The 72089-nt window shown below is 33.1% G+C and overlaps 1 protein-coding gene across 1 annotated transcript; it reads right to left on the bottom strand.

Moving 5' to 3' along the window:
- Nucleotides 1-15340: 15340 nt before the first annotated feature.
- On the bottom strand, nt 15341-55699 carry LOC129218506 (uncharacterized). Its single transcript, XM_054852794.1, has 8 exons — nt 55523-55699; nt 43439-43598; nt 35372-35484; nt 28422-28559; nt 23973-24177; nt 23616-23760; nt 15592-15706; nt 15341-15496 (listed from the first exon to the last, which is right to left on the bottom strand). The coding sequence occupies exons 1-8, from the start codon at nt 55697-55699 to the stop codon at nt 15341-15343; spliced, it is 1209 nt and encodes a 402-aa protein (XP_054708769.1).
- Nucleotides 55700-72089: the final 16390 nt, after the last annotated feature.

The raw sequence follows: 72089 nt of genomic DNA, 5'->3' as shown, positions 1-72089 counted from the left end.
TTTTTTTTTTTTTTAAGAATGGCATAAAAATTGAATAAATTGTTACTTATGAAAATGCATAGTTGAAAATCGAATGTTTTTGTTAAACGTTAATTAGCACGGAACAATTACTGACAATTTCAACAGACTGAAAATACAAGTAAATCTAGGTTGGAAAAAAAAACTCTCTGTAGTACTGTTAATTAGGCACAAGAAAAAATAATAACTATGAATGGTTAGAAGAGTTTTTTGTTGTATGGTGCTTACAATATTTTTAATGCCAAGATATCACAACCTGATAGGAAGCTATAAGAAACACAGCTCAAACTTTTGGGAAAACTTACTTGATTTATAATCTAAATTAAATGCTCTTTTTTGCCACAAAATTCGCAAAGTTTGCCTGCAAAACTGATGCATGGTGAGGTAAAATAATATAGTTAATAGCAACATCATAAAAATTTCGTAATTTAGAAGAAAATATTTTGAAATTGAAGTATGCATTATTAATTTAGACAAAAACTAATCATCAAACATCGCATTGTAATATTTGAGAGTACATCACATTTTGTAAAGACTTACCAAAAAACAAATACAACTCAACACCAGTGGCGGTACACAGTATTCAAATGTTAGCTCGAAAAAATATAAAAAATAATAGCAACAAAAAAAAAATTGCAAATATAGGGCATTTCATTAAGAGTTGGATACAAGGAGGGGATCATGGGGGTTGACCCCTCCCCCCCCCCAATCTGCGACAATACTTTGGAATCTGTTCAAGCTATGGCAACCCTTTTGCTGCTCATAAACCAAACCATGCGACTGGTGGATATCCTAGCAACAGCGAGCGTTGATCGTAGCAGACGATCAACGCGAGCGAGAAATAAAATAAATAGAATTGATGAAACACGGAAGAATGATCTTTTATGGAGTCTGATTTGTAAATTTGTTATTCTAAGTTGTAAATATTTTGTTAATATAGTGAGTTTTTCGTTTAGGTAGTACTGTGTAATTTTTTTAGTCAATTTGAATAACTCTCTAAGCAATTAAAGATGCAAGCGCCTAAAAAACGGTAAGATTTTTACCTACAATTTCCATTTAAGATACCGATTAGCAGATTTTTTGCGTTAACGCAAAACGTTTACGCCAACGCTGACGTAGCAGTTCCGAATGAAATAAAAGTTACTGAAAACTGTGATGAAAAACTAATTACTATTTTCAAAATAATGCATAACTAAAAGAAAAACAGTTCAATCATCTCTGCACCTGGGAAAAAAATTATAATAAAAACACTACGTCTTAAAATACATGCCGAGTGCCAAACTATAGATAATCCTGCCAGCTGGCAACCATGCCGCCAAAGTTTTCGCCGAGCCTTCCACCAGTCACATGATGTATCCATGAACCAATTTTTTCATCAGCAAGTCTGGGCAAGCTCGGTCTACTCTTATTATTAGTCTATGGTACATTGCATTTGAGTAGTGAAAATGACTGCTTGAAAAGAAAAAGAAAAGAAAGAAAGAAAAGCCTGATCGAAAACATAAGAAAGTGAATAATTTTCGAATCCTTTTTTTCTTTTTGAGGGTATTAACTGTCACTTTTCTATTAATATATGTATTTAGAAGATAGATGCAATGAAATAGCTTTTCTTGAGACAGTAAGTCAACGCTGCTGTCTTCAGGAGCCAGTATAATGAAAAGCAAACAAAGAAGTGTCTGACGCCCGATCGCTTCTTATGCAACGAATTTAATCAACGATAGTTATTGTAAAACTGTATCCAGAGCTGTATAGGCATCGCTTCAATCAATAGAACATTTGAGTGTGTAAATATTGTTTTTATGTAAAGTTTCTATAGATTATTATTCCTTTCTGTTGTAATTTTTAGATATTTCATTTCCTTTGCCTGTCACTGTCCATCAAGGTTGTGCCAGTTATGGCACTGTTTTCCACCAAAAATATCAGAAACAGCAGTCCTAATAAGACTTTTGAAATCCCAATTGCTGGCTCAGGATCAACAAATGATATACCAGAACCTTTCCGAGCAAGAGGTAGTCAACTTGTTCGTTCCCTTCACTGCAGAGTGAACAGGTACCCAACAAAGAGTAACCTTGTTCAGCTTTGCAGTGTGCAGAGCAAATTATAGCATTCCCAAACAATGCGGGATATCACAACAAACTTATAAAGTGCGTTTAAGGCAGCCTGACTATCAGAGCAGATATGAACACATTTGTTTCTATAGCCACGATTCAAACAAATACCGCAACACACTAAGATGGCATAAATTTCAGCCTGAAAGACAGAAGTGAACTTGTCCAAAGGACAAGAGTATTCAATACCATCTCCGGGACAAAAAGCCCCAGCCCGGTGCTATTGTTCATTTTAGAACCATCAGTACCAGACCAATGTACCAGAGAGTGCAACCTCTACTCTGTAATAAAGAAACATCCTTCCAGTCACTCCGAGAAGGAAAGATAACTTGATATGGCCCATCAAAAGCATACTTGGCTAAACATGTAGTCACCTGGTAAGCCAAAAAGCAGATGACCAAGAACATCCTCATGAAAGTTTTTCCAGGAAAAGTAACAAGAGTAAGCTTTTCAGTGATTTGAATTTTTAAGCCTCGCCATGCACAAAAAAGCCTTAGCTTCAATCGGCATATAGAGGGAACATTAACCTAAAAGTAGTTCCAGTGCAGCAGTAGCCGTTGTCCTAATACAACCAGTCATGGCTATGCAGACCATCTTCTGCAGCTTGTTGAGCTCATTTCTAGCAATGTCAAGTTTGGTTCTCGACCACCAGACAATCGAAATATACGTAATGATGGGACAGATGACCATCTTGTAGATCCAATGGATAGCCCTGGGACCACAGGTTCTGCCAATAGCCCTCTTGAAGGACCAAAGGACTTGATTAGCTTTTGTCAGATTATAAGTGAAGTGTTTTTTCCAGTTCATCTTTTAGTCAAAATAGATTCCAAGATACTTGACCTCATCAGATTAACTGAGAGTCTGTCCGAAGAATTTGATATTACTCACCTGAATGTCGCATAGTTAACATTTACATTCTGTAGATAATATTCATGCTGAACATTATCTACAGAAAACCGATGTCAGTGGCCTATTTCCTGCAAAAAAAAATTCCTTCAACACCGAAATGAAATCAAATAGCTATAATTTTATCAATACTTGTTTTAAAAAAAATCTGAATACAGAAAAATAATATCGAATCTTTCAAATACTGTGTAAAAAAATTTAAACTTGATATTTGTGTCCTAAATAACAGTTAACAATGGATAACAAATTGCACCCATTTTATGAGAAATATTTCAGTAATGAGAAAGGGAAAAGATTTATATAAATTAAATTATTCAAACATAAAGCAAAAACCATATTTCACCACACCTATGACATTTTACAATACAAAAGATTTTATTTCAACAAAATTTACAGTTTTATTTAATGAATGTAACACAAGTTTTATAATAGTTTCTGAGTTCATAATCTTACATGTGCAAGAGCATTAATTGGTATTTGTAAACAATATTTTTTGGTTTTCCCCTTTTTGCAATAAATAAATAAAATAATACATGCTATAATATGAAGCATAATTGGCATTTTAGATAATAAATTTCAGTATCATTTTTCAGTCAATATTGGATGGAATAGAGATTTCAAGCTATTTCTACTTTCATTTGACATTGAAGAATGTACCAGTTGGTATATTAAATTTTGAGATTAACTTGCAGAAGTGCCAGTTCAAATAACAAACTTTTTGAACAGTATTTTTTAATGAGGTTCCAATTGTGACACAAAAATTAATAACAAAATACATAAGTCTTTATTCGTTTCTTTTTTAGAGAATTGAAACTTGAAATCCTTTTTCTCTCCAATTTTAAGTGCTAGTATATTGGTTAATAAAATAAGCCACTTTATAAATGAAATGTCTTCAGAACAAATGTGATTTTAATAAATGGGGGCACTGTAGCTGTAATTTTTCCTGGAGAAACACTTTTTCTCAATATTATCATCCTTTCAGAAAATTTTAGGTGGAAATCGAGAACTTCTAAAAACCTGATCTTATTAATTTCTTTTATATTTTCTGTTTTAAATGTGTTACAATTATGTATATATGACACAGTTTTTTTACAGTTCACTATATCTTGTCTCCATGCAAGTTTTAAAGGCACTGTATAATTGCTCAGACAGTGAAGTGTCTTGATTTTTAAGTGATAGCAACATAAAATTTATTGTGGCCTTAGCTATTAAAAAGTTACAATCCTTCAAATTTTAATGCCTAGCCAATTTACTGAAACAGAACTGATATAGTTTTTGATATTAAAACAAATTCACTATTAGAAAAATTAATTTAAATCAGTTAATGCTATCTGAATTGGATTTTATAATTTTAAAAATCATTCAATCTGTAAAACTAAACTGTTCCAACTTGGCAAACGATTTCTAGAACAACAGTGAAAGGTCTGTAAATATGGTTTGGCTCCACCTCAGAAAATGATGATAAAAGTTAAGGTTTAAAGTTACAAGTTTCTGCCTTGTAAGACTTTCAAGGTGAGCCATACCACGTAAACCATGTTTGGTGGTATGGCTACTATTTGTTACTGATGCACTGAAATATTTTGATGATATACTCAGTTTTTTTTCTTTGCCATCAGCTGTGGTTATTCCTGACAGGCAAGCTCAAATAAAAGTGAAACTGCACCCTCTGAATGCTGTATTAAGCTGTTTGTTATTTGCTAACAGAAAACGAGTGCTACACAAATCCAATTCAGCTAAGATATACTTTGTAAAAATGTAAAGCAATGCTGCAGAGTTGACAATAAACCCTTTGAGGCATGGTGACCTTTTTTTTTGTGATGCCACCCAATTTTTTTTCAACTAACACTAAGGTAACGGCACCAGTAACTGACATGCTTAAGACATCGCTCTCAGGTTAACTCAATTTTCTGAGGCTTTTAATGCATTTAGAATTTTAAAACTATTTTTCTCTTATTCAACTACATTTCATCTAACTTTTGGCTGCTTCTGGATCCTCTGAATTAGTTAATTCGATTTTTATTTGCTTAATTTCGAAAAAAGGTCCGACCCCCCAGTAACAGACACTGAAAACTCTGATGATAGCCAGTAAAGATAGGATGAGGAAAGGATGAGTAATGGACAAAATACCCCTTTTTCTCTTCAAAATGTGCAAAGTTCTTTATTTTTGGAACTAAAGCCTTATTTAATTCAAACTAACATGAAACATCAGCTGACATTGTGGTGTCTGTTAATAACCTTCCACCACTGCCTTGTAAATACCAACTGGCTCATAAAATTCATCTGATAACATTAGATGGTTTGCACCGTATTCATGGGTCACAGCAATATCAGTTTTACCCTCGTAAAATTCTTATTATTTAAATCCAAACTTATGACTGTCTATTACTGGACCCTTGTCTGTTACTGGTGCCGTTACCCTACAGCTTTAATTCTATTGGTAAAAAAAAAATTAAACTGGTGGCACAATGCCTCCATGCTTTAAAGGGCTAACAAACTCACAGAACAAATACATTTGTGACTGTACTTGAAACAGGCATGGAACCACAGAAGTGGAACTGGAAAATTGTTCTCCTCTCAAAATCCTCAGGGATTCTGAGGATTTCAACTGAGATGACTCTGTGTAATTGATAGCACAACTTAGCCATATTCTACCAAAGATACAAATAAATATAAATACAAGTGTGAAGAAAAGCAACAGGCTCTGGTCCCAGCTAGGCTGGTCCTAGTCAACTTATTAGTCTTCAATGAAGATCAATGGCCTTCTTAAAGCTATCCACTCCCTTTCTCAATACCGCATCTTCCAGTAAGCAATTCCAAGTGTCCCTACCCCAAGTCCACCCTACTAAAGTAGTAATTTTTCCTAATTTCCAGGTTAGCCTGAGATTTGAATAGCTCAAAACAATATGACCCCTTGTCCTCCTTTCCATCAAAAATTTAACCCATTAACATCTTCATTTTGATAAATTTAAACAACTGAATCATGTTCCTTCTGCTCCAGGATATAAATACAGTGGAGCATCAAAAATCCGCACAAATTGGGAGAAGTGGTTGTGCGGATTTTTGATTTTACGGATTTCAGGTCACTAAGGAAATAGGTGGGAGTTGTACCTTTAAATTGGAAAAATAAAAACAACAAGGAATAAAAATATAATAGTTAGTTATTTACATTATTTAATATATACAAGTTTACAAATCATTAGCTATTTACATTTTGAAAACATTTCAGAAATTGTAGCTTGTTTCATATTTTTTGATAGTTTAAGCTTAAGTCTTTTTTGTATGTCGAAAACTTTTTATCTACGTCGTTGAATTTGTGATAGCGAATAGCAAGAGCAGAGCAAACAAAATAATCACAGCAAAGAAAGCATGGATAACGACATAAGAGTTGAGTAATCGATCCCTGAATTTTGCTATGTTATAAAATATTTTTTTTAAGTTTACAAGTATGGACTATGGAACATCCTGAAAAGCATAAGCTTATTTTTTCGTCACAATATGTTTAAGAACATTATATTTTAAGCTGAAAACAAGCGCTTTGGAACCAACCTGAAACTACTTGTATCGGAGAGGAGAGACTTAGTCATTCAACTCCGCTACAGGTCATCTTGCAGTCATTGCGTCGAATGTAAAGTAATGCAAACCATTTTGCTAATGAGTGTAATAGCGTTGGGATCATTTATTTATCCAGTGATTTAGAGCTTAACTGTACGAAATTTGATACCGGCGGATTTTTGCTCGAAATAATAGCAGTTTTACGTTCGCAAAAATTATTTTCTGGCAAAATTAAGTTTTGGGGGAAATCGACGCGGATTTTGGATGTTGGCGGATTTCAGGGTGGCGGATTTTTGATGCTCCACTGTATTAATCCTTTCAAATCTGGTAGCCCTCCTTTGAACCCTTTCCAATACAGAAATATCTTTCCTGAGATAAGGAAACCAAAACTGAACATGCATACTCCAAATGATGTCTTACTAAACTCCAATATAAAGGCAGAAGAGCCTTCTTAGATTTGTTTGAAATATAGATCTATCGATAAACCCAAGCATTCTATTGGCTTTGTTACTTGCAATGCAGCACTGTTGACTAAACTTGAAATCCTGATTTATTAAAACACCCAGATCAAAAACTTTTCCACCTGACTAAGGACCGAACCCTGTAAATAACTCTCTGTATCGCTCCAATTTTAGTGTATGTACTGCCCCGAAGCAAGTATAGAATAATAACTCCTACGCTTATTTCCAAGATCTACGTCACTGGTCATGGATGGTCAGGATGGTTCTAGTCCAGTAACCTTGTTCGGGAAAGGGGGGCCTAAGTTACATCAAATGGGGGTAGTAGGTTTCTTTTTTTTTTTTTTTCTAGTATAGGATGTAACCAAGCTGCAAAATCCAAGTTTTTGACCTCGTCAACCTCCTGGAACACTTTTGAAAATAGTCAAAACTGCAGAATTTTCGTACTTTTTTTGGATTTCCCCCATTTTGACCATGAGGGAGCACATATTTGATAACATCATTATTTACACATTTAAACTAGATTAAATTTGCTACAATTTAACACCAGAATGGGCTTGTTAGCCCTTATAGTTTTCAAGATAGTTTCTCAAAGTTTTGTAAATTCTCCAAACTTGAAAATTTTCAATCAATTTCCTTTTTTCATCATACATGCAGTTGTCTTCTTACAATCAATAACCTGTTTGAATGATTTAGATAAGTAAACTAACTATTTAATTTAACATTAGAGTTAGTTAGGTAAACTATTTATTCAATTTAACATTAGAGATAGTTAGGTAAACTATTCAATTTAACATTTTGAAGGGGTTGGGGAAAGGGGAAATGCTTATAGGGAGTGGAGAGATGAAAAATTTATGGCAATCTCAGAACTAGCATGTAAATAGCCATTTTTTTTTATATCAGTGTCACTGCAAAATATTTTTTTTCCTACCACACTATTGATTCTCTGCCAAGAAGTCCTAATATAAATTTGGCCCACAAAAAGTATTAATTAATAGAAAACAATAATAAGAGTGTTAGTGTATCTGAAATTGTTTCTCGACTTGTTCAATAGCATTTCTGGCGAGTTGGCTAACTGAGTCAAGCAGCCTATCCATCTTATCGTTCAGCTCGTCCAAATCATGGGCAATGACATCAATGTCTATGGCAATCTCAGGCAGGTTTTTGCAAGACTGACCATTGCAAGTTCTGCTGACAATTGAGCACTTCAAACCTGCCTTCTTGCAGCTGCAAGCATTTCTGCATCCTTTTTTACAACAGCGGAAAATCATTTTCAGCAGGTTTTCGGGGTTACTTCTCTCGACATCATCTTTGGAAAAAGGCCATGGGCTATAGTAAGCCATTACCATTCGAGTGGATTCTATTTGTAACCCAGCCACTGCTGCACATGAGGTATGTACAAAGTGAATGATGCTTTGTAGCATCTTGCGTGGGAGGAAGTCTGGCCAGGTTGAAGTTGGTCATGGCTGCAGCCTTGTAAAGAGCTGGTAGCGCAGGCGGTTGAAGGTTAGACTGGACCTTTCTCCACCATACAGCTCAAAGATAATTTTCTTTCCGGCTTCAACTACTTGGTTAGGTTTTGCAGCTGGATTAGAGAAATTGCAGCTTTCTCTTTAAGCTCTTCATTCCTCTGCAGTACCTCAAGCAACTTAAATATCTCTTAGCCGAAGAAACATGAGGTGAAATCACAATCACTGAAAACATGAGTGAAAGCGAGATGCTGATTGTCTGCTGTTGTTGAGGTGGTCGAGTAGACCACATCTGGCGTTTTCCCTCTTCTGCACTTCTTAAGGTATATAGTACCTTGTGTGGGACCTCTGAGATCAGTGAGGATTACCAACAAGTCTGTCTTCTCCTGCAATAACCACGATCAGAAAATCAGAGCCCTTTCTCATAGCTATAGTTATTTTTATCCTGTCCGCATCTTCTTCAGCCTGAAAAAATTTCAATAATTTTGGCTTCACATTTAACCTTCAGCACTCAGATTACTTCAATTTGTTATTATAAATGGATTAAAAACATTTCTTGAGAAACATTAGGAGTAGTTATTTCCTCAAATATAACCTTCGGAGAACAATGTATTTGAGCTCAGCTATTGCGTTTAGAGCTCTTTGTGCTTATTTGACCAGGTTCTGTTGGGTAACCATTAAATACCATAGCTATGCTCTGACCATACTGTGCCACAACATATTTTAAATATCAGGCAGCTATCAACTCAAACGAGGATTGCTTGGGCCACATCACTTTGTGAGAGAGATGACAACCATCTACAACCACTAATTTCGTTCTCCCATGTGACTCATCAATATTGACTGGTTGGAAAGCTGCATAGAAAGAGGACTTCTTGCCCTTCCTCATTCCTTCTTGAATGAATAGAGACATCGGGAATGGTGAAAGCTCTTATGTGAAGAGTTCTTCGATTCTTTGTCAGACTGGTTTAAATTGCATATCCTGTGAAAGTGTCGGTGGGTTAATAGTCACTTCTCTATTGCCAATAGTAATAGTACGAATAGTAGAGGAAAGAGACACAACTTTTGTTTGCACTCTTGGCTTCCTTAAGAAGTTTTCCATCTCCAGCTCAGTCACTTTCCTATGCCGGGCTGATGAGTGCTAATAAGCACGAAACTGCAGTCCTCGGCTGGAAATGACTGAACTGGCGGTGTATTTCATGTATTTCTGCTTTAGCCCTGGCCAATGAGCGGCAATTTACTGAATATACAATGCCTTGCTATCAATCTTCGAGTTGAACCGAACCATTGCTTCTGTCACTCGTCTGGTCTGTGCTAATTTTATTTTAGCTACCAGTTTGTTTGGCACTCTTGGCTTCCTTAAGAGGTTTTCCATCTCCAGCTCAGTCACATTCCTATGCCGGGCTGATGAGTGCTAATAAGCACGAAACTGCAGTCCTCGGCTGGAAATGACTGAGCTGGCGGTGTATTTCATGTATTTCTGCTTTAGCCCTGGCTAATGGGCAGTAATTTACTGAATATACCATGCCTTGCCATCAATTTCCGAGTTGAACCGAACCATTGCTTCGGTCACTCGGCTGGTCTGTGCTAATTCTACATTAGCTACCAGTTTGTTTGGCCCTCTTGGCTTCCATAAGAGGTTTTCCATCTCCAGCTCAGTCACTTTCCTATGCCGGGCTGATGAGTGCTAATAAGCACGAAACTGCAGTCCTCGGCTGGAAATGACTGAGCTGGCGGTGTATTTCATGTATTTCTGCTTTAGCCCTGGCTAATGGGCGGTAATTTACTGAATAAGCCTATTCTGGTGTCAAATTGTAGCAAATTTAATCTAGTTTAATGGTGTGAATAATAATGTTAGCAAAAACGTGCTCCTTCTTGGTCACAATGGGGAAAATCCGAAAAAAGTACAAAAATTCTGCAGTTTTGTCAATTTTCAAAAGTATTCTAGGAGGTAGCTGAGGTCAAAAACTCGCATCTTAGTCACATCCCATACAAGAAAAAAAAGAGAAACCTACTACCCCCCATTTGATGAAATTTACGATGTACTAGGTTACTGGACTATTCAGTAAATGACCAGAAATTTGAATTATCAATGCCAGGGAAGTCTTCAGGCTAAAATATTCGAAAATAACTAGAGCCACTGCCAGATTTAAGGGGGTCCGGGACACAAAAATCCTCAAATTTTGCATTTTTTTTTTATAATTTGAAAAATTGCTCCGTTTTTTTCTTCTTAAGAGGACGTTTGAATCTTATTTCTACCTTAAATAGAACGAAAGTTATAGTTATTTTTGTTGCATGCATCTAACGAATGTGTACATAACTTTAAAACTTTAAACGCGTTTTTCTCCATGATGCAATTTTTCCCGATTTCTTGCATTCAAACTCTTATAAGTCAGGAACCGATAGAGATAAAGTAATGAAACTTGGAGCATATCTTTTTCAAGCAATTTACTTTAATTTTTATTCGGCGAATTTGAAAAAAGCGTTTACTTCAAAAATTATGATTTTTTTTAAAAAAAGTATCTTCGAATTTTTCGAAATTTTTCTTCAAATATTTTTTATTTTTTATTGAATCAATATTTTTAAAATCGCCGAATAAAAATTAAAGCTTAGATATTTGTGCATACTTTTTTGAAAAAAAATTGAAAATTGACCAACAATATTTTGAGTTATAGCAATTTAAAGCAACCCCATTTTTTTGAAAAAAACTAATTAAATTTAAATAAAAAAATAATTTTTTTTCATATTTATGTTATGATTTTGCTTATTAAATAAATGATGAATCAGTGCAAAAAATTTCAAAACTCTAAAGTACATAATAAAAAAATTTTCAAAATGTGTCCCGGACCCCCTTAAGGAGGAGCAAGTCAAGGCTCTCATGCTCCGGGAGGCAAATGCAACAGTACAAAGAGCATAAGCACAGTTCCAAAAGAATGTCATGACCTCCTTAAGACACCAAAGAAAATTTTAAAACTGCACTTTTTTTTCCTGTCACTATGGACATTTTCGGAGGAAAGCCCTGCTCCCAACATGTTTCCCTAATAGAGTAACTTTAAAAATTCCTAAGAAAACCGTTAAAAATGCGTTTTAGGGCAAAAATTTCTAAAAATTTCTAGCGGAGAGTTGTTTCTTTGCCCCGTTCTCTCAACTTGTCCCATCATATCCTAAAATTGAGACTTCAGTTTCAAAAAATTTTTAATAGGGATTTTCCTTTCTTGTCTAACATCGCCTGTGTTTTTATCAAAAAGGCAGGCGTCAAATCACTCTCCCCATCTCCAACAAACCACTTTTAAAGCCTAAAAAGCGAAAAATCTCCGAGGTACCCCCAAACCTTCTCCCTTGTCATCAAACAGTCTAAAAATGCATTTTGAAGCTTTCAATGTTAAAAAAATTTTAGGTTGAGTATACACCACCTCCCCTAACATCTCAACATATACAGTCAACGCTCTTTAGAACGATCGCCCTTCCATTATAGGACCGATGCAGAAAGCCCAGTTTCCTACTCCATAAATGCAATGTTATTTTATCGTCCATTACAGCATCGAAACTGAACCATTCTTTCCAATATAACATCCAAAATTAAATTCATTTTCATGCTTTTTTTTTTTTTTTTTTTTGTTATACTGAGGACTAACTGCTCGAGAAGTAATATTTAAACATTTTAAGATTTTTAATTTAAAATATTTCAATTGAAATCAATTACAGGTTGGTATAAGATGAAAGAAAAATAAATGATTAAAACCGCATGCAGAGAGTAAATATTACAAATTATAATTTTTGGAAAAAGTTAAGTAAGTAGAAAGCTGCTATAATTTTATCTATATAATAGAAGATATACTTGGAAAAAATCTTTTAAAAAATCCATAATATAAATTTAATTTTCAAAATAACTGATTTTCAATGCATTTTGTTGTTAAACGTATTATTTTTAAGTTATATGTGTAATTTATGGACAGTATTTCAGCATAAAATTTAAAACAAGAAAGAGAAACTAGCAAAATATTTTTTTTAATGAAACTATTTTATTATTTTGCTAGTTTCTTGATTGTCTATTGAGACTAAGCATAACTTAGAAAAACTATTCATGAATTTAAAAAAAAAGACTAAATAATATGCAATATGTTATAATGACCTCTTGTTAGAGCGACAGATTTCGTTTGGACAACAGGGGGTCGTTATAACGAGCATCGACTCCATTCTCTCATGTTGCATTTTTAAAACTTTTATGTCAAAAAGTGCGTGAAGGCAGCTTCTGATTCCTGAAATTTCTAAAATCATCAAAGATAGTCCGCAATTCATTTATTGAACTTCAAGTTAGAAAACTAACCAGTGAAGATTCCTGAACTTTCACGCTGTTTCAAACTTTATTACTAAAGATACCACGAAATTGCGAATGTAAGATTTCAGTTTGGAAAACCTTTGAGGGAGATTGCTAAATGTCCAGGTCTTTCAGTCTCAAGAGATGGCCTAAAAGTACATTGTAAAAACTTCAGTTTTGAAAGATTTATGGAGGAGAGCCCCTGAACCTTTCCTTCCAAAAAGCAGACAAGAATCAACTTCATATAGTTTTGAAAACAATTTTGATAGGAAACAAAATCTCTGCCCTCTCTTTCTCCTATTATTACCACATAAAACCTAAAGGCACATTTTTAGGATGTCAATTTAGAAGACTTTCCTGAGGAGAGGTACTTACTTCACATTTAGTGACTTTAAGATATCTTCCTATGTAAACTGCAATTTTAAAAACTTTCCAGGGAAAGAGAGACAATACCAATTCCCTCCTTTCCTTAACATCAACAAAGGCAGCCTCAAACATTCCATACTTGCATAACCTTACCAAAAAGCTACTTGTTTATTCTTTTAAGAACTTTCCGTGGGGGAGCTCCCAAAGTCTTCCTTCCTAAAGATAACCTAAAATTGATTTCCATGCATTTTTGAAACTTCAGTTTCCAGCAGGGACCCCCTCCGACTCCATAAGTTCACCAGAGATAGTCTAAAATTGACTTCAATTTTGAAAAATATTCCAGAGAAACTATTAGTCCTCTCTCTTCCACCTACATTAAGACTAAAATTGTGATTTTTGATGGGAGTTTTGAAAATTTCTCAAGGACCCTCTCTTTGTTGAATTATCGTAATTTATTGTGAAATCGGTATAGGGTGCTGTGCAAATAATAAACTAAACAGGGAGTATTTGACGTACTCATAGTTAATTTCTTGCTATCATAGTTTAAAATTGTTATTTATGTAGAGATAATCTTTCTTTAATGTCAACAATTTTAATCTGGATGAGCGAAGCACGTTTTAATGATGTTTACTGGCATTTCAAATACCACCCTCAGATAATCAATTCTTAGAAAAGTTCCCATCCCAAGCCTATAGTCTGGACCTGCCACTGACTTGAAATTAACTTTTCAAGAGGCAAGTGGGACAGCCTAACTAGTGAAAGTAAATGGACAAGGTAGTAAAAGAAATATAAACATTTTAAAAATAATGCACAGAAATTTAATGCATCACACTATCTTATTGATAAAAAAATATTTTTATATTCTCCAGATACTTTTATTCATTCATATCTCATTAATTTGTTGTTTTGAAGTGAAGTTTTGGCATCAAAATTTTGATTTGGTACTGTATGGTCGATGGAAAAAAATGCATTGAAAATAACAGCAGATATGGAGCATGTTAAAGAAAAACTTTTTTTTTTTTCGAGTAAAAAATACTTCTTTTTTGCAGCTAATACCAAAAGTACTAGTGTTTTACAAAAGCAAATACTGATTTCACAAAAACTGAAAATAGCACAGTTCAGTACAGCAATCCCTACATATGTGTCAGTTAAAATGAACTGTATCAGAATAAATTTCTCTTTTTTTATCCATTTTCTCCCTTTCTTATAAAAGTTTGAAATTAATGAGATTTGCAAATTTTCAAACAGACAGCCAGATAATTGTTTTGTTTTTCTAATATTTCTGAACAGAATCATCCCTGGCAAACCCATTTTATACCTTTTAATTTCATAAAGAAGGCATTAATTAAAAAAAAAAAGTAAATGCATCAAAGGCACTCTATGTTAGCATCACTCTAAAAATTGACACATTTAAACATTTTCAGCAATTTTTGAAAATAGGATTAGATAATGATGAATTTCAAATTATTTGAAATCAAAGTATAAAAAGACTCAGGTAAATCTTTAGACAAAAAAAAAAAAAAGGACTTCTTTAGTTTTGAACAAAGAAATAATCGACTTAATATTCAAATATTTAAGCTGCTGTAGAAAAATACAGGAAGTTGAGAACACAAAAATAATTATATTTTGGAAATTCGATCTTAAAAATGAAAATGTCTTAAAATTATTTCATGAAATAGAGGACAGAGAAAATAACAGACATTTAAGGATGAAATAATGAAAAAAATACATTTATGTTAAACTTGTTATAAATGTTTTTTAGCTGCAAGAAAAATCATTACTATTGGTCTGAAAATCCTTTAAAAAAAGTCAAATAAACAAATGTAATAGATTTAAAAGCATATGATTAATTTATAAAACAACAGCAAAATAAATATATACATAATTGCTCTAAATTTTCAACATTATCATTAAAATATTTTCTGTACAGAACATAAAAACGGTACAAAGACATTTGATTAAAATATAACATGTACAAAAATGATGAAACAATATACCTTGCATTGATAAAAAGGACATTCGGATTTCATAAATATTTATAACATCTACTGGAGTTTCATTTGAATTTTAAGTAAAAATATATATTTTAAAAGTGTGTACTTATGAATGATTTTTGAAACCATGACTTTAATTTTTCTATTTATATTTTCATAATGCCTGGCTAGCAGAACTTTGGCTGGAATATATAATTGCTCCAACAAAATTAACACAAGCAGCTAAAACAAACACTGGAAACCAACGCCCATGGGATTGAGTTACTAGAGCTGCAGTTAAAGGTCCACACAAAATGCCAGGGATAGTTGCCTATGACAAAATTAGAAAGAAAAATATATAATTCGATTAAATAGGAATAACACACTAGATTATGGTATTCATTGTTTTTAAGAAACGTTACTTACAAATGTATTTGACACAGCAAAAGTAACTCCTGCATGATTTGGAGCAAGATCTGCATGATTACTTAAATGTCCAGCAGAATTACTCGCACATAACCCCATTGATATTGAAACATAACTGAAATAAACAAAACCTTTCTCATTTAAAATTATATGAAACTCAATTTGAGTTAAGTTCAGAGAATAGATGATTCAATTTATATGATAAAATTAAAATTAGTTCTTAAAAAAAATAATTTCACAAAATATTCAAACATTTATCATGGCTTTTTATGTTTTAAGTCACAAAACTGAAGGTTTTTTTTATAATTTTTTTTTTAATTATTGAACGTTTTTTAATTTAATTAGCAAATGAATGAGAGATTTAGTATAGTGGAATGTTACTGAAATAAACAAGTATTTTCAGTTTAAAGCATTTCTTCAACATTATTTTTTGAAAAATAGCATAATGTTTTAAACTATTCTTTCATAATGCAAAAAATAACATGAAAAAAAAGTTTTGAATTCTGCAGAAATAAGCACTTATATTTAATTAGTTTATAATACTTAGCTTTTAAAATGAACGAGATATTCGAAGCTTGTGGTAACATGTGCAGCTTGTTTGCCTAAAGAAATATGACTGTTGATGAAAGTTTGAGGGAATATGATCCACGCCGCAGGTTGATCCATTGAAAAATTTAGGGGACAGGAGGGAGGGGATGGTCTGAAAAGGATTTGATCTCATTGGGGGAGGGGGCACTGATATTTGACCCCCCCCCTCCCTTACAAAAATTTCTAGATCCACCCCTGGTGCAAATGTTATTATTGTATTATTCTGCTCAACGTTTTAAAGAGGAACATAACAGACTCTTACCTAAGCATTTTTTTTTTTGATTTTATCACTTTTCCCATAGACCTTTTTTGGGGAGTGAAAACGCACAATTTTAATTTTTTCCTGTGCTTCTAGTACACATACCATACTGCAACAGGAAAAAAACTAGCCTCCTACTGAAAGTCTTTAATCAATGTTTTTACGCTTAAAATAAAAAGAATGACAATTGTTGAACCACAATTTGACTAAAGAAAAATTCTACTCAGGCTTAATTTAAATTGTTTTTTTATGCAAAAATAAAAGTAAATTCTTTCACCTTTACAATAAGCTATGTTTGATCTTCCTACTACTTTAAATAAATTTACTAAAGCTCTTTGAAGAAGGGTCAGAAATGTCAAATTTTACTCATCTGCACTGCTGTGTGCAGGTAAACGGCAGTATCTGCAGAAATGAGTTTTCGAGATATTTGAAGAAATATGTGGTGGAATCAAGACTAACAATGGGAAAATGTTGAAATTAGTCGTTTTTTCGCGCTTTTTTTTCAGCAGAAACCAAATAACTGAGCTTGTACAATAAAGCTAACGTACAGTAGATGACAAAAATGAAAAAAAATGAAAAATTTGCATTTACTGCCCTTTACCTGCACACGGCAGTGCACAGCAAAGAAATGGCTATATCTAAAGAACAAAAATTTTTCAAGGAAATAAAAATAGTTTTGGGTTACAGAATTTGTAAGTTCTTATTACTTACAAATTTCATCAAAATTAGAGATGGTACGGCTCATTTGTGGATTTATCATGGAATGACCCAACTATATTCTTTCCCCCTGGAGCAGAAACGGCACAACGGTGCAGATTCTTGAGAAAGTCTGCAGACTATCTCTTAGTTGGAAAGAAAAAAACACTTCAATTTTTTTTAAGAAAAAGAGTCCCACATTTCAATGAGTGAAGATTTGCATTTATATTGTGGGATATCTAATGGTAGTATGTTCTTATGGTTTTTAACTTTAGTTTTTTATTTATAAGCATTTCTTGGTGCTGATTTAGATTTTATGATCAATCGAATAGCTCATTCATCTTGCAGACTATTTTAAGGTTTTTAAATCTGTGTCGCAGACTGCTGAAAGTAATTCTCAGGGTTCGTATAGACATCATCAAAAAACTCTAAGGAAGTGAAAAAAGAATGAGAGCCTCCGAAAAGTTACAGCGCCAAAAAATACTTTTTTTGTATTTCATTGATGGGTACTGCGGAAAAGGTGCCACTGGAAGAGCAAAATGCAAATAAAAAAGTTGAATTTTTTTGGAAGATTTCTTTTTCTGCTGCAATTGGGCTAAAGTTTTGATCAAATTATGTTTTTTGATGCTTTTAGCGAAATTGTATAATTGGCATTTTTATATTTTTGATGTAGGGTAGCATGGAAAAGGTGCCATTGGTCACTAAATTCCCATAAAAAATTTGAGGTGTGTGGTATAATTCCTTCCTTTGCCAGATATGTGTAGAAGTTTTGACAACTTCTTGCTTAATAACAAATAACAAATTAATACCTTTGTGCTGGAAAATTAAATGAATCAATTAATAATGTTCTGATCTTGCTTTTTCAAAATTTGTGATACATTTTAGCAACACGTTAAAATACAGTTTTCGCCCTATTTATTTGATACAATCATAGTTTGTTACAAATGATGCATTTTTAGATGTTTGGTGTATTATAAATTAACTTCTGATCGCTTATAAACTTATAATAAAATTTGAAGTATGCTATTAGAAAACTTTGTGCAGCTGCGCTTAAAATTAATAATAAATAGCACAGAACTCAACAAAGAACTAAAGATGATGTGGTTGTGCAGGAAATTTCTGCCCGCACTCCCAACGGAGAGTATAATCTACACTATTTTAGGCAATAAAAGCTTTTTTGAAGTTAAATTTCTGCATTTTTAAATTTCTGATTTTGAATTTCTGCATTTCTGCATTGTGTATTTTTTTCTTTTTACCGGGTTTTTGCAAACCCTGAAAATATTACTCAAATATCAATCTTCAGCTAAAAAAAATAATACATTTTAATTACAATTCATATAAAATGTTTAAAATCTGAAAATTATACAGAATAATAAAAAATTGAGGAAAATTAACTGAAGCCGGAAAGCAGGAGAATCGTCTAAAAAGCAGGAGTCTGCCGCTAACATTGGGAGAGGCAGATACAAGCAACTTAACTAAGCCAAATCTACTGAAACAAGATAACTATATTCTATCTCTTCAAAAGCTACATTTGAATTTATTTGACGCTTGGGACAACTGACAGAGAGATACAGCTACTGCTAGAAAATTTATGCTAATATATGGGGGGGGGGGAGTAAGCTTGTCTCGAGACGAACTTCCTATTAAAATAACAAATGTAATAAGGCTACAGGAAATTTTAAAATTAAATTTATTTATATTGACTCAGAATAAAAGCAACAATTGGCGAAAACAGTAATCGCGAAACAAGTTCTTTACACGATCGCAAAAACAGGTTTTACAAACATAAAACCATACATTTTGATCGTAAACATGCGTATTTAAGCACTTAACTAATCACTCATTTGGGCATTAGATTTGCACATTATTCATCAGAAATCAATTCTATTTACCTAAAGTCTATTTACCTAAACCCCATTAACAGAATAGACACAAAAGGAAGGTAAGGGAGCCGGGTTCGGGGATTTGAGCGTTGAGATGGTGCCATCTACCTCACCATGACTTCATTTGAAAAAAACCCTTTTAAAACAAATAAAACAAGCCATTTCAGTACTGACTGATATCCCAATAAATAATGCCTAGAGCTAAAAATAAAAATGAAGTAAATAAATAAAATACTAAAACAAATTACTTGATTTTTTTCTGCGAGACTGTATAGAGACCGAACAGTTTTTCTTGCATTTTGTAATGAAAATGTAAAGTTGCAAACATCAAAGTTGCATTAGTTTACATTTGTAAATAATTCCAAGGACTATTTAGAAAATCCAAGAACTTCTAAGTACCTTGGACATGGACTCCCCCCCTCCTCCTAGTAGTTTCCCAGTCTGTATGCACCCTAAATTCTGCTGAGTTCTTTCCACGATATTGAGCTATCAGAATCTTAATGCTAGCAAAACAAAAGCTATGGTTTTTTCAAAAATAAAACATTGTAAAAGAAATACATCAATTGAAACCATTAGTCATACTAACACCCTTATTTTCTTATTGAAGATTAGTTAAGTGAAGATTAAATGCAAATAATGTCATTAATTATTCAAGTCTTTCTGAGTTGAATAATAAATTGACCAAATATCGGGAAAATGTAATTAGTTACAGTTTTGCATCTCTAATGGACCATTAGACACATATGTCCCATCCAGAGACAGCGATTGGGACTGAAAAGAGGGGTTGTGGCAAAAAAATGACTACTAAAAGCCGCAGGATTTTTAGCGGCAGCAAAAAATGAAAGAAAAGAAAAAGAGAACAAAAGTACAAAATTTTGCTAAGGCTGGTTTTTAGAGCATAAGAGTCATAATTGATGCAAACTTAACAGCTTTACTCACATTTTTCTTAAGATTTTGATGAATCATGTACACAATAACTTTCCCCAATGAAACACTTAGACATGAATTAGACTTACATTATTTACCCCTAAGTATTTTGAGAAGTATATTCTCTTTCAATGCAAAAGCTGAAAGCATACCCAATTAGCATTACGAAGCTCTTTTAGCACAGGAATAAAAGTAAAAAATTGCCCATGGTGGCATGAGTTTCCTCTGGTACTTAGTATTTTTGAAAAAATTCAAGTGAAACATCAGCCTAAACCAATGCGTTTAGGTTCCGCAATATGGTTCTGCATGAAATAAAAGTCCCTATAATAGGAATAAAACCCACAGCTTATATCCAAATCACATAGAATTTCCTCTTATCAACTTTTTGTGTCCATAATGTCCATAATAAAGGACTATCAACTCATTTACAATGACATATTCTGAGATTTCTAAATACTTGCAGCTCTGTTGAAAGGTTCAAGAGGGGAGCGGACTTCATAAAAAATAGAAAAAGCTATCGTTGTCTTGAATTTTTTACTCTGAATATAAACCAAATTGCCAAAAATATTAAAATACATAAAATATTTTAAAATATATCACTTATTTGTACGCATTTTAGGTCAAACACTTCATTTGCCAGAAGCAAGACTGAGACTACATATTCGCCGGTTGGTACAATTTTCCACCATTGAAAGTAAAAGTGAATTTACAACACGAAATGAATATAAAAACAACCTTTCAAAAGTATATTTGAATCAAATACATTGTTACAATTATACTGCAATTTTAAAACTTTTTTGAAATTTCTAAAATAGATGCAGAACTTGCATTTTACTTTCTGACGGAAGAGGAATACTGTGGCATTTATCATTTATTCAAGTTTTAATTTACACTACTTAAACGCCCATTTTTAACAAAGATGCAGTAATTATATTTTTTACCCTTTCTGTGATTATTTGTTATGTAAAATGCATAGTTGTTGGGCTGATATCACCCTGTAATGAAGAATTTAAAAAAAATCCCGGTTGGTATATTTTTGTACCAACTGGCATTAATGGTTTAAAGAGTCACGTCAAATCAAATTTTTAATCTATGCGAGTTAAACTATGAACTTATTTCAAAATAAATTTCTAGTTTTGTCTCGCTCCATTTTGTCTCATTGACAAGTGAAATCACACAATTTGCTTTAGATAAATTACGTGCTCATCTTCCTGCCTCAGATATTTTTTTTTTCTAAATATTTGAGATGAGGTAATGAGAGAATAAGTAAATCAAAAATATCAACTAGGAATAAAAATTATTTTGTGCGCATGCACAGTATCAGATGTTTTGTAAAAATAATCAGAAACTTGATATTAAAAAATATTTCATGCATATAACATAAGTTATTTACTTTTTAGGTGAGTTCTCAATTATTTTGTAACAATTTTACTTCCTAAAAACTTAGTAAGAAAAATATTACAGTAAATTTCTTTCATCTTTTTACTTTTTTTTTTTTTTTTTTTTTTTTTTTTGTAAACTGTATGCATATACAATTTAGAATAAAGATGGACACTTTACAAATCTAAAATTAAGTTGACATTTTGAAATACAGTGATTTTTATATTTAATGCAAACATTTAAAGCAGTAAAGCCATTAAATCTCTCCATTTGAATCTAAACAAATCTTTCATAAAGGAAAAAGGACCTGATTCTCTCTGGGGATCATATGCCAAAAATACTGGCTTCTTAACAAAAATAGTATTGAGAAAGCTTTTGGTCTTCTTACTGGTTTTGACACCTTGATCCAATTTGCGGAGGTTACCTCTTTAATGAGGAAACTATTACTCACACCCTGTGTGATTGCAAAGTGTTTTCTTCCTATAGGATTAAACACCTCGGTCATTGTTTGCTTGAACCGTGGGAGATTCATGATATTCCTATTAGATGTTTGCTGAATTTTACTCCAGCTGCTGATCTGTTTTAAGACTTCTGTTTGGGGACTAGTACAATAGACCTCTGGTCGCAGTGCTTGGTTCTGTTGAACCACCCTTTCTTTCATTTCATTCATTCAAACAAATCTTTCATAAAGGAAAAACTTTCGGTTCCTTAAATACCTTAAAAGGATATCTTCCTGAAAATTAATTCAATCCAAATTCATTTATTTCAGACAAAAAAACAGCCAAAGCAAATAAATCTTTTGTACAGTAATTTTCCCAAATTAACCCAAAACTTTTTACATACTTTTTATACCTTAAATTCAAAAGTAGATGCTAATGAGACAGCAACTAATACTTTTTTTTTTCGTACCGTCTCAAAAAAACATACCTGACAAGTTTTTTTTTGTACTGAACAAAAACAAATGAGTATATACAGAATGACCATTCTATAGCATTTGGAAAAAGCATCTGATGCTCAGGAAGTAAAAACACGGTATCTGCTACATTCCAGTTTTGAAATCCATGACTTTCCATAACTGCTGCTCGTAACTTTCCATGACTCCTGGGATGCAATTTTTCCAGAAAAAAACATCAATTTCTCACAATCTAAAATAGTGTTTTGTGAAAATTACATTCAACCTTGTGATCTATGCTTTGGACATATGTTTTTGAAAATTCAAATTTAAGTGAAAAGTTACTAGTTCAGCTATACTTTTATAACTAAAGAACAATGACTAGTGATGTGGCTCTATGGTAGAAGCTTAACTTAATTATTTTGCAGACAAGGACATATATTTATAAATCTAAAATTTTTGAAAATATTTCAAGAAAGGCTTCAAATATTTAAAAAATCCCTGAATTTGGTTTTTGCAATATTTTTGGACTTTTCAGAAATTTTACCCTTGAAAATTCCCTGCTTTATGTATTTTATAGATGTTCTAATCATCCTTAATTAATTCTTTAGAACAATTTTATTTTCTAAAATTTTCATTAACTTTAGACACTGCTGAAAATTAATAATACTTTTTATGAGTATCTTGAATCAACAAAGATGGAAATGACTTAAAAGTTTCAAGTCAAATGAAAGCAGCACATTTAGAAGTCCACAAGTCCTCAAGTACACAATTAACAAAAAAGGTTTAAAAATAATGCTAAACAAATAATTATTAATGTCCAAATGGATGAATCACATAGTAAAGAAAAACGAGCGAGTATTATAGCAGCGGATTTGGAACTGTGTGAAACTCGGGACTGATGCATAAAAGTGTACGAAATGGCTGAGATGCGTAAATTTTGCACCTAATCTATACAGTTTGATAAATACGCATGTTCTTGAACTCAAAATCCATAACCAGTTGTCAGTTTCCATAATTTTCGAGCATTTTTGCTAAAAATCATGATTTTCCATGGCCATTTTTGATCATAGTCAAAACCTATGACTTTCCCCAACTTTCCAGGAGCCTGGATACCCTGTAAAAACCCAACATCATTACTTAAACATCACAGGACATGTGTGTAGTGTGTAACAACACAAAGTATTTAACCATCTTGATTCTGGTTTGTATAAGGTAGTTAAGATTTTTAACCATTTGTTCCTTGTGCATAACTAAAAAAGCAAAACAAAAAAAAGTTTTAATTTCTGGAAAAAAAAAAACATTTTTTCTCTCTTTTTTTAAATTTTGCTTGTGAGTAGGTGCATGTGTGCGCGTGCGTTTTGAAATTTTTTACTCTATGTTTAAATTTGATACATACATAACAGCAGCTAATAAGTTATTCACTCTTGTAAAAAGCAAAAGAAACAAGCCAGGTCCGATTAAGCCAATGCTAGTCATTAATCTTCTGACAGATAAAATTGTCCATTTTCTTGATATCAAGGAATCAGCTAAATGGCCAGACACTAAAAAGAGTAAAAGGGAAATAAATATCAAAATTTAGTAAAAAAAATGATTTTTTAAAAGAATCAAAAATGTCATTCAAGAATTTAAAAAGTTCCAACTTAAATGTTGCTTTTTGCTGAACAAACTAAATCAAAGTTATACACAACTTTTAAATGAATAAACAGAAGCAAACATTAGAACTTCTTTTTAAAATAATGACAAAAAGACTAACCTACACCACATAATGAATTTATTAAATAAGGCACAGCAGTAATACTAATGTCTTCTGTGTTAGCCCCAAGGTTACGTGATAAATATGTTGGCAACCATTGCATTATGATGTAATTGGTCCAATTCATTGAAAAATGAGCAATATATATTGCCCATAGAGACCATCGGTTTACGAATTCTATCCACCGAACATTGTTATTTGTCACCTGTAAAAAAAAAACGCCTGTTAGCATCGAAGGTAAAGATATATTTGGGAAACAATTCCACAGTATAAAAAAAGTTCTCAACACAAAATAAAAAATCTGGGATTAAGTATACTTGTATTTGATGTGCAAATAGATTTTTCTAGAAAAAATTGATTCTTATTTTGTGAAACTATGAGTCAAACTTTGGTTCCCCAAATTTTGACCACAAATTTTAAAAAAAAAACAGTAATACTGTTTTTTCCCTCCAACCTGACAGTTAACTAATGCATCTTTAAGTCTATAATAAATAGCATTACAGTCTCAACAATGGTTTATAATCTACGATCTGCATACATGTATCATTTGTGGATGTTGCAGTAATATTGAACTTTATGCACTGATTGATTCAAAAAAAGAAAAAAAAAAAAAGTATTTAAATTAAAAATAGATTTGGATATTATTTTTGTTTAATATCATTTGTTGGGCGTAAATGAGAAAAATAAATAACATTAACCAAAAGCAAATGCTAAAAGATTGCAGCACAATTATAGCAAAACAACAACATCAAGAATGACATGTGACCCGTCAACCAAGCACAAATCAAAGAAACAGCTGAAAAAGGATAAAACTACAAGGCATTCATTGTGAAAAAAACTAAATGAGAGTTCTTTTGCATGTTTAAACTAAAAATGTGCCATTAGCTTTAATAAAAAAAAAAAAAGAAAAGAAAGAAAAAAAAGAAAAAAAAAGAAAGAACAACAGGTTTTTCCTCAAAATGGCACCATTAATTTTCCTTCCTCATGGTATTTGATTCTAGATCAATTACTTTAAATAAATTATTTAAAGAGCACTATTTAAAATCATTTTAATTGCAACATTTTCATAATAACTTTGTCATTCAACAAAAATTATGTAACTATTTACTGGTTTGCATGGTAAGGTAACTCAACATTTTGATGTCTTTTTAAGTAATTTTGTAACTCCTCCTCTGAATGTTTAAAATAACTTTGCTGTTTGGTTTTAAAAAAATATTTATTATAAAATGCAACGCTACATATAAAATGCATCCAAATAATCTTTTTAAACAGACTATTTGAGGGTAATTAGTCGCAAAAATACGGTATGTTAACTACATGAGAAAATAAAGCTCGTTTAATTCTCTTAGAACAGACACTGATTCAACAAAAACTTGGATTAAAATAAAAATTTTGAAACTGCTTTTGTACATGACCGTTTAGTGGTAGTGAAAATTATAAGGACAAAAGAAAAATCTCCAAATCTTGGTTGCATTTGGTCAGAAAGTTATGCAAGTTTTATGACTGGAAACTAAGGATAAAAGAAACATTTTTATTACTTTTTTTGGATATACATAGGAATTTTGTATTCATAGAATGAAGTTTGAATTTATATATCTCTGTATATGGACAATTAGATTTGTGTGTTCTATAAAGCAAAATTTACTTGTTTTTTGTTTTACACACTGCACAGCATAATGATATAAATGCTTAGTAAGCGATTGGGGATGTCACATTCTATTTTCAGTCAGGACCTTAGGCACTAAACGAGAGAAGCAAAGTGGTGATTTGAGCAAAGTGGTTCGATTTGAAAGAAGCAAAGTGGTTGCTTGAAAAACCTTACAACTTACTGTAAGTCAAATGCAACAAATCTGAATAAAAAGAGATTGGTCACTTAGAGCTTTCTCAAAAATCCTGGTAAAATGGGACCACAAAGATGAACAGGCAAGAAATATGTTTCTGTACAGATGAAACACATGATAGTAAGATCAGTTTGCTCCAAAAAACCAAACATCAAGAGATATTAGATGGGAATTCAAGTTACAATGCAGTTCTTGAACTGTTCAACATATTTAACAAAAAGAGAAGAAGTTTTATGATGTGAAACTAATGTCACGACAGACTCCTAAAAAAGTTCATAAGACCCCAAGGGTTGAACAATGCCAAAACTGCATTGTTATGGGTAAAAAGTGGGATAATGTTGTGATGAGAAAAAGTTTAACTAGGAAGCACTAGATGGGTTTTCTACATCTGGTATGATCTAGCTGAGGGAAAAAAAGCAAGCATACATTAGGAGGCGGCTCAGTAATGGTGTAAGGAAGCTTTGCAATGGACAAAAGCTATAATATTTTTTGTGCAGGGCAGAGAGAGTTATATTGATATTAATGAGCAATATTTTTTTAATCAAAAACATCGTTATTTATGAATTTAAACAATTTGTTACAGCTGGATAATGCCTGACCACATCTTCTCTGACCTTAAAATCATTGCTTGATCCTTATTTCATTAAATTACTGTACTGGCCAGACAGAAGGCTCAATCTACATTTGATGGAAACTTTGTGAGGCAGTCTGGCACCCAAAAAATAAAAAAATGGTGTTTAATATCAAAATAAGCAAGAACTCATTTTCTCCATCGAAAAAGTCAGGGTAAAAGTTTTCAAGAACATTGCCTTCCACACTGTGGAAGGCTGATTATTGGAACTTCATTTTCCTAATTAGTCAAGGCGAAGCCCCCTGCTTTTAATTTCAGGTTGAATTGCTTGTTTATTGTTCATAGTTTAGCATGTGGTGCTTTTGCCTAATGTTATTTTGTAATGCATATACTGGTACTTAAACATTTTCTTTTTAGAATGAAGGCTTTCACGGTCAGTGTCAATAATGTTGTAAGATTCTGGGCTGTTGTGTCATGGCCTGAGTGTTGTACAACACTCAAACCATGGCACAACATCCCAGAATCTTACAACATTACTCTTTTTAGTTTGTAGTTTAATTTTTTGGTCTTTTGACTATATTTATAGAATCCTCCATGGCTGATGAGCTTTGGGTTCAACCTTTCAACCTTTTCCGATTAATTGCTGCTTTTGTTTTTCCTTTCTTTCATCATTATTATTCTTACATTTGTTTTAAAACATGGTATTCTGCTTATATATTTTATTTAAGTATATATATATATATATATATATATATATATATATATATATATATATATATATATATATATATATATACTGTCTGTTTTCCTTTGCCAAAACTTCCCGTGAATTTGCGCACATGTTAAGTCTGCTGTGATTTTATCAAAATAGAGGTGGAAACCCAAAAATATTGGAAATGTGCAAATCCTATACCTATCGCCCCCTTTTAAAAATGGAATTGATTCTGGGTTTAGATCCTAGTTTTGGCTTTTGAGAAAGGACATTATTATGGTGGTCCTTATTTTTGAAGTTGTCGATATTTAATGCCACCAAATTGTGTTAAATCAAAAATTTAATGCCCGCAATTTGTTAAATCATACAAATAAATAATTCTTGCAAAATTTTTAGTCAATCTATGAACATTAACCTATGTCCCAAAGGTTTTCTTTATTTAGTTTCAAAGAAAAAAATTTCGGAATGGCTAGTTTTGCATTTAAAGAAATTTGGAACTCCAGCAGATGCTGTTACTTGCTGAACAACTATTCTCTCATTTTTATTACCTGAAATTTTAAATGTCATGGACTGTATATGTACAAACAACAATGGCCGTGAGTTAGGCATACAGCATACCAGTCTTCAGCCCTGCTCCTGGACAAATTGGCAATGGAACATTCATTGAATCCACTAAAAACATCAACAGAAACATTTTTTGATAACTTAAGTTCGGGACTTAATGTTTGAATCACCTCGAGCATTTCATGTTTTGATGGCATGGAAATGTTTAGATTTTCACTGACGCTAGCAAATTTAGTAATGAAGAACAGCTATCAGAAAAAAAAAGGAATAGATATAAATTGGTTTTACAAAATGAGTTGCAACATAAAATTGAAAAGGACTTGCTTGTTTGATGTAAAACTCATAAGTTTTTCCATTGGTTTGTGCACGCCTTAACCTCAACTGACTGAGTTGTTGGGTTCCTAGTGACAATCATAGTTTTTCAATATAATGAACATGGAAATTTACTAAAAGTTCGATAAATAGAAAATTTCAGCATGTGGAAGTTCGATATATGGAAGTATGACTGTAGTTTTTTAAAAAAATCCAGATCAGAATAATATAAAATCTGTTCTCTAAATATTTTTTTTTCTATTTCAATATGTAGCTCTTTATTATCATCACGTTTTTCTTGCAATTCACAAGATTTAGAAATCAAAATGAATATTGATCCTAATTTGGAGTTGAACCTTCCTTCTAGATCTGGTCTTCCACAATGCAAAAGAGCTAGAAAAGATGCGATATCAGCTGGCCTTTCATCAGTATAAGATCAATATCATTACCTTAGGCATAACAAGAGCTATTTCTTCATCTTTAGCATTTTGAATTTCTACAAAACATGCAATCCACAGAAGGACCCAAATTATTCCCAAGCTTCCAAATGAATAAAACATCCAAGGCCATGGCAAATGAGGGCAAATCTGAAAAGATAAATTAATTTAGCTTCATATAGGAAAAAATAATAATAAATATACTTAAGAATAGCTAGTTAAACATATATAATCAAAAAATTTTCATTGTATACCAATGCTTATAAGTCTCAGTAAACCTGCACGACTGACAAGGATGCAAATTTATTGGATATTCTGAGATACACAATATATATTTGAAGCCCGGAACATTGGTCCACTTTTCTACTTTGAAATTTTTATCTCATTAAAAATATTAAATGAGCCATCTGATTTTCTACAAGCTCATCATCCCAGGGTTGGTTTTTTTTTTTTTTTTTTTTTTTTTTAAACATTCAATTTATGAACCTTTTTTTCTCCAATACTCCCTAAATACTTTCAAAAATTCCATTTTTTGATTTTTATATATTTTGAAATTTTAATTCAATACCTTTTTAATGATATAAACTTCCTGATCATGCTCATACTAGAAGTAAGTTAAAATAAGCTTTGAAAAAATGTAAACTTATTTTGATGAGGTATGATTTTCCCCTTTAAATTGCAATATCTTGAAATGGTATTTTTGAAACTAAATGTTCCTTTTTCTCAGAAACTAAATAGTGTTAGGCTTTGAAATTTGAACCACCTATTCCATACATCTAATTGAATATACTAAAGTAAATTTTTTCTCACATTCGAAAAATATTTTTTTATAGAGCTGATTTCGGGTTGCAAAATAGCATTTTCTGAAAAAAAAGAAAAAAAAAAACAGTTACTTACACATTAGATTTTTTTTTTTAACTAAGCTTTCTTTCTGTAAAAGTTTACTTCAATATAGAGAAAAGAGTCTATTTAAGGCACAGAAAAAATTTCATAATCGTATCCTTAATAGATTTTCAGAAAAAGGTACATGAACCTGTGCAAATTAACATTGACGGTATAGGGGAAACTGACTCCCTTCAAAGTTTAACAAATACATATGTGAGCACATCTCAATAAAATCACTGATCTAAGTTTTCCTTATATATTGTTCAATTCCATTCAAATCTGATACTTATTAAAAGGCAGAATCAATATTCTTAAATTTAGATAACTCAGTAAAATCAATTACATACAAACAATACATGACAGAGAAAATGCAACACTCAAACGAAAAGAAGGGAAAGTACACAAGTTCCAGGGTAGATATGGCTCACTGAGTTATAAATTATGCAAAACCCTTAACAACTGCCCCATGCATGCTGCCTCTATGACAAGAGAAAAAATAATTTGCAGTCTGTATCAAGTTTTTAGTAGCTCAAAAGAGCTCAAAGGCTCTTTCAGCTCAAGGAAGGCTCAAAGACAATTCAAAAGTTGAGCTAGAAGTACACTTACTACAACCGGAAGGGCAACCGGAATTCTTTACATCCAAAAAGCTCATAAAATGTAATAAAAATTACATTTAGAAAGGGAAAGAGTCTTAATCAGCAAGTTTTGCTTAAGAGAAAAACAACTTCATATACAGCCGACTTACGCGAAGTGGCTATAACGCGAGTTTTTCGCCAGTAACGAATTTTAGAGCTAACTCGAATTCCTCAAACTCAAAACGAAAATTTTCGGAAAGTAGTATTAGCTCCGTTATTGGGTATTAAATATTGATTTTGTGAATGGACTTGCATCCCTGACAGCAGAAGTTCCCACAGCATGCTAGTCTACGCTTATTCTAAATATTAAAGTTCATAAAATCTAATGGCACCTTGTCACGCTGTTTCATCTAAAGTTTGCCAAGATGGAAAGGAAAAGATTTTGTTTCTAGCAAATATAGGAAAGCTCAAGATTTCCTATGTGTTTGATCAACTAAAAAATGCATTGAATGCAGCACTACACAATAAGTGTAAGAGAAACTTTCATGTTCCTTACCTACAGTTTAAAATCAAGAAAAAAGATATTCGTAAATGTTCAGAACTTAATTTCAATGTTGAAACTCGCAGAGGGTGAAGGTTAAATAGACAAAGAAGAGAGGTATTGCCCTAAATGGAAATGTTATAAAAGAAAAGGCGAAGCAAATGTAATTAAAAATTAGAGAAGAATAACAATCACATCATGGTGCATAAATCACCATCATCATCATTTTTAATTCATAAATATTATTACTGTATCTACTAAACATTACCATTATAGTGCAGCGTTTTATTATTACTGTATACTGTATGTTTTGTGCTGTTTTACTTTATGTCTTTCCCTCCTATTAATCATTCATTTTGTGCATGTTCACAGTATTTAATGTTGAATAAAGCAGATATTTCTTTTTCTAAATATAGTAAAAGTTCTGTTCTTTATGTAAGAAACTGTAGTGTATAGTTGAGGAATGGTTCAGAGCAGTTTAAGTAGTGTTTATAAGAGTCTAAAAGAATTTGGTATGTTTCTAAAAAATTTCATACATTTATTTTTCTACAATGCGAAATTTTATTATACGCGATGGGTCTTGGAACGCATCCCCCTCATAAGTTGGGACAATATAAACTGATCATAAAACCTCAGCTTGATCATCCACATACTAATTGGCAAAAACACTTCACGGTGATAAAAAAAACTGTTTAAATATCATTTACTGACCAAATATTTTCCAGGAAAAGATTTTTCTTGCTGAGATGTTGCACAGCAAATGCATTAAAGATCAAATGCTTGACAATCCTGAAATGTATCAAACAGTCTTAATTGTTTTGAAAGACTTACCAATGAGTGAGCATAGGAAAGACCGATTCAAATATGCACTGTTGAAGGATGAGGGACTAAAAATGGTTATGAATATTTGAAAAGAGAAATGGCTTCCCGAAAAGAAAGTTCTTAAAAAATTTTAATAAGAAGAAGGATTACAAAGTTAAAATGGTTTATATTTAATTGATAGTTTGTTGTTGCTAATTGGTAAAATGTATCTTAAAGTACTAAGAACAAAAATGATATGAACCAGGAGTTTCAAAAGATATTGAAACAGAAAAGTAAAATATTTGAAGTTGTGCAAAGAGTAATCAAAATAATCATTGCAGCTGCTTGCAATACCAAACAGGACATTTCAATAAGAATAAATGAAAAGCATTGGAAAAACTATTTGCTGGACTTGGTGTTCATAAACGATTGTGTAAGATAAGTCCTTTCTTCTAACCCTTGAAATTTTAAGAAATTTTTCAAAGTAACAGTATGGCAGAAAAGAGGGTAATATTTGTTCAAGTACTGTTCAAAAAGAGCATATAAAGATGGTAAAAGACCTTTTGTACAGAGTTGACAAAAAACCTTTTTTTATGCTGACTGGGCCAATATTCATAACTGGTTATAAAATTGGTTAAAAATTGGTTTTAACTGGCCAAAATGAAACTAGCTTTTTATATATTATAAATTTTGAATGTAAATAAACAATAAAAGGTGTTGCTGCCTCAGTAACAGTATATTTGTTGTTGATTTTCATGAATTTTTAAATTTGCAAGAAAATCAGGTCTTGATGGAAGATAGTTAAACAAATGGCTTGACTAATGTTTAACCACATTTCATTTTGCTTCCCTATATGCTGCATCCAAAGTACAAAGGAGACAAGTCCTAATTCCACAAAGAATATTCTATTTTTAAACTAATCCAATAGTAATGACCCTTTTTGTAAACATTTTATTCTTTTTGAATTTGTCCTGGATTACGCGAATTCTACATCAAGCATCAAGCATCTGTAAAGAAACATATGGATTATTTTTTTGCAAAACTATAATTCACTTGCAATTATGTGCTGTTTGATCAGCAAGAGTAGAAAATTATTTGTATCTGCCACTGTTAGAGATAAGCAGAGCTTTCAGATTTGTTCAAGGCAAAAGTAGAAATTGTTTGGGAAATGAATGGTATTGTTAACTAATTAATAGGTACGAAATGCTTAATTTTAAAATGTGCACAGCTGTAAATTTAAAAAGAAATGACTATTTGTATATGAACATGTGAATATGTGTTTATGGATCCCCCCCCCCCGTTTTTTTTAAAAATGTCATTAGTTGGTTTAAACCACTTGAGGGATTTTTGGAGAGACAAGTTTTAACCAGTTGAAATCATATTGGTTAAAACCATTCCAACCCTGCTTTTGTAGTTCAGTTGGAATGCCTTAATACTCCCATGCAAGATAGAGAATAAACTGCAGCACAAATGTTTTTTTAAGCAAAGTAAGAAAAAATCATGGTAAAGATGAAAAAGCACAAGCAAATAGAACAAAAATTCCACTATCTTAGAGCAACAAAGACTCCTAACGCTTCAAATTGGAAGCAAAATATATTCATTAAAAATTTCAAAAGCAAAGCATGGAAGCTCACAAACATAATAACTAAAGTCTATTAGTTAAAACACATGAAATCAAAACATTAACAAACACAAAATGTGTTACGAACAAAACATATTTAATCCTATGAAAAAAAAATTGACTTGTCACTTTGCAAATTAAATTTCTATTGAGCTATTGAAAAGATAATTCCTAAATCAGCAAACAGCAAGGAAACTCTAGGAAGGCCTTAATCGATATGATTCATTCAAATAATAATTTGCTATTCGACAAAATATGCTCATATTTTCAAAAGACCTACTAATTTTAAAGGAATATGTGTTATTGGAGTAAAAGAAGGACTGTGTCATGTTAAGATATTTCTTTAATCTAATACTACAATTTGTTTATTCAGTAAGTTACCGCCCTATAGCCAGGGCTAAGACAGAAATACCTTAGCCCTGGCTATAGGGCGGTAACTTACTGAATATACCTTGCCTTGCCTGCAATATTCGAGTTGAACCGAACCATTGTTTCAGTCACTCGTCTGGACATTGCTAATTCTGAATTAGCTACCAGTTTGTTTGGCACTCTAGGCTTCCTTAAGAGGTTTTTCGCCTCCAGCTCAGTCACTCTTATGCCAGGCTGATGAGTGCTAATAAGCACGAAACTGCAGTCCTCAGCTGGAATTGACTGAGCTGGCAGTGTATTTCATGTACTACAATTTGTATCATAACCATATGAAAGTATTGTGATATGAAAGGTTAGAAATAGAGTTGAAAGCCACTGATGCAACTTGCAGCTTCCCACAGTAGCAATGAGTGTATGTTTCATTATTAAATAAACAAATACAGCAGAGTTTCGAAAATCCAAGTCTTGAAAGTTCGAGTTTCCGCTTAATCCAAGGTGCCTCACTTATATTTTAAGTTAAATTTTTTAGTAACTAAAAAATTGCCACATGAGTTGCATATATGAAATTTAAACCTTCTACAACTAACCATTTTTATGTTATCTAAGATACATACATAGGGACGCTCGCACATAGATACAGACGTCATAATAAAGGATTCAGGCACAGTCAAAATCGTGCTTTACTTGCCTACAAATTTGCTCACATAAATACGGATGGACATTGAAAAACAAAAGTCAAAATTTGTTTGAATGTAATTAAAAGGGAAAATTATGTTAAAGTTTGAGAAACTGATTTTCTTGAAGACAATAAATTCTTTTCTTTATACAAGGAAGAAAAGGTGCTTCTTATGTCGTCCGAATAGTGTACATTTTTAACCTGGAAGAAATTTTCGGATAATCCAACTTTTCAGCAATCCGAGGTGAAGTGAGCCCCAATTACCTCGGATTTTTGAGACTCTACTGTAGTTATGTATTATTAGATTATAAGCCATTTGTCATTTTTGAATTTATTAATTTACTGAGAACAATGTAAAAGGTATTATGGTCCTGTGTGCTAAACCTGTGATGAATATCAACCTATTATGATGTAGTAGTGAGTGAGAAATTGCATTCATCTAACATAAATAAGATAAATAGGATGAAAGCAGGTGCAAAGGTCTCTTCTCATTAGGGCCTGATTACCCAAAAGGTTCAGGAAGCTTGAGCTTCCCCTCAAAATTAACAAGGGGGCCCAAAATTGACTTAAAATACTTAGTTTCTGCTTTTGAATGTATTTTTTCAAGAATTTGAACATTAGAACTCGCTAAATAAAAATTTAGGAATAATTTTAATAAGTGAGGACACAGATCATAAAATGTGATACCAACCTACTTTCATCTGTGGAATTTTCCCTAACGGGCTGCAAAATACTTTTATCACACTTCATAAATTTTACGAAGTGATAAATCTGAAACAACTAACCGCCCTTAGATGCAGCAGAATGGGAGTACAAAAATATGTAATATACCAAAGTTCAATATATCTAGGGGAAACAGAGGGAGGGGACTTTAATTGGAAGAATGCTTGGCTACTTTTTGAAATAATACATATAACATTAATGTGTTTGATTTCAATGTACATAGAATTTTTAGAAAATATATACTGAAAACAAAAGGGGGGCCATGAAATGAGACTTAGCTATTCCTAACTTCAGAGGTTAATTGGGCCTTGCTTCTCATTAACGTGTATTTTAAATAGAAAAGCCATGGTGACTTGATTGTTCAACAGATGGATTAACAAATAATCCCTGCAGAATGATTAATCCATGCAAGATAGCTACTCAAGTTAGAGGTCATGAACAGCTTTTAAAGATTTCCCTGAGGATGCTGGTGTTACTTTAGAGTGTTTAGGACGTGATAAAAAGCTTAAATTTAGAATGGACAGCTGTTAAATTTAACAAGTATCTTTCTACTGTTGATGACTATCGTTATTCATTGCCTTAGTCTAATCTATTAAATATTGTTTATTTCTTTTGATTCATTCACTCCCAACTTACACCATCAACATCAACTTACATTGTCAGTCAGTTTTAAATTTAGTACATGGCTTTTGATATCAACATTTTAATGCATGCATTCATGGTATTGAATTCTCATAATCATGAAATGTAATTAGTTTTAATTCAACATACTAAAGAGGCAATAGTTTGTCCAGCAGTACCGGAAGCTGTTAAATAGCAAAAAGCTCGAGACCTTTCTTCAGCAGGAACAGAATGAGCAAAAATGTTAAAAATTGTGGGAAGACCTGTAACAAAAACAAAGATACAACACTTTAAGTGACAAATAAATTTAATTATAGTCAGTAAAAAATTGAATATACTAGAATAATTATTTATTTCTGAAAAATCCATATGCATTCTGCATAAACAAATCCTAAATTAATATACAGGTTACTTCTCTTGTTTGTTAAAAACAAGTTTTGACAAACTAAGAGGAGTAGATGTATCCATCTAACAAAATGACCAATTTTTACTGTATAAAATAGGATTGAATTCTACTCTGAATAGCAGAAAAACAGAAATTCAAACGACTAACCTGAGCCTCAGTAGCAGAATACTTTTCAACAGTCTGCGAGACTGATTAAAAGTAAAATAATATTCTGCATGAAAAACCAACATGTGATTAATCTTAAAATCTAAATCAGCACAGAAAAATGCTTTAAAATAAGTTACTAATATAAGTACATGTTACCTGTGGATTATATCTCAAACTTTAAGATAAAATTCTTCCTCAGCTAAAACTTTTTTTAAGAATCCTTTTTTTTTAAGCTGGATACTTTTGATAGTTTATGTCTTCCATTTTTGTAAACATCTCAGGATGTGTTCTGCTGTGTGCAAGTAAACAGCAGTATCTGCAGAAATGCATTTTCAAGATATTTGAAGAAATGTGTGTCAGATTCAGCTTTGACCATAGGAAAATCTTGGAATTAGATGGTTTTTTCATGCCTTTTTTTCAGCGGAAAGCAAATAAGCAAGCTTGTACGATAAAGCTAACGTACAATAGATGACAAAAATGCAAAAAAATGAAAACTTTGCAGTTACTACCCTTTACCTGCACACGGCCGTGTTAGTGGTACTATGATAAGAAAAAGTGAAGTTTCTTTTTTTCAAAAACTGTTTTGTTTGTCCTTGAGTAGGGGTCAAAGTTTAAGGTCATGGGGGGAAAAAAGAGCTTATTATATATGATTGCTTTTCTTCAAAAGCAATGAGTGAACCAAGCCAATTCTTTTAAATGTGGATACTACTTGATACTAGGTACATGCTAGCATAAATATTTTGGTGGCTCACTCATGGCTTTGAGGGCAAAGGTCAATTTTTTTTTTTTTTTTCTTTTTTGCCGTTTGGGTCCGGATATCTGCTAAAGCCGTGAGTAACCCTTGAAAATAAGTATATGATTAACTACTCACCACAGTATAGTACTAAGAAATACATAAAATAGCTTTCGTTTCTCTTTGCTTTAGCAGTTAAACGGTCTCAAAGTCTATGATATTTTAAAAATGGCCAATTTTAACTTGATCAAGAGATGTTTAATAGCAGACAATAAATATTTGTAGAATGACAACAATATTACCTTATGATCAAAATAGGATAAATCCATGACTCTAAGTTTTGACATACTATTTTTTAAGAATGGTCAAATTTGTAAAAAACTTGATTTCAGACACATTTCTGCAAACCTTTGGAGTTGCCATGGTTGTTTTTGGGTAATAACAATCTTAACACGGACCTAAAACATTAAGCATAGTAAAAGGTTTGGTTGAGCCTTTTGTCTGAAGTTAAGCAAATTTTTTCTTTCAACTTCAGAAAATTGCTAGCGAAATTTTCATTTAAGGGTTCTTTTTTTCATAATTTCAAAATGATACCAAAAAATTATCTTGTCTAAAATTTAATAGTAACATCACATAAGTCAAATTTTAAAAGAAAACTTCGGCACCTTCAGAAACTTTCCAAAAACTGAAATTTAAATTTGCCATACCTTCGTCAAAACACAGAAAAAAAAGATTTTTTCAACAAATAATTCCACAAAAAAGAAAAAAAAAATCTGATTCACTTTTTTTATGACAGTATAAAGAAGTTCTACTATTAGTTTTAGCCAAATCAAAATGCCAACTATCACAATCGCAATTCCAAAAAAAAAATTACTCTTCAATACATTTCAAAGCTATTCAAAAGAAAAATTAAACATATTCAATCAAAAAGCATCATAGCTTTAAGTGCCAAAAATAAATGCCCATTCTGAACTGAGAGAAGTCATTAACTACTGTACTAATGAAATAAATAAAGCACATAGGAGATGTATATGGACAAATCATGGTTACATAGATCATGCTAAATTTCATGGGTTAAGTGCATGCAAGCTCACAGAAGAAAATAAGTAGTGGAATGTTGGCAAAGTGAAATGATGAAATATTTACTCTGCTTTTAGTGCCACCTCTCTCATAATATTTAGCTATGTAGTAACACATGTATCCTATTTCAGTCAAGAAAAAATTATCTCAGAAAATCAAATATGAGTACAAGCAATTTTCAAAAATTAATACTCATATTGTAATATTTTATTTCATCAAAAACAACCCTGTTGTAAAAATTTCCCCGCCAAGAAAACCTTTAACTTTTCCGCACAAAAAAGAAGGCTTCACACATCCTAAACCCAAAAACCCTCAGCCTTAAAAAGTTATGATATCTAGTTTGCCCGCCAAGTATCTGCCAAACTATCATCTTCCCTCTTCTCCTCTTTCATCACATCTACTTCCATTAGAACCTCCTCCCACCTTCAACTCCTCAGAAATATGGATAGATCCTTTAAATTGTTATTCTTGTTTGGCGGGAAGCTTTTTGCTCACCAAGCAACCACTTCACTTTGAAAAGTTTCCAGCCAAACAGGATAAACAATTTAAAGTATCTATCCATATTTCTGAGGAGTTGAAGGTGGGAGGAGGTTCTAATGGAAGTAGATGTGATGAAAGAGGAGAAAAGGGAGGATGATAGTTTGGCAGATATTTGGCGGGCAAACTAGATATCATAACTTTTTAAGGCTGAGGGTTTTTGGGTTTAGGATGTGTGAAGGCCTTCTTTTTTTGTGCGGAAAAGTTGAGGGTTTTCTTGGCGGGGAAATTTTTTGCAACAGGGTTGTTTTTGATGAGATATCACATCATTTTGCATTGATATCATGTACACGTAACTATTTACAAAAAATTACAGTTTGTAACTTGAAGCAGATGGGAAATAAAAGCAAAGGTTTAATATTATACTGTTTGTATTAAGTACATTGTGGGGGGGAGGGAGGACGTGACCTTATAAATGTGTTAACCACATATGAGGGGGGTGTGACCTTATGCCAGTCTTCAAAGGGGGTGCAGAGCCTGAAAGTTTGAGAACTCCTGTTCTACACCACTAACTAAAATGATATCACATCTGCGAAAGTAGAAGCTTGATAAATGGAAAAGACCAGGGATGAACCAGATTTTTTTGGGGGGGGGGGGGAATTTTGAAAACTTTCAAAACATGGGAATTTGGACTCTCCCCCTTGGTTCAAAACAGTTTCTGTATCAACTGTTTTTGTTACCATAAAGACTGAACAAAACAGCTAATAGAATTCATGACTGATAAAGATAGCGACTTATTGATCGATATGATTGACACCTGACTGGTCTTATGTTCATTAGAATGAAACTTCAACATACGGAGCATAAAATTAAGATTGTAGTTTTGGAAGTAACTTCATCTCAAAACAATGTAAGCAAAAGTCCGTTTACGTAAAAGATTAGCAATCAAAGTCGCATCTAAAACAAAATTTATCATAAAAAACTATGGTACTTTGTTGTGAACGAACTAGAGTTAGATGAATTATGTAAGCTCGTCCGTATTTTCAAAGTTTTTCGGTGGGAGAAGGGCATAGAACCTGAATTCAATGCATTTTATAGGAAAAAAGCATCAAAATATATAATTGCATTAGTTTTTTTAGAAAACCTGAGAGGTCAATTGCCCCTCCCCCCCCCCCCCCCTCCTGTGATTACCCAAATGACTTGTCTGTATGTAGGTATATTGAAATTGTGAAATGGAGGATGTCATGAAGATAATATTACAGCTTTCAAGAAGAATACTAGTAAATGATGAATAAACTGAAATGGAATTTAGCTGCATAATGCAAATTTGAAAAAAGTCAGCGTCATTTTAAACAAGCAATAAATATTGATTTCCTAAAATAGAAAACCCAAGAAATTAAATTTTTCCTTACAGAAGCAGTAATAGGAAGTGGTACCGACATTTGAAATAATTAACCTTAATAAAATACAGGTTTCTTGAACCTTTGGTAAAGCAAAATAGTTTAGCATATTGAGCAACAGAAAAAAAAACCCCACAGGTTTTACTCGTTGAAATAACTTGAGCTATCGGAACTATTGTAGTATCGTATCTTAATACCTTACAATTAGAATGTTTATTGCCGAATGAATACTAATTGAAATCAAATCATTTTTTATCAATTTCATCAACGTATGATAGTTTGATAAGAAAAATTATAAATCGCCATTTCGTAATGACATGTTGAGTATTAGAACTTATTTTTCTAAACGTAACGATGGACTGAATTTACAGCACCTGTTTATGAGAATTCTAAATTAAAATCAGCATTAGAAGCAACAAAATGACAAAATGACTATATTTGTCGAAAAAAAGATAAGGCAGAAAATTTAAACATTTTTTTAGAAGAAATAACACATGTTAGAAAAGGAATTTTTACTCAACACTGCTAAGTTGTCGCTGTATTTTGATACTTTATTTTAATTACTATTTGATGAACTTAACTGTTATTGGATGATAATTGGGAGTAGGTAAATGAATGTGTGTGTGTGGAAATGGATTAAATCTGATTTTGAGTTATACATATACTATTTATAAGTAGTTTTATGTCCTTGTGGCTAACTACCGGAGACTGACCGACTACTGGAGCACTAACCCTGCTTTAAATTCCCTATTTTAAATGTGTCAGAAGATCTATTCATGGCCACACTTGATTCGCTTATGCTTCAGCGTTAGGGGAAATTAATGATTTTCAAACTTTATTTACTCCAGTCCATGATGTCCCTGGGGGTTGAAATTTTGTAGATGTCCTCAATGGCAATGGACCCCCAAAAATATGTATACAAAAAATCATTATCACAGCCCACTGGGGGCTGTTATAGGGGGGAAGGGGTATGTATGCAACTGTACTCGACGTCAAATCAAAGATATCACAAATTTGCCACATCGCGGATATCACAAATTTGCCACAGCGACTGTGCATGAACGCGAACTTAGCTCATTTCAAAAATCTTGCTTAAATTAATTGTAAAAATTTTGTCTGTTAACAAATTACTTCAAAACACGGATATCCACAAACATATTTCAATTCATAATGTGTTATGTTTGTGAAAAAGGCATCAATTTAGAAAATAAGCAAACCAATAAATAAGTGCTATTTTTCGCTTTCAATTATAAAGTTAAGATGTATCACATTCATATGCGTACAGTTTCATATAATATGTCACGCAGAATATTCTATTGTTTAACCCCCAGTTTCACTGACATTTAAAATTTATTCCCCCTGAAATATATCAAAACTGAAAAACAGGAAAGAAAGAAAATTCGTGTCATTGAAACTGGGGGGGGGGGGGAGGCTGTATTCTAATCTCATTCATTAATGTTTCTCTACTTAAATATAAACAATCATAGAATATTAAAACAGAAAGCCCAATGAGTTTTTTGTTTAACAGATTTTAGAGGCATTTGAAAAAAATGAGGGTTTTTAAGGAACTCTTTACATAATTGCAGACCTGTAAATTCAAAAAAAAATTTTGCAACTAGTGGCCAGAAAACACTTTTAATTAAGTTTTATAGCGAAATTTTCATTTTGAGCTGCCATCTTATTCAGGATATGAAATTTAGTGAGAACATTTAGCTTAACGATTCTTTTGGCGCTACGCTGAAAGGTTGCGTGGGTGAATTGGCTGGAGACCACGTTCTAGTTTTCATAAAAAATAAAACTCCTGGATAAAGTCAAGACTCAAAATGAAAATTTCGCTATATAAACTAATTAAAAGTGTTTTCTGGCCACTTGTTGCGGCATTTTTTTTTTTTTTTTTTGAATTTTCAGACCTGCAATTATGTAAAGAGTTCCATAAAAACCCTCATTTTTTCAAACGCCTCTAAAATCTGTTAAACGAAAAAGTGGAAGCTCTCCTTTTCACGGAACGTAGTGCTTAGTGGAACTAATAAACTGTAAAAAAAAATGAAAACTTTTGAAATTGACATACTTGAGAAAAATCAAAAAAATTATTAATTTTTTTTTTTTTCAAATGACTGTGGATAAAAAACTAAAGCACATATTTCAACATGTAGCATATGTTTTTAAAAACAAAAAAATATCCTTTTAAACAAAACAAAATATATTCTACCATTCCTGAGATAATGTACTTTAAAGATTTTGACAAAAATCCCAAGTGAGAAATCATGACAGGACCACCTTCTTTGGCGACCTGTATCTCGTCCCAGAAATTGTTTTGGGCAAAACAAAAAAAAAAAAACGTATTTCTTAATTTTTTATGAATTTTAACATATGTTAAATTCAAAAAAATTCGAGACCATCATGTTACAGCTCTTGTTGAATTGACAAGGATTCTACCTATGGATTTTCTTTCCCGAACCTATAAGATAAGCAAAGTAACAATATGAAATAACCTGCCTTTGCCTTATTGATGTTCTAGGGAAGAATAAAATATGTGGGACAGGAATTTTTATTGTGTTAAACTGTATTAGTGATAACTGAAAAGGTGATAATGGACTTAGACCATCTAAGCCTTTTCCACCATGGCATTGAAAATTTTAACTGACAATGACTGGTTGCTGCAGCCCCCTACACATTTGTTTCTCATTGTCCCCGAGTTCAAGCTTGTTAGCTCTCAAGAGGTGCTCTGGACTGCATTGGGCTGGGCTATTGTTAGAGCCAATACATTTCTGCGCCTATTGCTACTTTGAGAATATAACTGTTGAAACTCATACTGTTGCTGTTTACCTTTGAACAAATGGGCGTACTTGGGGAATAAAACAATATCTTTTCATTTGGGTATTACCACATGTCCCCAGGGGCAGACTGGTCTGCCGGCCCATGGACTGATGCGCCTTCCCGCCTATGTGCCCTCAAGGCTGAACACCTCTTTTTAATGTTTGTTTTTTTTATTTTTTATAAGTTTATTTCATTTTTCTATTTTTTGGTAAATTCCTCTTTTTTTTTTTTTGCACTATCATTTTTTTTCTTTTCTTTACACCCGTAATACTGTGTACCACTTTTTTTTTTCTTTTTTTTTTTTGCAAAATTTTTTTTCTTTTTGCGTCCTTTGGAGGCCAAGGTTGGCTCCCTCTTGCGAGACCGAGTCCGTCCCTGCCTGCCCCCTTTCCCTAGCTCCATTATCTCCATCTCCACTTGATAACTAAAAGATGGGTAGAAAGTTACTCAAAGAGTTAGGAATGCATAGTGAGCTTTCTGAAATGACACAAAGTATCAGAAAAGAAAAAAAAAAGTATTCAATCAGGAAATTTTTCCATGAAGAGGTCAGAAGTTTTGTTCATCTTAACCCAAAATTTTCTTTCAGTTCTGCGTAATTTCCGTGATATTTTTAATGTGGTTCAGTAGTAAACCAAACTTAATTAACAAAATGTTCATTTTAGCCTTGATTTCATATTGTCCATGGTCATGTTAACAGAGTTCAACAGTTTATTTTGCCCCACATTTCCCCACAAAATTAAAGCAGAAATATGAAGTTTGACCTTTATCCAAAATAAACAATAATAACTAATTATAACTACCAGAAACATTGAATGATGATCTCATCATTTGAACAAATTCATACAGAGGTTAGCAATTTTTTGACAGAGAAATATTTACACAAAATTTCATTCACTTTTAGGGCCTTTGATTTTTTTTTCCCTTCACAAAAAGATGTAAAATTTCTCATTCAAAGTAACTATTTATTTCTATTTTTACAAATAGTTTTTTGCTAATTAGGTAATAATTTAATGTTTTAGTATATAACTTTTGCTCAACAGAATCGCTTGACGTGCTGATAAGAAAACTGCAAGTGTATTGGATACGTTTTGAACAGTAATTAATTGAATACTATTTTGTTAAAATTTCCTTAAATTATTATTTTAAGATATATTCACCTATGCCTTCTCCAAGACCAAGAAAAAATCTGCAAAGGATGAGTGAAGGCAATGATGATGCTACAATGGGTGTGACAACTGTTGAAAGAGACCACAGGAAAACTGCAAATGTCATGACGAATTTGCAGCCAAATCGAGATCCTGCACTGGCTCCGACTATCTAAAATATATACACATATCAATATTGTGAAACAAATGAAGCAGATCAAAACTGGAAAGGTTCAACAAAATATACACAAAATCATTTCTAAAATGATTACAAAAAATGAGTTACATAACAAGTTTTTCCTGAAGTACACATAATGAAAAATTAAACAAATGTTTAGATTAAATACGTTTCAATTTTGTCTTTGCTAAATAAATTGATAATGATTTTTTAATTGCCATAAATGTACTTCTTCAAACAGATTACAGTAAACTCTTGTTTAATCGAATCTTCAATTTTATAAGCTTAATTCACCTAAATATAAAAATCAAAAAACAAGTTAAGTAAAAAAATTAAATTTTCATAATCTTATTTAAGCTACAAAATAAAAATGAACCTCAAAAATGAAAAACATTTTATTAGTGGTATCATATACTTTTAGCAATTAAAAAAAAGGAATAGTAAAAAAGTGTTTCAGAATATAAATCCCTTTTACTATACAAACAGTGATGTTCCATCAATTTTCCTGAGGGTTTACTCCCAGTAATCAGAAATGTAATATGTGTTTGCGATCATACACATAATATGTGGGATTATGAAAATTTTTGAAGCTTGAGGGTATACACTATATGCCTAAAAAAGTTTTGAGAGTATATGGCATATGTGGAGATGTGGCCCTATGGGAACACCACCATGGAGACTGCTGACAGTGAGGAAGCTTACAGTGACTTAAGCGCCATCAATTTATTGACATTTATTCACTTTAAGGATCTTGCATGTATGATAGCACAGTCATGTTAGAGATTTCCTGATCCATGCTGATGAAATTTTGGTGTAAACTTTGTCCGTTTTGGGCAGACAACCACAGAAGATGAGGTATTCCCAGTAGTAAAAGAGAAAGAATTTTCAGCTACAAACTTTATGCTGTCATTTGTATATCATGGTGGGTGTGAAGATGTTGAAGACATGGAACAATGGTTGGTTAATGACAAGGAGCTTCAGCAAGAAATTTTATCAGGTGATGATATCATTAGAGCAGGTGCTGACATCACTGGTTCAGGATGATGATTCCAACATCGATATGTGGCTATTGCACAAAGCATAGTTGAAGATGATGGCAAAATAAAGGTAATGTTCTAGGAACAAAGAACATGGATAAAACTATTTTTAGGTCAGATAAAAATGATGTTTTGTGAGTCAGATTTAACTATGTCATTCAGATTTTACCACATCCAACTTGGAAACAGAATGTCAATACTATGATCAAATGTGAGAATCAATGTGCTTAAACAACATTGTTTGTTTAATTATTTTTGAAATTATGAGCAAAATAATCTAATTTAGATACTTGTGTTAAATGAATGTCGAAAAAAAGTTTATGTTCTTGTAATCATTTTTAAAAATCATTCATCTGTATTGTAGCATGAGTTACCATCCGCTGATTAAATTTTAACCTTAACATTAAGGGGAGGTGGGGCACGTTGGTCCGCTTTTTTACTTATTATTTTTTTCTCATCAAAAAATTTAATGAGCTGTTTGATTTTCTGCAATGAGTTTCACTCAACACTTCTCAACACCACAGATTTTTTTAAAAGTGTTGAATTGATTAACATTTTTTTTATATTAGTTTTTTAACGGAACCTCATAAAGTGGACCAACGTTCCCCAAGGGTGGGGTATGTTGGCCCGCCTGGTGGGGCACACACGTTGGGCCACATAACTCAAACAATATGTTATAATTTTAGTGATAAATAGTATCAAACTTTATAACTACCTTATTCTCTTTTGTGTGTAGAGTGAAAAATATAGTTTAAAGATCAATATATAACATTAATTTGATTTTAATTGATATATCATCTTTATTTAAAAACAGCAAAAAGTATACACTATTAGTACACAATTATTTTTTAAAATTCAAAAGAAAAATCAATTATTGAATATTCATGAAACAATGCAGGTTAAAAGTTAACTAAAGATGCATTAAATGATATCTGGGAATATGTAAAAGTGCTGCTTTTTGAGCTTTGGAAGTAGCACTTTTATTGGACTGGGTTTTGAAAAGAAAAGTCATATGTTACTTTTATGCAAAGTTGCATCAATATTTGCTATGGGGGAAGCTCTTTTTTTCTTCATTGCATTGCATGAAACAATTTCAAAAAGAAAAGAATCCTCTTATATTAATAAAATATATTTCAAAGAAAAAGTACAATAAAATTAACAGCGTTAAGTCAGCATATCTTTGTGTTCTAAAATCAAAATTAGATAATCTTAAGTAAAACTATATTTTCATTCCTTTAATCAATTATTTGTTTCTATGTATTGGGTGAGTGCAAAAGTTCGTGCGGAGTTTGTGAAAGAAAGTCATACAGTGATTAGGCAAGCAAAACTCTTTATTCAATCAATGATATATTCTCCATCGTTGTCTATAATCTTCTTCCAACGTTCTGGCAGCATACGGATGCTCCTATCATAAAAACTGCGTGGTTTAGATTCGAAGAACGAAGACACGACGTTTTGTAAGGCATTCAAAGAGTCAAGTTTTTTTCCATTTAAATGATTTTGCAATGACCGGAATAAGTGATAATCCGATGGTGCGATATCAGGAGAATACGGTGGATGAGTTAGGACATCCCATTTCAGGCTGTTCAGTTTGCGTAGCGTCTGTCTTGAAACGTGTGGTCTAGCGTTATCTTGATGAAAGACTACGCCTTTGCGATTTGACAAACTCGGACGTTTCTGTTTGATTTCTCGGTTCAGATTAGTTAATTGACAACAGTACTTGTCCGAATCAATCGTTTGGCCGGCGGGGAGAAATTCAAAATAAATTATACCCTTGCAATCCCACCAAACACAGAGCATCACCTTCATCGGGTGCAAACTGGCCTTTGCCATTGCGTCACCATGTTCACCTGCCTGTTTCCATGTGCGTTTGCGCTGAACGTTGTTGTACAGGACCCATTTTTCATCGCCCGTCACTAATCGATCCAAAAATGGCTCGTTTTTGAGCCGCCCGAGTAAAGATACGGCAGCAGAAATTCGCTGGATTTTGTTGCTCTCGGTCAACAAATGGGGCACCCATATATCGAGCTTTAAATCAAATCCAATTTTTTTTAAACGCTGAAAAGCGGTTGATCGGTCAACGTTAAGTGCTGTAGCAACTTCCTCTGTTGAAATTCGCGGAGTATTCTAAACTAAAGAACGCAAAACGTCGTCATCAATGTCGGAAGGTCGACCTGAGCGTGGCTCGTCTTCTAGCTTAAAATCTCCGCAACGCAATTTTGCGAACCATTTTTCCACAGTTTGTTTAGCTGGTGCTTGATCTTGATAAACGTCTTGAATGTTTTTTACGGCTGCTGCAACGTTTATTCCCTTCCGAAACTCGTAAAGCATAACATGCCGTAAATGCACTTTATCAACACTCATTTTAAAAGTAATCTTTCTCGAAGCAGTTTGTATCTGCACAAATTATTTTGATTGGAATGAAAGCTGCACATGTCACCTTTCCAACAATCTGACTTACGTAGATAGTGGTATTAATGACAACACGTTACGCCCGTTCTAACGCCATCTATTGCAACTCCGCACGAACTTTTGCACTCACCCAATAGAATGCTTGTTTAGCAAAAAAAAAAATTGTTTAATACAGGAACTTTATTATAGAATGTATTGCATATTTTACTCTTGGAAAACAAATTGTCTGCAAAAATTTTAAAGTACAGTAGAATCCCGATTATTCGAGCTAATTGGGACCGCTAGTGCATCAGATGTCTGAAATCTCAGTTAATAGAAACTTTGCATTAAAACCTGTCAGGATCTCAAGGTATTAATTAAAATACAATCAAATATTTTTAAAAGATAAAAATGACCATGCAAAAAGCAATGTTTTACAGTTAAAAAACTAAAATAGAATATAACTTGTAGTATATAAGTTTTAAAAAAATTTATTTTTTTTTTTTTACAATGCCAAGTTAAATATTGAAAGATGCATTTAAAGAAACAAACTTCTAGAAAATATTCTTATTTTCAAATTTAAAACTCATCATTTAATATTAAGTTTAGGGCAGTTCTCAAAAGGTGGGAACAAAAAAGTTAACTTTGAGCAATTTCAAAAATTTTCAAATTTGACATCAATTTTGCTTTTATTCTATAGTATGCATACCTAGAACACAATATATGAACATGAAAAGACAGCAGGTATTTGTAAAAATTGTTAATTAGCAAATTAAATCAGCAGTCTGTAGGTAACAGATTTTGGACATTGTTGTCCTGTAGGTAACGGATTTTGGACATCATCATAATGTAAGTTTCACCATTTTTGACAATTGTTAATCTGATTTTTAGCTTTTCCAATGAAAGTTTTATTTACTACTTTTTGAATTTTGCAATTTAATAATAAAGAGGATATTAATCAAGTACTTGAATGGCTATACATACTGCTCTTTACATATAATAAAGTTTTGGAATGATTTTGAAAAAGTTGATGAAAGGTAAAAAAAAGCTTCAAATTAAAAATAATACAAATGTAAAAAGTGACTTCAGTTTTATAAATGAATATTTTTGTTAATGTGATAAAAATTAAAACGATGTCTAAAAATAATTACTGAAAAAAAGAAATTCGTATTTCTATTTGGAGATTGTTAAATTATGTTCCGAAAAGAAAGAGAAAAAAAAATCTAAAATAATAAAAGCGGGGGGGGGGGGGGGATTGCTAGCGCAGGTGATAAAGTCGCCAAAACTGGTGCAGCTGACGAAAAACTACATTTGTCAAACTGGATTTCCCCTCTGGTAACCTTTAGCTTATCGTACACTGTGTGCCAACGGAGTTTGCTTGGCGATTTTAGCGCAAAATGGCTTTCGTTCGATCATAACCAGCCATGTTTCTACTGTAATTTATGTATTGTTCAATGTGTAACGTATTAATTATGCAAAATACCAATGGATTAAAGAAGATAACATTATAAAAACCTTTTTTATTGAGGTTAGAAGACAGTGGATGATCAAAAATTATGAATAAACGGACAGAATTACCGGCGTCAAGATCGTAACGCCATTTGGACATCTCACATGTATGTTTAAGAAAAATTATTTTTCTTCTAAGATACTGCATAAAAGCTTATGAAAACACTTTTGAACAATTAAAAATTGATTCTCAGGATCGATAAATGCCTTTAAAACGAAAACATCATATACTTAGTTTTCAAATAATAGCATTGTAAAGATCGTAACTTTTGGACATACATCAAATTTCAAACTTACTTTTTTCTAAAATCGTTTACAAAGTAAATAATCTGTTTTTACTTTTGTTATTTGTGTAAAATATTAACAAAAAATTATTCAGTGTAAGATTCATACCTTTAATTGTTTTTTGAAACGTATGGAAATAATTTATAAAAAAATTTTTTAATGGTACATTTGCTCAGTTAACATTTTGGTATGTCCAAAATTGTGCCTTTTAGCAAAGAAGATATATTTTTAAGGGCATTTGAAGAGCAATTTTTCCATAATTTATGTCAATTCTTGTCTCTATACAGTATTATAATTTAACTCAAAAATTTTTGAGTTAATTAAAATGAAAGTTATTTGGTGTTGAAGCTTCAAAGTTGAGGTCTGTGTTTGCTCCCACCTTTTGAGAACTGCCCTTTAAAGTCTTTTTTTTAACACACTTAGTTATCGGCTCGGTTATAATCGAGGTTCTACTGTATATTCGAACACATAAATAGTAAAAAAGTGCAGATATGAAATAAATCTTTTGGTAAAATTAATTTAGTATAATTTTTGTTAAATAATTATAAAATATATCTTTGCTTTTTTTTTGTCCTAAGTTTTTATTATTATTTCGAAGCATGTGTAACATGAAATGAAATGTATAATATACAAACAGTCAGAATATTGTTATATAATGATTGAGATTTAAGAGAAAAAAAAAGTTTTAAAATTATGTGGGGTAGGTTGGTCCGGTCCAACATGTCCCACAAAGAGTGGACCAACCTACCCCACCTTCTTGGTCAGAAAAAGTGCTGTCATAATCTTTTTTTTTTTTTTTTGCCAGAAAATGAAAACATTTCCAATTATTATGAACTAAAGGAACTTACTTTAAGAAAGGAATTCCACAATCTCGATGAAAGCCATTAAAAAAAATAAAGTTACAGTTTTCTGAAAATTACTTAGGACTACTGAAATGACACTTTCAGGAATAAAATTTGTTCAATATAACTGTACCATGTGATTTCATTACAGGATTTGTAGGACCAGAAGTGTTATTTGTTGGTCATAAAATAAAATAAAAATATCAATAGTATTAAAATAATTGAGACCAGTCCACTGTGCCCAGCGGTCCAAAATACCCCACCTCCCCCTATGTAGACTGGGATTTATTTTATTTATTTATTTGGTAGCCAATGGTTACTAATACATTAATCTTTGGTAGTCACTTAAAATTTTTGATAGCTAACAAGTTTTTGCCTCCTGAATTCAGTTATAAAGTTGCAGTATGTAAGAAGTCTGTATTTAGATTTATTTCATGATTAATTTTGAATTATGCAAAATATATCTTACATGCATGTTAAAATATTGTACATAATTAAAGAAATTACTGAACTGATATTTAAGATTTGAAATTTGTCACTTTTATGAAAGAAATTAGAAGGTAAAGTCAAAAAGATAAAAATCAGTAAAAAAGTTTCGTTTTTAAAATAAAGATATTTGCATGCATTTTGATAACATTAAATAAAATCTAATGAATATTCAATGTTATTCTTCTAAATCCTAGAGCATTAGGCGATCAACTTTGAGCGATACTTATAAAAATTATTTATGTTTATTCAAAAATTATTAAATACCAATAATTCCATAACAATTGCAATTAAGTTGAAAAAAAATGAATTTTTGAAATTAATATCTATATATATAAAACGCTTATGCGTGGCGCAAAATTAACCTTTATTCCTTTCTCTCTGTTGGCAACGATTTGCTTTGTTTACGTATGATCGTTGGTTACAAGTGCTGCAGACTCGCTTCTAGCGTTAAGATGTCTAGCATTAGAATTTTGATTTTAGAATGAGTGTTTTCGATCACATGAATATAATTTACAAAGAAGAGAGCAGTGGGCTTGGGGTGTCTTTAGATGAAAGATTTAAATGCTGATCTGTCAGAAATGCTACTGATAGGATTAGGCATGCAAACGTACGCCGTGAACCATGAATTGCAAATCCAGTGAGTTCTATAAGTTTCCAAACATATTTCCGGTATAATCATGCACTTTACTGGAGAAAAATATTATTGTATTTTTTAAAAAAAGTTAATAATAACACTGATACTTATCCTCGAATACCACTTATTTTATCCGATAGTAACGTGCCTTTTAAATTCAAACGTGAACAATTTCCCGTTAGATTAGCATTCCCCCCCCCCTCCCAATAACTATAAATAATGCACAGGGTCAAACTTTTAATAGAATTTGTTTAGATTTGACAAAACCACTTTTCAGACATAGTCATGTCAATGTAAGTCATTCAAAAGTCAGATCATTTGATTATGTCTCTGCTGTATCTGAAAACCCAGAAATCTTCTATCGTGTAATGTAGAGAAGTATTATGATTTTCTTCTTCTTTTTATTTTTTAAAATCCTTTGCAAAGCTAATGTTGCTGTTGAAAGGTTTTTCCTTTAACCATAGTGCTTACAAAAAATAAAGTTCCCTACTTACCAGAGCTGCAGAGTCAGAGGGAAAATGTCTTACTCCGACTCCAAGATTTTTAGACTCCGACTCCTTTACCCAAAATTAGTCCGACTCCGGCTGTGACTCCGCAAATATTGGCAGAGCTGTGAATTTTGAGAGAAAATTACCGACTCCGTCTCTTGAAATTTTGAACCTCTGACTTCGACTTCTTTACCAAAAAACAAGTCCAACTCCAGAGCCCTGCTATAGCTCGACCACGAAAAGAAGGCGGATGACCTTGATGCAAAAAGATCATTTGTAATAGGCTGTTTGTTATTATTTTGGAATAGATAGGTTTAGAGAGACCATTCCTCTTACTGTTTGGTGCTTTCTGGCAGATTCTACCGATTACAAATGATGCAAATGATGTTTCGCTTCAAGATCATCTGCCTCCTTTTCGTGGTCAAGCTTTACTAACTGCAACCTGTAAATACTGAAGTTTTTTTCCAACCACATTTTTGTATATACAGTGACGCACCGTTTATACGTTTTTTAAGGGACTATGAAAAAACGTATAGTTGGTAAAGATTAATGTATATTAGACTCTCCAGGGACCAATTTAGAAAATGTATAATTGATAAAAACGTATAAAAGAGAAACGTATAAACCCTGCTTCACTCTATTATGTTATTCCACATAGACTAAATGAATTTATTGGACAATTCTCATTGCAAAACATGTTAGTTTTGCAATGCATTGAAGTTAAGAACTGAACAACAACCACAAAGTAAAGCAACAAATTGAACCATGAGGACCTGAAGAGCGAAACATTTTACATACTTTTGCAATGGTATTGAGGTTAAGAACTGAACCACAGTGATAAAGTAAAGCAACAAATTGAATCATGAAACCTGATTTTACTGCTAATATGTTTTCACAAAATCATTTTGATTTTGTGCTTTATTTATAGTCATTAAGAAGGCTAATCTAACAGAAAATTGTTTATGTTTAAATTTAAGGCATATTACTACCGGATGAAATAAGTGGTATCCGAGGTATGACATAAATATTAGTATTATATAATAATCACTAATTTTTTTTGCCACAATAATATTTTTCTCCGATTTTATAATTCTCAGTCTTAGGTCAACCTTTTTTTTCTCCAGTACAGTGCATGATTAATCCATAAATGTGTTCGGAAACACTTTCGGAACTCTCTCAATTTGAAGTACACGGTGTGCATTTGCACACCTTAGCCTATCGGCAGCATTTCTGACCGATCTGCCTTCAGATCTTTCATCTGAAGACTTCGTAGCCCACTGCTCTCTTCTTCGTAAATTATATTCAAGTCCTCTGAAGCCCAGTGGCTCAGTGATAGCGTTTCGCACTTCCACGCTGCAGGTCCGGGTTGGATCTCCAGGTCCGGCATGTTTGACTCAGCCATTCATCCCTTCAGTGAGTCGATAAAATAAGTACCAAACTTACTTGGGAACTAAACCCTGGGGGTTCGGCGATAGGCTGACCTCTTAACCGGAAGATCTGCCTAGCACCCCAGAGGCCTTGGTCAGAAGGAATGAGATGGATACAGTAGGCCTTGGCCCTCATGAGATGTTGTGCCACTGTGGGTTTGGTTTTTTAACTTTTAAAACATTCAATCTAACATTTTTTTACTAAATCACTGCTTTCAGAGAATGTCAGAAGTTGCTTGCTCTTTGCAACTGTTAGACATTTTAAAACATATATACACACATATTTTGATATTTTGACACTGAACATAGTATAATTAATAACCATGAAATGATTTTCAGTTGCTTAGTTTTTAGTTTTTACAGTGTGTAAATATTGTAGGGTTTTTTTCACTGCAATTTCTTTTGCATTCAGTAAATGTAGGAAACAACGATTATATTATGTTTGTAATTTTATTACAAAAATGTTCCCTTGCATACTTCTCTCAAAAGATAATGGAATTGCAAACTTATGCTTTATAATAATCTAATGGACAAGTTGCATGTCAAAGTAATTGTCCCCTTTAAATGTATGAAAATCAAAAGTGTTATGAGATTGATATAAAAATAAACACTGCCCTTTTTTAATACAAATACAGCTAGACATTTTGGTGACCGGATCGCGAAGCGATCCGAAGGAACTCGGTAAGCAGTTCCGGGGCTTGGCGAGCTTTAGCGAGCAGGGGGCGATAGCCCAATATTTAAAAGAAATACATTTAAGCCAGGATGTGTTGAATTGATTTCAAACTTTTAAAATAATTAAAATATTTACAGGATGCAAAAGGATTGAGATTTCAAACACGTCATTCAATTATCAGTTTAATATCTGCACGATATTTAGAATGTTTCTAACAATAAAGGATTTTTTTTAATGTGGTGAAAACTATGAAATACCTTTTAAGTGCTTGAAGTCATTTAAAAAAATGCCAAAATGTAGTCCAATCTTCAAAATAAAGCAAAGCATTGTAGAGCAAAAAACATTGACAAGTAATTTAAAGCAATACATGTAGTTATTCCATTTAAAAAAAGTTGGTTTTTAATACCCTTAACAGTTCTTTTATATCCATTTCTATTATTGGATACAGTTTAAAATAATGTGGGTTGAAAAATCAAAATGTATGAAGTTTTTTTATTAGCGTCAATTTCTTCACTCTACAAAATTTATCATCGAGTTTAGTGCAAATTTTGGAGAAATCTAGGGATACACAAGCTTTGATGGATTCATGGATTAATAATTGGGGTAATTTATTGAAAAATGACTTTCAATAAATTAATAGTTCATTTTTTACCTATCTTTCACTATCATACACTTTACCTATCATACACTTTAAAAACTAATGTGGTTTGAAAGGTCAAAAAGTATGAAGCTTTTTTATTTGTGTCAATTTCTTCAATCGATCGAATTTATTGCTGATTTCAATGAAAATTTAAGATACTTTTGCGATAAGCAAGCTTTGTTTGATGCAGGGATCAATAGATAGGGAAAGGGTATTTTGGAGATTTGTGGAAATGTGATAATTTCAATTTGAATACTTTATAAGCAGTGTGAATTGCAAATTCAGTAACGCTTTTGGGAGCAGAAAATAAAGACGATTTCAATTGGCAATATCTCGTACAGAAAATCAAGTTGGGAGAGGGAAGCTTAGTAAAAAGATGAAAGTTTATGGCAAAATAAATACAATATACAAGAAAAACACTTGATTCATAGTGAGCCTCGATGTCACAAAAAGATCAGAAAATGATACTGCGTAGTGTATACTGCGATAATTCAGAGAGTTCTCTTTTTGATACAGTATATATATTTTATCTCAGTATGGGTGATGCTGTGATTTTTTACAGCCAATTTACTGGAGTATTTTTGATCATCCCTGTGATGATCGGCATCAAAATAATTGGTCGCCTTTAAATTTTTTGGTAGCCAATTGGCGACCTCTAATCTGCATCTTTACCTCATAACAAAGTTTCTGAAATACTCCAAAAACAAAAAGTAATATTTCAGCAGAAAAATGACTTTTTTTGTTTAATACAATAGTGTTTTTTTTCTTTTTTTTTGGTAGCATGAGAATAAAATATTAAAATACTTAGTTATTGTAATTAATATTTTACATACTTAATTACTTTTACTCACAAGATTTTGATTCACATAAATTCTCATCAGCATGATTTCTGTTTTGAAAGAAAATAAAGGCTATATTTCGATTTGTGCCATGCTCGTAAAATATGATTTTCAAAGTTTTATTTCTAAAATTTTTTTGGTTTTTGTGGGATTTTCGTAAAGTGGATCAAGTATCCCTAGTTCTTCATCTGAAAAAATATTATCACAATTTTTTTCGCAATGACAAAAAATAAAGAAACTACAAGTAATTATGAACTAGATAAATTACTTTTTAGAAGAAAAATTCAATTTATTGCTCTATTTTTCATGAAAGCCCATGAAGAAAAAAATGAAGTAGCAGACTTTTGAAAGTTACTCAGCACTGCCAAAATGCAGTAAAAATTTGTTCCTGAAATAAAATGTGTCTAATATAACTGTCATGCGCTTTCAGTAAAGGATTTGCAGGACTATATGTGCTATTTGTTGGCCATTTATTAAAATAAAAATAAATAATAGTATTAAAATTATAGAAACTGGGTCAACGAGCCCTGACTCTCAATGAACAAAAAAAGAATGACGATTCCCCCTATAAGTCATAGATTTCCTTAGCAGAAAAGTTAATTACATAGAATCTGCACTGAAACAGTTTTAGCAACCAAATACAATAACTAAATAAAAAACTAACCTGACTAGTTATATAACCAAAGGCAAAAGCGCTAAATATCCACCCTTGCCAGTGTAAACTCCATTTATATTGGTCTGTCATAGGAATAATGGCTATTGGCATAATAATTCTGTCAGCAGCATTTATAAAGTTCGCAGCAGAACACAAAGCTATGGTTTTTGAAGTTTTGAGAAGCATCTTGCACGCTAAGTTTTAACAAAATCCGTCATTTATTTCATTATACGCGATGAATCATTTGTGCGATAACACAAAACAAATAAACATTCTGCTGTAAATAGCATTGCCGAATCAGTCAAGTTTAAGTCGCATGTGATTCGTTCGATTTCAAATATGAAGTTCAGACTTTTTTTTTTTAATGTTCAAGACATTAAAACAGCCTGTAAAATTTTAACTGAATGAATACATCGTGCTTTTACAGCATTTAATAAGTCTGCGCGATTTCTTTGGAATTCGCATTAGCGCTATTATTTGTACACATTCGCAGAAGACAAATTTTAAAAGTTGAGTTGTTTAAAACTTTTTGGTCCTGCTCCGAAAAGAGGTTGCGTTCGTCGACCATGACTGGTCAACCGGTGACTAACCGCAGCATTCTCGGTCGACCGCAATTTGAACTGTTGATTGGTTGATTGAAGCATGTGACATGATAAAAACGAAACCAGCTTGTCTGCTACAGTGTTCTGCTACGGTGCCAAGCTACCAATTAAACTTTACTTATAATTGTTTTTAGTGATGCTCTTGACTTGTTTTCATATTTTGCGATTGGTTGGGAAATGTCAAGTGCTACATTTAGGGCATGGAAATAAGTGCACAAGTTATTATTTGCAAGGTTCAGTCATTAGTCAGGCAGACAAAGTTACTGATCTGGGGGTCTTAATAAGTCAGGATTTAAAGTTTAGCCAACAGTGCAGCATTGCTAGTAACAAAGCCAATAAGATGCTTGGGTTTATCAATAGATCTATTTCAAACAAATCTAAAGAAGTTCTTCTGCCCTTATATAGAAGTTTGGTAAGACCCCATTTGGAGTATGCTGTTCAGTTCTGGTCTCCTTATCTTAAGAAAGATATTAATGTATTGGAAAGGGTTCAAAGGCGGGCTACAAGGCTAATAAATGGACTTTCCCACTTAGATTATGATTCCAGGCTTAGAAGGCAGAAAATGTACAGTCTTGAGCAAAGAAGAGACCGAGGGGACATGATTCAGTTGTTTAAATTTATTAAAATGAAAGATGTTACATGGCTGAAGTTTAGCACTGAAAACAGGACAAGGGGTCATTGTTTTAAGGTAATTAAATCTCGGGCAAACATAGATATTAGGAAAAATTATTATTTTAGCAGGGTAGTGGAACCTTGGAACAGCTTACCGGAGGACGTGGTAATGAGCAAGGGATGGGCCATTGATCTTCACTGGGGATTGTAAATTGACTAGGACCAGTCTAGCTGGGTCCAGAGCCTGTTGCTGGTCGTCACTTTTGTATTTGTATTTATTAATTATTCATGAACTGTAGATTTATTGGTTTTCTTTTCATATTTTGATTTGTAGTATTGGTATTTGTTTCACGTCCATTCTTTGACTCTTTACTGTTTACGATCATTTCATATATTTTTCCATTTCTAATTTTAACTTTCATCTATTGTCTACTATCCTCCCTTTGCCACTTTTTGTGTTTATTTCTACACAGGAAGATTGCGTATTATCATTTGCACTGATTGATCTAATTTTTCGTGCCGATAAATATAAAGTTTCCTTTAAAAGTGTAGCTAGAACATACTTGTATCATAGCAGATCGTAGTAATTTAGCAATATACACTCAAGAACATTGAAAATAGCGCCCCAAGAAGGAAGCATTGAATTGAAGTGAAATTTAATATACATAACAATATAGGTGACAGATATACTTGATCTGAAAGTTCATGCAATTAAACAGATAGTCTGAAAGGTTGGGACCCCCTCCCCCCTGGTCTACTCAGTGGTACCCCTGCTCCTCACCGTACACCCAAGAAATGAGATAAATACAGTGCTACTTCAACAGAGCATTGGACCCCTTTTTGCTGCAATACATGCCGCAGCACGAACCGGCATTGAGCTAAATAAACGTCTGATGTTGTCTTGAGCTTGAGGCAAATGGACCCCCAAATTTTGAGCAGCCACTTTTAAATCTTGCACAGAGAAGCACGGCGGCATCAGGCGTTTTAGCTGATCCCATACATGCTCTATACGGGACAAGTCGGGGGAGCAGCTGGCCATGGAAGAGTCTCAAAAGGAGGTAAAAAGTCTTGGACAATTCTTTGCTGTATGCGAGCGAGCATTATCTTACTGGAAAATTGCTCCTGAGAGACCATTTAGGAATGGTCCTATATGTGGTTGCAGAATGTCATTAACATAACGCTGGCCCGTTAAGGTTCCACGTACTACAGCTAGAGTGAACCGGCTATCATAGGCTATGGCCCCCCAGACCATTATTCTTGCTGTTCGGGAAGTGTGTCGTGCGATAGAGTGGATTGAATGGTACCTTTCTCCAGGGCGCCTCCACACCCGTACGCGGTTATCATCAGACCTTAAAACGAACCGGGATTCATGACTGAACACCACCTTTTTCCAGTCAGTGACTACCCACATCGCTCTGGCTTGCATCATTGTAGACGGAGTTTGCTTAACGTTTTGGTGCTAAAGGGAGTACACGAAAAGGCGCTTTTGGACTGCAGATTCACTGCCGCAAGACGTCTGGAAATCGTTCGAGGAACAACTGCTGCCTCCACGTCTGCTTGTATGGTGGAACGAGTCACTGTGGGATCCACGATCTTTCGATCCCCTCTCCTCGTCGACTTCCTGGTCGCTCCAAACCTGTTTTTTTTTTTTTTTTTTTTGAGCAATCACGATTGCTTATTGTTCTGTTTTGACTGTTTTGATGTCCTATCTTTTTATTTTCCCACCGCCACCCTCCGCACCCTGTCACCGTCGACCGGCTCCTCACGATGCTGCTCCTATAGCGAAAGCCGTCTCCAGGTTGCATCCATGTCCTACACACACATACACACAACTACCCACACATTCATGCCTGCACACTGACACAAACACATATGCCTACACACGCATACACATCCCCCCCCCACACACATACACACATTCATATGCACAACTACCCACACACTTATGCCAGCACACAGACAAACACACACATTCACATACCCCTACACACAAGCACACATACCCCCACACACAAACACACACGCCTACATACACACACTTGTGATTGCGAAAAACATAATTTGAATTAAAGATGTCAAAATTCAATTTTTTTTTTTTTTTTTTTTTTTTTTTTTTTTGCACGTGGGTACCATCTCGTGGCCATTGCCTTCAACAGTTTCTAACGGAACACTCCGAACGATTCACCTGGACAGCAACACGGCTCGTCGACCAGTCTGCAATTTTCATGCCGATGATAAAATCTCTCTCAAACTCGCTTAACTGTGAGAAACGTTTTCTAACTCACCGACCTGGCATCCTTCACTCATTAAGGCTCTCCAACAATCGGCATGTAATCGTAACATTAATAAATCTTGGGGCCGTGGTAGCCTGATCGGTAGGGCATTGGACTCGGGGCCGGAGGGGCTCGGGTTCGCTCCCCGCTGGTCGAAGACCCACCGTCGTCATTAAAGGGGACTGGGCGACGTTAAATATGCTCGTGGTCTCAATGTCCTCCAAGTGAAACGATACCTCTGGGGGCGCTAGTACCAGGTAGCTATTAGCTCTTGGACTAGTTCTAAATTCTCATTAACTGTTCGATCCGGTGATGGTGCTGCCATCTATCGGTATATAAAATAATGGAGGCAAGGCACTTTGTATGCAGTCCTCGACATAAATACAGTTGTAGTCAGTTGTGACTCTTGAATAGAATAGAATAGAATAATAAATCTTAAATTATGCACTGGTTTATATAGCACTTTTTTTCCGATTGCACCGATACTGTAGGGTAAACAGTCATGCGCATTGACACCAAACTTGGATCATTTGCGTATCAGATGTCACTCTTTTTACATGCAAAATTTCGCGATCGTACCTTTCTTAATTCTTGGCTCGCTATTTTCAATGTTCTTGAGTGTATACTACTCAAGGTCAATTTCCCGAGAGGTTTACGTTGAAAACATTTTCGTATCTCACACTCTCACACTTGGACTTGGATGATTAGGAGAATCGTGTGTAGTATGAGTGACAGTACTAGTTCAGTCAAATTAGGTCGAAAAATGGCCGAACCTGATCATTCAAAAAACAGAATGTACTCCTATACCAAGTTGTTCAGTTGTTCAGTAGCATGAGGAGATAACGTACGAAATAGTGCCAAGAATTCTGACGTCGGGTTTGGGAGTGAGGGAGGACGAAGAAGGGGGTCAAAATGCAGATTACTGCTTTAATTCAGCTGTATCTCCAACACTATTCCTTTTCATGAAAGGATAATTGAATAAGAGTTGAAGATGGTACAAAGGACTAATATTGCAATATTTTTACACAAATCTGCAATTGGGGGAGGGAGATTCCCCTCCCCCCCCCTTGGATTTTATGTTATGCATTGTAGAAATGCAAAAGTTTCATTACAGGTATTTTAGTGTTGTTAAAATGATATTTTCGAGTGCATTCCTTTGCCCCCCCTTCTTTCACCCCCCCCCCCACCTAAGTAAATGAAATGACTGGCTTAGTTATACGTATCTCAATTCAAATTAAAATTGACACTTTGGTTTATTGAATAAGAAATAAATTCCCAAGTGCACTCTTATTGGATTTTTTAGAGCTGTGCTAAAGAATATGAAATTTCATAGGTTGAATTTTTGCCGACGGTTATGGAAGACTAAGAAAATTAATAGCGATGCTATATTTGAAGGTTTTTTTTTTTTTTTCGGTTATAAATTTTCATGGCGTACAATGAGAACTATTTCTCCTGTACGCAGGGCCGAATTTACGTATTCGCAGATCCTGCAGATCCTAGGGGCATACCACTGAGGAGGTCCCGTTGCCCAAGAAACCAAAAAGCTTTAAAACACTAAATAAAAAAACAATACTTCAAATTTAAAAGTTAAAGATGTTTCTGTAATCTTAGAGTATAAAATTTGAGAAACTATAGAAACTCTCAACACTTATTATTTAAGAACTTTTGAGGAATCTTAATTAATAGAAATAACTTAACAGGAATCACCAAATTGTGAATTTTATTCTTTTTAATAAAACAATAAAATACGTATGTATATTATGAACACAAATAAGTATTAGGAATCCTCAAAGTTTGAAAACATAGAAATGAAAGCACACACACAACAGTTCTGAAAAGTTCCAGGATGAATTGTACTGTACTGCTTTGTACGTCTGTTTTTGGGTCTCGGAGTGAATCCAATGTCCGAATGAATGTTGAATGTATAAAAAAAGGTTAATGTCTTAAATCTGAAAGGTAGGACGATGGGGTTTGATTACCCAAAAGGCTCGGGATGCTAGAGCGTCCCCTCAGAATTTTCAGGATGCCCAAAATTTATGGAACATTGCTTCGAAATTCCAGATTCAGCTTTTAAAGGTACTGCAAACATTAGAACTAATTCAATCAAATTTGACTAAACTATTACAGTGCGCTCAATTTTGTGACATGATAAATCTGTTTCAGCAACTAACCAAACCATCCTTCATTGTTGAGAATTACAGTAAAAACGTACGTAATGTGCAAAAATTCTATATGTCGGGTAGGATGAGGGGATAAACATTAATCTGAATTTTGCTGGGTCACTTTTGAAAATAACACCTTAGCATCAGTGAATTTTACTTAAATTTGCGTTACATTTTTAGAAAAATTTTCTTAAACAAAATTTGTGCACCCCTGAAATGAGAAGGAGCTTCCCCACTTCGAACGGTAATTGGGTCTGTCTACAAAAATATTTTGTGTTTTCTCTTCGTTTTGCAGATTTCCCGCTTGATAAAAATTAATAACTCTTCTTTCTCTTGGATCTTCACCAACATATCCCCAGGAGTTGCTTTTACTGTTGAAATCCCCCATAACTATAACGTTTTAAGTTGGAATATTTCTTAAAAGACTTTCGAGATCACTTAGAGGAAATCTTACAACTTCTGTTGGTGTAATAGAAACGGCAATTATTGAATCTTCCTTGAAATCTGCCGAGATCGCTATATAGTTTTCCTTCTGTTAAAGAGTAAAAAATTTTCAAATTGACTGGTTGTTCTGGTATTTAATCGTGTTTTAAATATGGTTCTTGAATGAGGAAAACTTTGGTAGCATTTGAGTAGATAAAAATTTTAAAGAATGCAAAGACTTTTTTGCCTCCAAATTATGGATTTTCTGTGAAAATTTGCTTATAAATGAAATTGAAGAACAAAATTAATTTGTTAAAAAAGTCGCATTGAGGTATCTCCGTGGTCCTGACAAATTTTGTGCCAAATTTATGACTCTAATGATAAAAAAAGAAAAATAAGCCAAAATGACAGAAAATATAAAACGTGATTTAAAATCGAAAAAAAAGTAACACACTAAATGTGTATTTGTCACAAGCAAAACATATCCATTATTGAAATTATGGAATTCTAACAAAGAAGTTAAACGTCATTCATAAAAAATCCAGCTTCTTATGAAGCTATCCAATAAAGATTTAAAGGTGTGGTTTAATCATTTAATAACCAGGAAATCAAAACTTTTTATGAAATTTCAACGACTGAATAATAAGGAAGTAATGTATTTAAGTTATCAAAACTGAACACTTTTGAACAAATCATTCAAATTACAGTAAAATATTCTGAGAAACAAGACAAAACTAAAAAACCACATGACATCTAAATCTGGATCATTGTTTTAAAGAACTTCCCTTCATTCAATTTTATCTGATGAAATATTTGGTAGAAATAGACACTGAAATGTAACAGAAACACAACAAAAACTTGTGTATTGACCCGATTAGGTCCGTCATTTCATTAACTTGAGGGGGGGGGCAAAGGGAATGCATTCAAAAATGTTATTTTAAAAACAATACATTACCTGCAATGAAACTTTTGCATTTGTACAATGTATATCAAAAAATCAGAAATCGGAATTCTCCCCCTCCGGATTTTGTGTCCCCCCCCCAATTGACGGATCCGTGTAAAAATATTACTTGCAATATTAGTCATATGTACCATCTTCAACTTTAATTTAATTTTCCTTTCACGAAAAAGGATAGTGTTGCAGATACATTTGAAATAAAGCAGTAATCTGCATTTTGACCCCTTTCTTTGTCTCCCTTAACTCCCACACTTGACGCTCAAACTCTTGGGACTTTTTCGTACGTTATCTCCTTATGATACTGAACAGCTTGGTATAAGTGCACATTCTTTTTTTTTTTTTTGAATGTTCGGGTCATGACCTAATTTGACTGGACTAATTAGCACAATCGGTTGGGAGATGGAGGTTTAACGGTGGAGCTCACGGTTGGCATGGCAATGTCCGCTTTGGCAATCGTTACCCATCCAACCATTTGCCAACGATTTGCTACAGTGCCCGACAATTTCCCAACGATGGCCCATCGAAAATATTCATTGTTGGCCCATCGATGCCCAGAAACTGTAGAGCCATCGTTGGCTCATCGTTCGTTGCCAACCCACCATTCCCCACCGGTGTCTACCGTTAACCACTGTTGGCCAACCATCTTCCCACCGTGCGTGCTACTTGTGCTGTCACCGCAGGAATTGTGTCTCTTACCTTTACGAACATAAATGTTGGACGAGGCATCTCTTAAGGTTTTTTTTTTTTTCTTTTTTCACAATATACTTGAGAACTGAAAGTATATTATGTTGCTCTCCATCATGGACTACAATATACATCCTTTCCAACCCCAGGGCGAAAGAGAGGCCAAGTGAATAAACTAGTAAGGGGGCCCTGTTCATCTTAGCCTTGCATTTATGATGGGGTCTCACTTTCAATAGAGCTTTGAACTATGTCAAACTTATTCTATAAAAACGTAAATAAATCGATAAAAAGGGTAAGATTTAATGCTACAAGTTAGCGCGGGGCCCTCCTAGCCGTTGGACCCGGCGGACGGCTGCTCGGATTTCCCGGTCCCGGAGCGGCCCTGCTGGTATAAATATAGATTAAATATAGATAGGGGAAGATGGGGCAAAGTGAAATAGCGGGGCAAAGTGAAATGGTAAAATATTTACTCTGCTTTTAGCACAAACAATCTAGTAATATTTTAACAATGTAGTAACATAACTAGTCTATTCCGGTCAAGAATAAATTACCTCTGAAAATCAAAGAATATGATAATGCAAGCAATTTTGAAAAACTGATACTCATATTGTAATATTTTGCTGCTAGTCAAAAAATATTTTTGTTATTATTAAATGATAAAAATATTATTTTTAACATTTTAAATATTAATTTAGGTATACCAATATTCAGTGCAGTATGTATTTGTTTGATATTAAGCTTATTTGTATCTTAAATGCTTTATACAGTTAGTCTAGTGAATGCGGGGCAAAATGGATGGGGCGAAGTGAAATAGTTCATTTCATTTACTTCATCAATCTTTTTTTAAAGCACTGACGTTATCACTTATAAATTATCTTATTTACATTCCTTCATTTTATAATTCACTTATGTATTCATTCATCCGCTTATTTTCTTATTTATTCATAATTTTTTTAACTGATTTATTTTTTTCTCATTCATTAAATTATTTATTCATTTATTGTTTTATTTCCTTTTACATTCATTCATTCTTTTATTTACTCATTTATTTGATCAAAAATATGTTTAATAATCGAATAGAAAATATTTCATAGGGAAAATATTTTATATTTCGCTTTGCCCCATGAAAAAAGAAGTGAAAATTTTCCGACTTTTTTTTTAGGTACAAATTTACTGCCAAAAATTTAAAAACAATATTTCAATGCAAGTTTCATTATGAAATATATTGTGCCTTCTTTATGTACCGTAATTTTCAGAATAAATTTCCCACCGGTTCATTTTGAAAAAGGTAAGTTATGTTAAACATTTCTTTTTGCCACACATTCCCCTATATAGTTCTATATTTCTTGCTCACTTTACGAATCATTACTATCACCATATAAAACAAACGCTATGCTTATCAACAATTTACTGAAATATTTTTCGTGTTACAGTGCTGGTTTTAGTTCTTTATTTTATTCGCCTGTGGTTTATTTATATTGATGCTAAGTGTCGGAAAGAGTATGTGAATAAATAAACAACAGATTCTCCCAATATTTTAATTCTTTCATTTTTTTTATTAATTTGACTCAAAGTTGGGTGCAATTAAAGGGTGCTTTTTTAAAAAAGAAATTAGAGAAGTTAAATCAGTTTCAATATTTTACCCCCGAAGGCAATTAAATTTGTGCTCAAAGCCTTTATTTCTCTGCGTTCCTTGAGAAATACTTATACAGTTGGCTACTAGATGGCAGCATCAAAGAATTTTCGAAGAGCAATTTTCTTCTGCTGGCTGTAGAATATGAATGTCACAGGAATTCGTTCGGATTCGGAATTAAAAAGTAACTATAATGAGGAAAAAATATCAAGCCAGAATATTTTTTGATAACACAGAAAAACAGTTGTAGCTCGCTCCCGTACTGTTTTCTGAAAATCAATAATTTTTAGAAAACTTGCAACTTGAACCAGAAATTACATACGGGGGGGGAGGCGTCCTTAAGGGGCCCAACGACCCAAGAAATTGAAGGAAAAATAGAAAAAAGAATAGCACTAAGGCTTATTAACGTTAGAAATATACACTGCTGGCCTCTGGATATTGGCGCTACATATTTTGTTGCAGGGGGGGGGGGGGGGGGCCCAAAATTTATAGATCCGGGCCTGGATATACAGGTGAGCCATAACTATTGAGATTGAGCGGATTTAATGCTTGAATAAGAAAAGAACAAGGTAAGATATACGTACATATTTCTTTCTTTCTTTTTACTTCCTTTTACAAAAAAGGAAGTATTTGTATAGACGAAAAAAAAAAATCACTCAAAAATCGACCTTAATTTGCATTTTACTCACCCCCGAATGAATGTTTTTTTGTTTTTTTTTTTTTTTTCGACTCGAGCACACGTGGATAAGTGCCTAAGAACGTATAGACAGGCGGAATATCCATTTTTACGATTCCCGAGTTAATTACAGCGAGTTTTCTCGTGACGTCTGTATGTACGTATGTGCGTATGCTGTCGCATAACTCAAAACGGTATGTCTTAGAAAGTTGAAATTTGGTACGTAGAGTCCTAGTAGGATTTAGTTGTGCACCTCCTCTTTTGGTTGCATTCGGTTGTTTCAAAAGGGATTTTTTGCCCCTTTTTGCGGGGAAATCATTGTTAGGTCTTCTTTCGGTCGCCAAGTCTTTCTTTTGGTCGACAAGTTTTGTCGCCAACTTGGCGACAAATTTGGCGATATATATACATACATACATACATATATATATATATATATATATATCTGGTTTCAATTTGGCCACTGTTGGTGATATTTAGAGAGTTAACTATTGAATCACATATTTTAAAATGGCCAGTAATGTCAGTTGGTAAAGAGGAATAAACTTAACTCTGAATTCCGCTGTGCCACTTAGCAATAGTCAGTGTTGTATCAATGCGCATAGAATCTTTGTAAAAATTTCCCCAAACAAAAAGTGGGGGGCTTCGAAATGAGGCTGATCTTCCTTTAATTTCAGAGGTTAATTGGGCCGGCCCAGCATGACTCAACTATTATTTTATTCCATAAAATTAATAAATAAGTATAAATATTTAAATAACAGCAGCTTTTTTTTATTTTTTATAGTGGAGCTTTTTTGAGCTTTGTGGGAAGCGAAATCATGAATAAGATCCAGCAAACTGATTAGCAATTTCCTTTTAGTATACTTTTGCGATGTTTGGGGATTTGAGTTGACTCAGAAAGTGTATCTTCATTCTTTTAAAATGCATTTCAGCTTTGAGAAGCTTCTCCCACAACTCGAACCACTAATTCCAAGAGTCAAAAACATTAGCAGCATTTTTAGGCCCATTGTGAGATCCAAAAACGTCGAGGGGGGGGGATTTGTTGGACCCTAATTATTTTATTTATTTTTTTTCGTTTGTATATGTAGAGGTTTCGTGTTTTAGAAAAGGGGGGGGGGGATGATTCAGCTTCTTGTTCAGGAGTGGGTCATCATTTAGGACATGAGCGCAAAAAATCAGGAAAAGCGCGTGGAAAAAGAAAATTAGCAGTATAAACCGGATACGGATAAAAATATTTTATCCGTATATTTTGACGGAGCTTTAGTAATGGCTGTTCAGTTTAATGAAGTCGAAGTAAAATTCAAGAATGTAAATCAATCTATCTTGTGTATTACAGTGCTACTTCCGCTACAAACAGCTTGCGTTAGCCGCAACTAATGCTGTAATATGTATGCGGTGGCGTACAGTAGGGTGGTAGCGAAAAACACGAAGTTTAAAGAATCGGAGCAGTTGGGTCCTGAAAGGTTGTGTACCTATACCCTAAGAAAAATCTAAAATTTTAGGTGAACAAGATAACAGCTTTTGTCTCTGACGGATAGTTGAAAATTCAAATTTTTTGAAAAAAGATACTTTTTTATTTTATTTTTGAAAAATATAAAACTCAATGGAACAAAAGAGCTGGGCGGAGAAAGATTAAGCAATTGTACAACCTAGAAAGATATGAAATATTAGTCTGATAGGACAACAGTTGGGAGAAATATAACCTGGCAGCGTCGTAATGTTGTAATTAGGACTTGCATTGCCTTCACAATGCTGCCAAGTTAGATTTGCCCTAAGTATATATCTTTTGTCTCCAATTAGTGGATGAAAAGATAACACTTTGGAGAAAAAATGCCTTTTTGTTAATAACTCTTACACCATTTTTGAATACAGTATAGAGATCATATTCTTTCTTTCCTTCTTTTGGTGCTTATTGCACAGGTTTATTTTGATGAGGACTACAATCTGAATGTCTTGCGTCCCTTACGCATGATATATTTTTATTACAGTACAGAATACATATAAACAGCACGTGAAAGAATTTACATCACAAAGAGGGGAAATTACATCCGGAGCGAGTCGAACCCTCAAGTGTGTGAAGCAATGCGTAGACCACTCGGCCACTGAGGCCTCAGATCATATTAGTTATTTATTCATTTATATATTTATTCAGAAACTACACAGCTTCACACAGATAGAGGACTGCGTTCTAAGCGCCTTGCCTCCGGAATATACACAGGAAAGATTTACAGCACAAGAGAAGGAAAATAAGACCCAGGGCACTTTCGGGAATCGAACCCACGACCTCCGTTTAAGAAGACGAAGCTTCTACAACAGAGCCACGGTGGTCCCCCGGATCATATTACTTTTTAGAAGTTCATTTATTTATTTAGAAGCTAAACAGCTTCACATACATAGAGGACCGTGTGCCAGGCGCATTGCCTCCGAAAATACACAGGAAAGATGTACAACACAAGAGAAGGAAACAACACCCAGGGCACCGTCGGGAATCGAGCCCACCACCTCCGGCTTAGAAGAAGAAGCTTCTATCACAGAGCCACGGAGATCCCTAGATCATATCAATACGCAATTATCAACTATCAAAGGGACCTTTGGCCCTCAAACAATGAAGGACAGCGTGCCAAGTGCCTTGCCAGGGTTGCCAACTCCTAAAAACGTTTTCCCCTAAACTCAACTCATAAAACCCCTAAAAACCCCTAAATGACGTCAGAAAGTCACGTGATCTGTTGACTGTGACGTCACACATAGGATTAAAAGGTCATGTGACCACTGCTATTTTTCGCTGCTGAGTGAGTAGTATAATATAAGGTATTTTTAACCGACTTCAAAAAGGAGGCGGTTATCAATTCATACCGTATGTATGTTTTTTTTTTTGTTTGTCCACTCATAGCGTCTCACCTAGTGAACCGATTTTGATGATTCTTTTTTTAATGGATAGGGGATGGCTCAGCTTAGGTCCCATTACTTTGTTTGACCATATTTGTTCTTTAGAAAAAAAGTTATGGGCAAAAAACAGTAAATTTTATGCAATTTCCCTATTAAATGATTTTGTAGCGAAGTTCGCACTTTTCATCCGTGGATAACGGTGGCTCAGTGGTAGAATTCTCGCCTCCCACACGAGCAACCCGGGTTCAAATCCCGACTAGGACAAAGTGAATTTTACTAAAATTTCATTTCTACTGTTTCTCGTATTTTCTCGAATCTTCTATTAATTTCTGTATCTTTCCAAATCTGGAAAGTTCCAGCACTTTCTCAAGTTGTATATAAGGAGATGTAACGTTCATTCGTGGTTCTGAATAAAGATCTCGATTTGAGACTAACGAATATTCGCTTCATTTAGCTTTCGCATTGTCTTCGCTATCTTCATCTACGCGACAATAGGAAACTCATTGTTATAAAACTTTGGTGCCCTATAACATTAATAGTAATTGTAATGATAATTTTGAATGAAAGCTTCTCTGAAGCAAGCATCAAATTTCTTCAAGGGATATTTCAATAATGGGGAGCTGGCGCTGTCGTCTCATTTTTGGCGTAAATAATTTTATTTTAGTAACCCTGCTGATTTATAGTAACCCTATGTGAATTATCAAAATCTTCCTTTCTTCAGTGCTATTGCTCCATAGTAGGGGTAAACCTAACCTGGAAGCGAGGTGATGCAGTGATTAGGATCTGCTTAGCCTTCACAATGCTACCATTAGGTTTGACTCGACTACTCTGTAGTATTTTTATCGTTATCATCTATGCCGATAACAGATGATCGGGGCTAAGTAAGAAAATACAGGATTGCATCATGAGCAACTTAGATGCTGTGGAATGTAAATTAGTTAGGAAAAACATAATACTTAAATGGTTATAATTAAATTAACTACGCATGATTTCCAGAGAGGAACAAAGATAAGTTTTTAGTGCCAATCGCTTAAAGTTTAACGCGTGTCAATAGTTTTTTTTTTAGTATGGAGCATTTTTAAGAAAAAAATGTGAAGTTTCGTGATGGTAACTTCTTATTATTTCTGAAATACTTACATTTACACTAAAAAGAATGAAATAAAAAAATTTTGAAAAAAAAAAATAGAACCGACTTCAAAATTGCTCTAAAAAGTGAAAAATAATTTTATTCTTTAAACACCATCGATAATGCTTTTAAACATAATTTTTGAAGTTGGCGCAAAAACGATAGATAAAATCATTCACAGCCATAACTCAAATACAACTATAAATTTAACCAGGACCAGTTTCTTCACTATCACATACATTATGTATTGATGACAGCATATTTGAATAGCGATATAAATGTTTCGTTCGTAACTTTGGAGGCTTTTCTGAAAAAAAATAAGAACGAAGCATGGTTAAACTGGATTTTACGTTGTTTTTGCGCCAACTTCAAAAATTATGTTTAAAAGCATTATCGATGGTGTTTAAAGAATAAAATTATTTTTCACTTTTTAGAGCAATTTTGAAGTCGGTTCTATTTTTTTTTTCAAAATTTTTTTATTATGTCATTTCTGATCAAAACCATGTGCTATAAAGGTCAAAAAATGTATGTAAGTAAAAAATAAATGAAACAATCGAAAAATTAACTTTCCAAAGATAAAAAAACATTTTTACCTGATAAAACCCTAAAATTAAAACCCCTAAATTTACCCCTAAAATTTTATCCCCCTAAAAAATACCATTCTAAAATTTCCCCCTAAATTTAGGGGTAAAACCCCTAAGTTGGCAACCCTGTAGCCTTGCCTTCAGAAGACAACACAATAGATGGTGGTGCCATCTATGGACAGTTCGAGAATTTAGAATCAAGCCAGTAGCCGACTAACTTTCTGGTCTGGCACCTCCAGAGGTATCGTTTCACTTGGAGGACATTGTGACCACGAGCATATTTAACGTCGCCCAGTCACCATTAATGACGACGGTGGATCTTCGACCAGCGAGGATCGAACTCGAGGCCCCAAGTCCAATGCCTTACCGATCAGGCCACCACGGCCATACGCAATTATTGTGTGTCCTTTGAGAAACACTGATGGCACTCTAAAATTATTTTCATAAGCACCGTTTCTCAACCCTATGTGTTCATACAGTTTAATTATACGTACTTTTATTTCACTTTTCTATTTCACACTTCTTCTTATATCTTTCGTTGTGTTCTTCTATTACATAAAAACAGGGTGATAGTATAATAAGGAAGAGCAGCATAAATGATTAATCAGTAAAAATTAATCAGGCACCTGGAATAGAATTGGAATTGCGGAATTGAGTGTTTTTACTTGTGCTGTAAATTCTTTCATGTATTGTTTATATGTATTCTGTACTATATGTAATAAAATATATCATATATGTAATGGAGACGAAACGCTTAGATTGTAGTCCTCATCAAAACCAAACTGTGCAATAAGCAAGAAGAAGAAGTGTTATTGCAACAAATATGGCGGATACATTTGACAGCCTAACTTGTTGATTACTTTATTTTCCACGAATTGAGGAAAGAAAACGTATTATTGAGCAGAATTAATACATTTTGTGCGTCAAACCAGTTATTAATTCATACATTTTGCCTATCGAAAATTGTTGTAATACCTTAAACAGATTTGGAAGTGAGGACTGTATTAACTTTCAAAATGTAAGTAAGTTTTCCTTCATTAGTTTCATTACTTGTTCTTATTTTGTGATTTATTAAAAAAGAAAATGTAAACATTTTCTAACTAAAAGGTTATATCTGAAATTTTATTGAATTTTTATAAAGTGGGAAATTCAAATTATGATGAAGCTACTTGTGTGTTTATTATAAGTAAAGATAAGTGTAGATGTATTTTATATTTTGTTTATTTAGCATCCGCAGTTGCGAAAAGCATTTTTTCACCAGAAGTATACTAAATAAGTTCAAAAAGAAAAAAAAATCAACTGTCGTCAAGTTTTTGTTTTACTTTTGTGAACAATAAATCAATAGGTATTCTTTATTTCTTAATTTCAAAAATGATTGCAATTTAGGAGAGCTGTTTCAAACAGCACTGCTTCAACCCAAGCTGATAGATTTTCTATATAAACTTTTAATCAACTATTTCATGATTTTGGGCTGTAGATGCGTAATTTTCAAATCATGTTTTCAGTGTTTAAATGCTCAAAAGTTTCCTCCTGAAAATGACCAGTCATGGAGAAATTTTACATTCTTCACATTTCTGAAAACCCCCTTCACGGGATCTATAGATGTTTAAAATCCCAGGGCTGTATTTTCCTTCCCGTCCGTCACTAGACCTTGCTCTTATTTGCATGGAAATCATTCAAACAATTCTAGTTTGTTTATTCACATTTTTTTTTAAATTAAATTCACAAGTTGCATCATCTTAAAATAACTTGTGCGCTGTAGCTGCGAGTATCTGTTGTGGGGGAAAAAAATGGAAAACCTTTGAATACGATGAATAGATTTCGCATTTGGCTCGCGTTTAAGAACAACACTTTTTCTCTAAACAGCAAGTTATTTTCGTCAGGAGGTTCGCTCGCAATTGTTAGAAAGAGCTCTTAGACTTCCATTTTACAATGAGAGTTGACAGTAGGATACAGCAGT

Source organism: Uloborus diversus, chromosome 3, assembly GCF_026930045.1.
Source record: "Uloborus diversus isolate 005 chromosome 3, Udiv.v.3.1, whole genome shotgun sequence".
Classification (NCBI taxonomy): Eukaryota; Metazoa; Arthropoda; class Arachnida; order Araneae; family Uloboridae; genus Uloborus; species Uloborus diversus.
The sequence above is the reverse complement of the archived record's forward strand: the minus strand, read 5'-3'. Positions and strand labels throughout refer to the sequence as shown.

Bases quoted from the DNA above. Each gene is read 5' to 3' on its own strand.
- LOC129218506 (XM_054852794.1), bottom strand. From the start codon at position 55,699: ATGCTTCTCAAAACTTCAAAAACCATAGCTTTGTGTTCTGCTGCGAAC. The intron at 28,560-35,371 runs GTATGTTGAATT...TTATCTTTTCAG, and splicing joins GACAAACTATTGCCTCTTTA to ATTTGCCCTCATTTGCCATG. The intron at 24,178-28,421 runs GTAATGATATTG...TTTTTTTTACAG, and splicing joins TAGCTCTTGTTATGCCTAAG to GTGACAAATAACAATGTTCG.